At 39.2% G+C, this 72,089-nt stretch overlaps 3 protein-coding genes across 4 annotated transcripts; 2 read left to right on the top strand and 1 right to left on the bottom strand.

Annotated features, from left to right (window-relative positions):
* The first annotated feature begins 15,928 nt into the window (after nucleotides 1–15,928).
* LOC141956881 (transthyretin-like) lies at nucleotides 15,929–25,212 on the top strand. The gene is given in 6 exon segments (XM_074897739.1): nucleotides 15,929–15,967; nucleotides 15,970–16,018; nucleotides 17,414–17,448; nucleotides 18,246–18,385; nucleotides 22,927–23,062; nucleotides 24,940–25,212. Coding segments are annotated over 6 exon segments (507 nt in total). The 3' UTR covers nucleotides 25,048–25,212.
* Nucleotides 25,213–27,247: 2,035 nt separating this feature from the next.
* LOC141956880 (transthyretin-like) lies at nucleotides 27,248–33,626 on the top strand. Of its 2 annotated transcripts, XM_074897738.1 has the most exons (5): nucleotides 27,248–27,322; nucleotides 28,796–28,798; nucleotides 29,046–29,176; nucleotides 31,773–31,908; nucleotides 33,353–33,626. In XM_074897738.1, exons 1-5 carry the CDS (start codon nucleotides 27,248–27,250, stop codon nucleotides 33,458–33,460), a joined length of 453 nt encoding a protein of 150 aa, XP_074753839.1. In that variant the 3' UTR covers nucleotides 33,461–33,626. The 2 variants fall into 2 exon arrangements, with proteins under 2 accessions (XP_074753839.1, XP_074753838.1); XM_074897737.1 differs by lacking the exon at nucleotides 28,796–28,798 and having other exon boundaries at nucleotides 27,248–27,316.
* A 1,046-nt stretch (nucleotides 33,627–34,672) lies between these two features.
* On the bottom strand, nucleotides 34,673–67,997 carry B4GALT6 (beta-1,4-galactosyltransferase 6). Its single transcript, XM_074899030.1, has 9 exons — nucleotides 67,268–67,997; nucleotides 51,631–51,747; nucleotides 51,186–51,299; nucleotides 44,915–45,039; nucleotides 44,280–44,396; nucleotides 42,515–42,702; nucleotides 40,102–40,224; nucleotides 39,177–39,278; nucleotides 34,673–38,289 (listed from the first exon to the last, which is right to left on the bottom strand). Exons 1-9 carry the CDS (start codon nucleotides 67,380–67,382, stop codon nucleotides 38,142–38,144), a joined length of 1,149 nt encoding a protein of 382 aa, XP_074755131.1. The 5' UTR covers nucleotides 67,383–67,997; the 3' UTR covers nucleotides 34,673–38,141.
* Nucleotides 67,998–72,089: the final 4,092 nt, after the last annotated feature.

Genomic DNA, 72,089 nt, shown 5'->3' with positions numbered 1-72,089 from the left:
GTCAGGATACTAAATCCACAGTACAAAATCTAAACGGAAGGGCAGAACATGGTGCTGTCCCAGAGTGTCTTTACTTATTTTTCAGATGTCCTATTCAGGTTTTTCACTGAGAAGGGGAATTTTGCCCTATGACAAAACAAAAAGAAGAATACTTTTGAAGCACCTGAATGGAATAGAAACATTCCGGATGCAATCTGGTGTGAGGAACAAGAAAATAATTTGAGGTAGAAAGCTCCAGAGCAGCAAGGTTCTGCTGTAAACACAGTTTTAGGCTCCTGAAAGCTGATTTACTGCATCAGCTGGAGTTTGGGATTAGCAGAAAAGGACAATGTGACACAATATGTGATGGTGTGGAAGAGAAGCTGTTCTTTTTAAAATTGTTCTGGAAGAGAATGTGCTGAATGCACTGCTCAGTCTGAGCTTACAAAATTATCTGCTGTGTATTAAGGAGAAATAATCTGCGAGGAATGTTTGCTGCATGGGAAAGAATTTGCACCACAAAGAAATTAGCAGTTAGTACCACCAGGGTTTATTTCAGAGCGCCTCCTTTGAAAAGCCCTGCCCCTCAGATAAGCCCTCTTTGTTTCTCTCCCACACCTACCTTTTCCTGCTGTGCTCTATAGCCAGATTGAGGGATCAACAGGAATAGGAATACTCCACTGTGCCGCCTACTCATCCAGCAGATGCTCTTTTGTTTAGAAGAGTTGAAGTTTGACAATATCTCACCTGAGTGCATTAAGTTTATTTGCAGAGTGTCAGGAAAGAAATCCAGGTTTTCAAAGGGAAGGGAAATTTGCCTTCAGCATTTTCTGTTTTCTTTATTTACCTTGGTGACTGAGTGATTTTTAGTTTTTATGGCTGGCTCTGTCTGCCACAATAGATAAGCTTTCAAATCACAGTGACAGAGGAATGGCAGGCATTTCCCCCACTGTCGTTGAAAAGAGAATTGGTTTATTACCTTTATTACCAACAGCTGACCAGCTACTTCCCTCAAGGCACCAAGGGTGTAACGCATTTCTTGAAGAAGAACCATTAAATCTTTCCTTCTGCATAGGAAAGCACGACTCGTGCTTTCCTCCCTGCCTCCTGCCTGCAGTGGGCCCTGCCGACGAGGTGACCCCTGCACCCCCGCCTTGGAATAAAGGGTGTTTTTTTGGAATTGGTGAAAAGAAGAAGAAAAGAAATTAAAAAAGAAGGGAAGGGAAGGGAAGGGAAGGGAAGGGAAGGGAAGGGAAGGGAAGGGAAGGGAAGGGAAGGGAAGGGAAGGGAAGGGAAGGGAAGGGAAGGGAAGGGAAGGGAAGGGAAGGGAAAGAAGAGAAGGGAAAGAAGAGAAGGGAAAGAAGAGAAGGGAAAGAAGAGAAGGGAAAGAAGAGAAGGGAAAGAAGAGAAGGGAAAGAAGAGAAGGGAAAGAGAAGGGAAAGAGAAGGGAAAGAGAAGGGAAAGAGAAACACCACGGGGGGGGGGGGGAGGCGGAGGTCGGCGGGTGCCTGAGGCCACGAGGTGGCAGCCTGCGACCGCGCATCCGCGGCCTCCCGGCGCACCAAAATGCCCGGGGTGACGTCAGGGATGCTGAGAGAGGCTCCGCCAAGGCGGGTCATTCGCGGTACCCGAAAACGGGGTGATCCCGCCGCCTCTGGAGGGCACGGGCAGCACAGCGGCTGGCAGAAACAGCCCGCGGCAGCCGGCCAGGGTTTTCCAGCGGCGTCACAGCTGGAAGGATTTTGGGGTTGGTTAGAAAGACAGACGTCTTATCTGGCAATAAAATGTAACCAGCTGTGCTCAATAAAGCCCATGGCAACAAAGAACAAGGTCCTGGACTGCACTACAGCCTTTCTTTTCTAGTGCTTCCTTTCATGTAGGTAACAAATCCCTTCCAAAGAATAACGATTTTTCCATCTTTGTCAGATCTCAAATAAGATGTTCTCTGGCAACATTCCAACACTTTCAGGTTCTCAACGGATGAATCCCTTAGGAAGCACTTACGGTATTTTTCTTTCAGAAGTTTTGACACATTTTGTATTGAAAAGATAAACAATACTCAACCTGATTAAAAGAACTGCAGCTAACAAAAGGTGCCCTGGGGGAGCAGTAAGTTTCCTTACTGGTCTTATCATCGAGTAGCACTGGAGTAAAGCCTGTAGCAGCACCTTTCCATCTCCCTTTCCTTCACTCTTCTTGCTCTTAACTTTGCATGGTTTCAACCCGAGGCAGCGCTACCAGTGTGCTGGGCTTACACAGGTGATGAGTCAAGCTATGGTGGGGTGGTGGGGAAAGACATCTCAGCATCCCAGTTCACTGTGTGAAGGTTTCTGTACGACTATCACCCTAAGTCAAAAGTAACAACTGATCAGTGACACCTTTAGAAAAGAGACCTATTATGGATTTTTTTTTTTTTTTTTTTTTTTTTTTTTTAACAGCAAAAGTTAAGATGGGATTGAGGAAAAAAGTTACACAAAACATCACAGGATGTCCCCTCCCTCAGAAAGCTAACAGTCTTGTTATGTGCTGTGCAACACAGTACATTTTTTCACCCCTTTTCTCTCTCCTTGGTTCATAGGTTTTCCACAGAAAACTGTTTTTCTTCTATTAGTGCTTCTTTCTTTCATGGTTCATCCTTTCCATCCCACTATGCTGGAAGATTCATAAGAGAAGACTAGACTTAACCTAGGGTCAAGACTAGACGTATTTCCCACAAAGACACTATTATGACTATCCCAGTCATTGGGGTTCACTTGGTAGTTTCCCCAGCATATAGGCAAGGGCATCATGAGAGGTTCCAGCAATTCCTTTCCTTCTGAGCAGAGCTCAGGCTGGAATGAGAGGCAAGTGTAATTCTGATGGAGCTGCTATGTCGATCACAGCAGTCATATAGGGAAAATTATGTAATCACAAGGTCAGGGATAAATTAGTCATAAACCCTGTCATAACTGGATATTCTGACAGATAGCAAGGCTGCCATAGTCCTAGTAATTTAGTTTTCATGGGTGCAAGGAATTTAGCTTTTGGTAACTCTGGTCAAAGATGGAGTATAGATTGCAGATGACTAATCACAAAAACAGTAGGATGTTGGTAGGAGTGAAAAGAGAATGCTCTCTATTATTGAAGGGTATTTTTCTTCCAGAATGACTTCAGATGAAGGGCCCTACCTGATCTTAGGCAAAACCTTTTTTTCCCCAAAAGCAGACTGCTCATGTGGGGCAGCAATCAAAAGCAGAGGTTGTGTGTATCACTGCTCAGAAGTACATGCTGATCCCTCTGCCTGCTCACTTCTCTGCTTTCCACCATCTCCACATGGCAAGCTCTCACAGGCCCTTACCTCTGGAGTGGTCCCTGGGCACTGCTGTGATGAAGTCAATGCTGCTCATTCAGAGTGAAATCCCCAAAAATCTATGTCTCAGAGCTAAAGATCCAAATGGACTCAGATGGGAAGGAAAGACAGGAAGTGACATGACCTCCTGTCTTCCTCCAGGGTGCTGTGCCAAAACAAAACAGCCGCAAGGGCAGTAAATACCTTCTGCAGCTTGCTGCTAAAGGTGGAGACAAATCAAAACTTCATTCTCATCTTCAAGTCTGAAAGAGACCCACAACATACATGGGAAAAATCTGTGCTGAGGTAGGAACTGCAAAGTGAATGTTTGCCTTGTGTTTGATCAGCTGAATTAGCAAACACCAGCAAGAGGAGTTCCATTTTTCACCCACTACTCTAGTCACTAGTTACCCTGGTGTGGCTGCTGAGCTGAAAGCGATCTCAGTAAACACAGTGTCCTGTTTCAAAATAGGTTACCTCCGAAGAGAAATTACATGCAAAGCTAAGGCAGAGTGGGGTGAGAGGAGAATTACACAAACTCTTCAAAAAAAAGAACAGTGCATGTTCCTTCCTTCTAAAATTTGAAACCAAAAAAAGCCCCAATGTCTCCTTTGTAAGAGGCTCTGTAAAGCAGGATGTCCATCAAACACAAGGCCTTGAGTAGGCACATGGGCAGCACATGTAATGTCAGCTACAGTTTAAAACACAGAGACTGCCCCAGAAAATATTATTTCAGCCTTGTTATTTTTTGAGTTACTATGTCCCTGGGATACTGAAGCATAAAAGACATTGAAAATACCAATCTCCTGGACAGCAAGTATATTGAACTGCTACAGAATTGCTTTTCTGTACATTGCTACTTTCTGTTTCTGCATTTTATTTTCATGACAGTCTGTGTCCATCACCTCCTGAAAGTGTATCCTTTTGTTTACCTCCCTCCCTCCACACACCCTTCCCTTCTGTTGGTTTTGTAGCTCTTGTTTCTCACCATCTCTCCATGCCAATCCTACCTTTTACTTCCATTTTAGTTAAGCAGTTCTCTGCCTCTCCTTCCCTGCTCTTCTTAAATGTTCATCTCATGTTTCTTCCTCCCCCTCAGTCCCAGGAATAGGTTCCTGTGCAACTCTGCCCTCCTTTCTGTCTCCTCTTCCTCACATGGTTCTCCCTGGTGCAGCTTTTCTACTCTACACCATTTTTTTTTACTTCTTTCCCACAGGAAGACACCTTTGCTCTTCATGTTTCTGTGAATGCATGTGCTGTGCACGACCATTTTCCCCTACCATCTGACAAATTACATCTCCTTCCCAGACTCCCTTTCTGCCTGCATCCCCAAGACTGGCCAGCTCTGCTGTTTCCTGATTTTTCTGTACCCTTTTCACTGGTTCCCTCTCAAACCCCACTCTAAGAAATTTCTGCCAAAGAGTTGCCTTTAACATTTCATAATTACCTTGGCCACTCCACTTTCTGAAGCTGCTTGACCACTTTTACTTGAGGGAGCGCAACAATGTTGGCTGGGAAAAGAGAAAAAGAAATGGAGATTTTCTCAATGAAGGAAGCAAATGGGCAACCTCTGAAAGATCTGAAATCTCTAAACTGTTTTATACACTTTTTCCTGCGTTCTCCCAAAATAAAACATTCAGAAGGACTAGGTTAGGACTTTAGTTTCTGAGACTCTCCCTGGGACCAGAGGCCCTCCAGGTATCCTTGTAGGCAGAGCCTGTGGTGCAGAGACTGAGTGTGGAAAGGAAGAGCCGGTTCAGGATCCTGACCAGCCCCTGAGGACAACAGATCTATGGAGGGGTAAGGGTGGGATAGGAGCACAGCAGCTAAAAATCAGAACTCAAATAAGTAACTGAAATGTATAATTACACAAGAGCACTGAATAGAGTTTTCAGTTAATCTGTGATCCAATAATCTTCTTTTGTTGCCACTTAGCAACAGAATTACAAACTGAGGATGGAAGGCCAGAGTGACTTAAAATTCCTCTCTTTGCTGAGCAGAGAGGAGAAAAAGTCCCTCTCTGGTTAGATGCAACAGGTTTTTCAGGTACTGGATCTATTGTGTCTTTCAGCACTATTGTGTAGACACCTGCATTTCAAGTTGCCCAAAGTCCAGCTCAGTTGGGCAAATAAAATTGTTTATAAGAATTAGCAAACTTTACTCACAGAAACAGGATTAATCCAAACAAATGCATCCATGGAATGAAGAATGAATTAAGGTCATATGTTGTAAGCAGGAGAAATGTGGAAGAAGGGACTGGTGGGCCAGAACTGCTGCACTAGAAATTACCCTTAACTGTCAGACAAAAACAACAGCCATCAAAGCTTTTGGGGGATCCACAATGTCACAGAGATGCTCAGAGAATGGTGCAGGAAGGCATTGTCTTACTGCAATGATCCCTAACCAGAGTCACTGGCCTTCATCACTCTACACATGTAGAGACACTCTACACCCAGCAGAGTGCCAGCCTACCTCAGCCCTCTCCTAGGATCAGCTATTTTCATGAACATCACAGAAAGTGTTAGGTTTAGGTAACTACCACCAAGCTCTTTACATCTCATCCTCTTTTTTCTGTCTCCTTCTTACCTTTTTCTCTTTCTTCTTCTTACCTTTTTTTTCTTCTCCTGTGCTTTTTAACTAAAGAGTCTGGAGCAGCCAGACAAGCCATCATCTTTTGCAATGTTGCTATGATTCTGGGGGCAGAAAGGCAATTCAAAGACATGCTATAAGCTGCTTGACAGCCAGGCTTAGTTGCATCTCAGAGCAGCTGGTGGGACTGCACGCCCTGCTTGTCATTCAAACCATCAGCAGATTCTCCCCCATAGTCCAGCTTGGATGCCTTTTTCTTTGCATGTGCCATGATTCTCAGAGACAAGTCTCCAGCGATGACAGCTTTCTCCCACCTTGAGCAATTTGTTCCCCATACTGCAGAAGGGATGGGCTCCCATCCCAGTGGTGCTGCCCAGCAGCAGATGAGAGAGGGGAGGTATTCTACCCAAAGGGCAACAGACCCAAGGGTGCTGTTAAAATGAAAGTTTAAATTAATATTTACATTTTAAAAGGATTAACTTTGCTTTGCTGGGTTTGTTTATCTTCAGCCAAGGACATGGCTTGCTTTTGATTTTTACAGTGAAATTTTGCTCTGAAATTGAGCAGCCAAGACCTGCCTATGTCAGACCCGTGAACCCTGTTTAACAGAGCCACTTTGTACCACAACATGACTCTGCTCCAGGTTGCTGGAGGCATTATCACAGAATCATTCAGGTTGGAAAAGACCCTTGGGATCATTGAGTCCAACCATCAACCCTACTCTACAAAGTTCTCCTCTCACCATATCCCCCATCATCTCATCTAAACAACCCTTAAACACATCTAGTGTCTTTGACTGTAGTGTCAATGCATGCAAGCCACTCAAGGAAGTAACTGCAACTGGACTGCCAACCCACGCAAGCAATGCAAGGAGGCAACTCTCATTACAGACAACACATACAAGCCATGGGTAACAGCAACTGGGACGGCACCACCTGTCACGGTCCACAGACTCGTGATGGTTCGTTTGCTACGATCTTGAAAGTGCAAAATTAAGGTGACCAACACCAAAGGGGATAGCAGTAATAAAACAGTGAAACTTTATTGTGTTGCCCGTGAAGTGGCATGTGATAGAGACAGGTGAAAGAAAGGAGAAAAGTAAAGTAAAGTTTTAGAGAGAGGAGAGAGAGAGGTTATAGCTACCACCGCTGATCTCACAACGTCCTAACGGTCCCGGGTCCAGCTGATGCTGCGTCGTCGATCTTCGTGGTCCTTGGTGGGGAAGCTTCCAATTTTCGTTGTCCAGAAGTCATCCTTTTATGCTCAGTAACACACCTTGCTCCACTTCCGCCTTGGGGGTCTCCGCCCTTCTTGAGTGAGGCCATCGCACAGGCGCAGGGAGGAGCATCCGAGGCATGGTCAGTCTTGGAGGTGGGTAGCCTTCCACCAGGGAGGTGTGTTTTGGTATTATAATGAATCAAAGTTTGTCTAAGGTTCATGATTTCTTCATCAATGTTATGACAACAGTTGCGATTCATCTTTTTTGACAGTGGCTATGTGATTATCTCTAACAGCTCTGGCTAGGCCCAGGTACCAAACAATAGCCCAGCACTCTTTGTACTGCACGGCTCAGGCACTGCAGAACAGCCCGGCACTGCCTGCACCACACGGCTCAGTGCTCAGGAGAACAGCACAGCACTCGCTGTGCCACACAGTTCTGCACTCAGGAGCCTTGGCACCACATTCCACTCCAGGGATCGGCAAGGCCAAGCAGGCCGTTGTCAGGTATCTCGGTGTCCGTGTCCCTGATGACAATGTTGAGACAATGCTGATCTTCTGACTGACTCTTATATCACCAAAACACAAAAGCAGTGCAAGAAGGCAAGTCTGATTACAGTGCCTCATACATACAAGCTATAGGATATGGTCATCGCAAATGCACTATCAAGGCACACAAGCAGTGCATGGCTGTAATCAGGACAGCCCTGCCAACACAAGTATGCAATACAAGGAGATGACTGCAATTCTAGTGTCAGCCCACACAAGGAGGTGACTGCAACTGCACAGCCAACGCTTGCAATGCATGCAAGCCATGCAAGGTGGCAACTGATGACAGAGACAAATGCATACAAGCCATGGGTAAAAGCAACTGGGACAATAGTGTCAACACCCACAAGCAGTGCAAGGAGGTGACTAGGCCGGTGCTACCGCCACATGCCAGCAACAAAAACAAGCACGGTGACCCACACCAAACACGCACAGGGGAACGATGCAGTATGGAGGGAGCCTGTCAGCCGTGGGAGAAAGCGAGGGGGCTGGCGCTGCCCACACACACACAGAGGCAACACAAGAAGGGGCCAGCACGAAGGAGAAGGACTGAGGGGATGCTGGAGGCAGCAGCAGGGGAGCGAGGTAGGGGCCAAATCAACTGTGGTGGCATGGGTCTGGCCAAGGGGGCTGCAGAGCTCCATGGCCGCTGTGTGCCCTGTCATGGGCCATGGGGCAGGGTCCCCTTGGGAGGAAGCTGACAGGTAACAGGAAGGGCAGAACAAGGAACTCTGCTACCTCTCCTCTACATTTTTGGGTGGTTGGGCGAAAGGAAGAGCCAGAGTTGTTCTGGCTTTCAAAAGAGCCCAGGGGGTAGTTTCTCAAAGCCATTACACCTGTGTTGGTAGATGTTACTGCAGTACTTACGGACCTCTGCAGGAAATAACCCCACCATCCACAAGCCAGTTGTCTGTATGCAGCATGCAGTTGTGCTGCCACTTCAGGCAGAGTCAGGGAAAAAGTCTCATAAGCCATGTATAGCTCAGTGCTTTCATGCACTGAGATTTTCCCAACTTCTACATGCCAACCCTGGGTTTAAAAGAGAAAAAAAAAAAAAAAAAAAAAGACAAATTGCTCAACAGAAAGGAATGTGACCAGCAGTTACACACTTTTCCTGCTGTTTACAGCCTTCCTCACATAATGGTACAAAGAAGGAACAAAATTAGTATGAGTTCTTCTTTTTATGTGACTTTCTGTACTTTGCAGAGGAACTTTAATAGACTTATCAAGCTGATACTAATAAAAGATCTACACTTCTGTCTATAGTTAAATATTCCCCAGATAATAGTTGTGGGCTGGAGTTACTTGCTGGTTTTGCACATCTCAAGTTATTCTTCTTTCATAATTTTTCAAAGAATAAAGACCCTACTTGCCGAGTACCAGCTTTAAAGAAAAAGCTAAAATTTACTTTTTCCTGGAGTTCAATAGCTAACAATGTCAAGCACATGGGAAATCATCAGTACAAAGTAGTAGCCAATAGCGTAGAGAAATCTAACACTGAGGACAGAGGAAATCTTTTAAACTGCATGAAGAAAAGCAGAATGAAGAAAATTATCCAGAGTGCATGAGTCTTTTGTCCTCTGCTGGGGGAAAATGCTAATTAGTAAGGGTGGATAAGGATTTCAGTCTGATATTTCAAAGCATTTTGAGGGATCCAGGTGATCCTAAGGACTTGTCTATTTGGCCACACTTGAGAGTTAGTTAAGATATTATGTGACCATAGAGCATGGTAACCATTCTGCTAGGTGTGGACAAGCTGCTAGCCTCGGTGCCTTCTCTGGCCTACATGAAAAGGGATTAAAATTCTTTTGAAACACGCTTAGAGGGGAAAATCACAGAGATGAAGGGGATTAAACGAGTTTAGTTTACCAGTACATATTTCCCTAAGCTGGTTATCAGTAGCTCCAAAATTATGGGATGTGATGCAGTTTCAGGAAGACATGGGATGCTGTGCACTGCATCTTGTAGTAAGGAAGGGCCCATAGTGCTGCCCTAAAAACAGAGGGGGCACTACCTGCCAGATGCCTTTGGGCAAGGGGCCTCGTGCAGCTCCCAGATCAGCTCTGCACAAATGCTGGGGTGATGAGAAGCAGAAGTGGTCCCTGAGCTCTGGTCTGTTAGAAAGGCCTCATACTATAAGTACTCCAGATTTTTTTGGATTGCTTTAGTCAAGCAACACTAAATTCTTCAGAAATTTGAAAAACTCAGACTCAACCTCTGGAGAAAAAATGTCCCAAAAGGTAAAATACAACATAGGCATGTTTTACTTGTACATTCTACAGCATAATCTACATTATAGAATTTGTAGATTTTAGAGCCAAGAAAGGTGAAAGTTTAGACTAATTACCTGAATATGAAAGACCTGTGGGCTTATCTTGAAGTTAAGTCATTGGTATACACCATTCAGTGGACAAGCATCCAGCATCAAGTGATCCTTTGGACAACTCTGCTACTAGTTTGAATTGCTGCGTGAACCGTCATAGAAAGTTGCTTGAGACCTTCACATCCCAAGGCAGTGAGCAGTGGGAATAATTCCCCAATAGCTCCATGCTCATCCAGCACTGTGGATCACTCCACTTGCATGGTGTTTTTTCACACAATATTTAAAATCACTATGTGGACTCCACGTTTGTAAAATAAGCTGTCGGAGTCAGGAACTCAATCTTCCTACCTCTCTTAACTTGAGTAGAGGTATACATCTTTTTGTCCTAACTACAGTAGAAATCTCACTGGCTGCTGTAACCAGCTACTGTTTCATCCCCCAGACACTACACACTACATAACACATAGAGGCTCTTCTGGATAAGGTGATTGCTGTTCTGCTCGAGTTTGTCCTAAACACACAAGAGGCCTCTGCTTCATTAATGTTATTGATAAAGCATCCCTGGGTGCTGAACAAGTCTAATGACTGAGCAGTTTCTCAGCAATGGTATGTGGTGGTCCATGTGCTATGCAGACCAAGAAAGAAGTTATATGCTCCCCAGGAAGAACATATATAAACATGAGACAGGGATGAAATACATACCCAGCTGCAAAACGTTTTTTATAATTTTGTGATTATAGATCTAGAACAGTGGCACAACAGCCATACATACAGCAAAGTTGTAGCCTAAGCTGCTAGATATTTTATTTCTGTGCGACGAGGTATTCTGAATTTCGTTCAGAGGTGGTGATCAAAGACACTGATATTTTTATCCTCTGCAAGTGTTGCACTGAACTATTAGCCAGCTTGCACCCTACAAACCTAAGCATGTACCTGTTATGCGATTAGAATTCAGTTTCCCAACGTGCCTGGCAGTAGGTAAAGGGTGTTACAGCCACAGAGGCTTAAACAGGAAAAAGGTACCCTCTGTTAGTTTAAAGCAACGATCTGTGTTTGTAGTTATGTAAAGCAGACGGCACTTCATACAGAATGCATATGGGAGAGTTTGTGTATTTACATATACAAAAACATACAGAAATTAGATTGTCCCTTAAAATATACCAAGTCATGGCTGCCTGTTAATCTCCTGTTGACTCATGTAGCCCACAGTATTTCATAGTGTACAAATTATTTTTGTCCCATACAGTACAAATCGATTTAGTGGCAATGTGGTGAGAAGCACTAGGAATCTCAGAGCTACTCATATTGGGTTTTATATAGGTTTTTATTTTTTTTTACTGTATGCCTTCACCACGCATTTCCTACCTTGCTGACAGAGTTAGCTTTCCCTTCTACTACAGGTATAACCAGCAACAGCTCAGGTAAGCCAGTCTAGTCTAAGAGCAGTGGCTGGTCTACAGTAGCTATTAACTCTTTTCTGCTTATGTATCTCACTGTTTGCTGGTTCTGCAGCATAGAAGTGTCTGCTCTTCTTCAGCTGTTTTTCTCCTTGAAATGTTGTAGTATACTTTACTTTTGTTCTTAAAAGATGAGGAAGAGCAAGAAGACAAAAAAAGGAAATCCAGATGGTATTACCATACTGTACATAAGGGTCATAATCTGCCCTGTTCCTGACCGTTTGAAATACCTTTTTATTTCTATCCCCCAAAATGTACAAGGTTGTTTTCTCTCAGATTCATTTTCATGCAGTACACGTTTGTTTTTGCCAGATCGGTGACACTGCTGCTAAATGTACTTGGAAGCTGATGCAAAAGTTCAGTGAAGCCTGTGGTAGATACATGAACACTGTTTATGAGATAAAATGATTAGTACAGCATTTCCTCAGAGCTTTTGGCAGGAAGCAGGCACCGGTTCAACTAATAAAAAGAAAGGCAGAGATGTGTGACTGTCACTGTAACTTGGTAGCTTTCTGCTCAACAGCATGCCCAGTGGATTTTATTCCAGGCAGATGGGGGTCTTATTCCAAGGTGGGGCAGCTCAGCAGGAGGGATATAGGGGCTGGGCAGCCCAGGACACAACAGAGTGTTAAGGCACTCGTGGGCACTCCAGTAACAGTTCATATGCAAGCTGCATCCAGATGAGTCCCTGTGGTGATCTGTGTATATTGACCCCCACTAAAGAAAGAATTGAGTAATTTAAATGACATTATAGGATGATTATCCATTAACCAATGGCTAATTTGGCCCTGTGCAAATTTGAAGAAGCTTTTGCAGAAACTACCTAGCTGGCTCTGCATGCTGGAAAAACAGGCATTTCCACACACCTATTTGTATTCTGGTACCAGAATGAAGTGCCTTAGACTCAGCATTTTACAATCTTGAACAGCAAGATGCTGAACAAAGTACATAGCTGCAATAACTTTAGCAAATATATATAAAACCAAAAAAAAGATTATAATTTAACTCTACAGAATCTTTTTAACAGTTATTATAGCTAGGGGAAGATTTTTGTTGTCATGTCTGATCTAATTATTTATTTGACATCTGGAGTCCACTGAGAATAAATTGAGAATTTATGGAGATTCCCTTGAAAAATATAATACAATCCTAAAAGATCCTCACCCAGACCCTATGAAAATAGTGGCCTTTGTTAATGTTTTTTGCTATCAGAAATATTTGCATCATGTTGTAGAGTTACTGTGTACCTCTTACCATAAGAAGGGGACAAAAATATATTTATAGTCTAAATGATATAGTCAGATATAGTCATCTTGCTAACAAATAAATTGACCTTTAAAAACATGGATCTCATGGCAAGTTCCAAGCATCTTTCAATGATAGGAAAGGTTAAGGCATCAGGGCTGGCACAAGGGTTATTGTTAGCTTTCTGTATAAATTGATTTGGTGTTTTTTTTGCAATCACTTGTCTACACTGATGGATTAGTATGTAGACATGAATACTTATGAGGGATCACAGGGACTATAGAGGTAGCTAATGAAGTAGTACCTCGTAGTGATCAGTGCCCAATGACTTTGGAGTTTAAATATTTCAGAGCAAAAGCCTGCTGAGATGAGCAGGTGCCAGGTGAATTCATATATTACAAATGCCCCAAAGAAACAATCACCTATTTAGAAGACTCTTTTCTTTGGACTTTGGGCTATGTCCCAAGATGCTCCTTGCACATAACCTTGAAATGATTAAAACCCGTGATTTTATACCTGTAGCCCAACCTAATCCGTCTGTCTCCTAAATTATTAACAGTTTACACTCTTATTTTCAAATTAACTGGATTTGATATAGCATACAAGATAAGGATGGTTTTCTTATTTTATTGAGATCAGTAACGTTTCCTTACTTCCCATGCAAACAGCTAGTGTTAGTCCTATGAACAAAGTCTGAGAATGGTCATTAAAACTAAATGCAAACATACTCCTCATAGAAAATCAAAATGGGCAGCAGGCTGACAAACATGCCCACACCACACACACCTGAAATGCCACTATTTTTTAATTCAATTCTTTACAAATTGAAACTCAAGCTCAAACATGAACCTCCCTGAGAACATTTTTTAATTACAAAAGCATTATCCCTGACTTTTCAGAGGGGGGAAATGTTACATAATTAGCAAATAGTGAAATCAACAGGAAATCTCTCACTGGCTTCAGCAGTTATAGCATTGAGCACTCACTGACAAGTCAGAGCTCTGCCACAGCAACTCAGTGGTAGACACCTGAAGTAAAACTCAAAAGAGTTCTTGACTCTAGTTCAGAAAATTCAGGCAAACTTCTCCAAGAGGTAAATCTCAGGTCTTTTCCTGTAAGTGCCTATGGAATGTTACTCCAGAAAAGTGAAAGAAGGTGTCACATTCAGGTATCTATATTATAGAAAGGATTTTTTTCAGAGCTCAGGAATTTGTTAATTCTTTGGAATGTGCTAGAGAAATCTATCCAGATTACTGACTGGCTTACCATCTATCAGCCCCTTTCACTCCAGTGTCACAGGAGAAGCTTAAAGGTTTTTATGGTCAAAGTCAGATATTCCAGCCTGTCTGAGCATTTTGTCGTATAGAAGCAGTTGGCTAAATAAAATCAAATAGAAGGGAATGGAGCAGACAATAAAGAGCTTATCTAAGTAAAACAATCATGAGTGTGTGAGACTATATGGAAGAGAGAGAAAAATACTGTAGCACAGTTGGAAAAATCCTTGACATAAACAAGAGTATTAGCGGGACATGTTTGTTCTTGACCTGAATGTTGTAATGCTTCCAAGCAGGGAATATGCTTTCATTAAAAACAGGCATTAATTCTAATTCTTCAGAGATGAACTTCAACTGATTTGGAATTCAGATAAGCCTTAAAGCATTTACATATTTGAGGATTATCTACATTTTTCCATAACTGGGGGTCTCATACTTCTTGGCTTCCATAACACTGAGGTTACCGTGCACACCAGGCACTCTTTGCCATTCTCTTCTCTGGCTCCCTAGTCACCCTGTATGCTGGGTGATCACCCCTTCTTCTGGGTTTTATGTGTCTCCTAGTCCCCAAATAGCCTTACGCCACCTCTGTATTAACTATGTAACCCTACTGTTTCTTCCGCACCAGGATTCCTAAATATTTCTTTCTGAGGTGCTTTCAGTGGCTCTATTTACTCTTTTCTTACAGTAGACCTTCTATGCTATTGCTCTGTGCTAAGGCTCTGTGTTGCACCACTTTCCTTGGGGCACATATGCTGCCAGCAGTCTCTGGGAGCTGCTGTTTCCTGATCTCTATGGCAGCTTCCCTACACCTTCAGAAGGCCTAGAGTTTCCCAGTCCCACTTACTCCTCAATGCTCAGGCCCTTGTCGATTTTTAATCTGGGATAAGTTATTAATTTTATAAGTTTCAGACTCTCATTGCATAGAAAATGTTTAACAACTATAGACAGACAACAGTCAATCAGCACCTGATGGATGCTCAGCAGTTACCCAGTCCCTTTCTTCTTTTCCCTTCCATAATCATGTTTTGATTCTCTACCAATGGAGAGTCATTCTTCTCAGCCAGCTACTCCAAATTCCTGAGCCCTCCCAGCCATTTTACAGAAAGCGTTAGCATCTTGTGTTAATAGGTTGAGGCTGACAATGAAAGGAGGAAGATGTACCTAGCATTGATTTTGCTAGGCTATAGTAATTTTAAATCAGGTTCACATGGGATTTTAATAAAATTCTGTAAATTCTAGGTGCTCCACAGCCTTCCACATCAGAGAAATAATAAAGACTTCCTTTTTTACATTCTCAGCAAGTCCACTGCTATCTGAGAATTTACAGAAATAATCTAGTTATCTGCAAAATGTGTGAATGGTGATTCACAAACATGCAATTGCCCTTCAGAATTGTGCCCCCTCCTAATAGTCAAAGGATCCCTATCTAGGTTATGTATAGGATGGCAAGAGTTGAAAAAAGTAGCAAATGAAGGACAAGAAAAAAAAAAATCATGCTTGGGGATAGAATTTTCCATGCTCCTTATTCACTTTAAAAAACAGCTGCCAGAAGGTCAGTGTTATAAAATAAGACAGCAAAATAGATAATATGGACATCTGAATTGTACTGTCCCTGTAGACCTGATTTTTCAGAAGCTGCCACCTTGCATGAAAACCTAGGAAGAATAATTATTTTTTAAGTCATTCTCCCATAGCAGAGCAATTTCACATGCAGGCAGGTGCCAATACCATTAGCTCCTTGGCATTAATTCCTTGCAGAACATCTGATAGCTAATGACAGAACAGCCTACTTGCATGAGAATACAGATAATTTCTCTTCCTGACATACAAAGCTTTACTGCTTCAGAGAAATATTTACAAACAATGAGAGTAAAATAATGAAGTAAAGTGACAATGCACATATTTAAGACCATTATTCACCTTTCCAAGATCTGAATGTTACCGACAAGCACTAGATTGTAGCATGACTTGTTACTGCTGGGCACCTTGCATCGACTTTTACGTGCACACAAAGCGAGCGTAGAATGCTACCTACGTATCAGCCTGCTTTGCTGTAAGTACAAAGGGCTCTTTGATCCCAGTTCAGGAGATTACTGTAATATAGATTTTTTCAAAAACCAACTTTGCCTAAAAAGAACAACTGCATAAAGCAGCCTGAAGGCATGAAAGCCTCTGAGAATGGAGAATACCATCCATGACTTCTCTCTAAGACCTTCATCATAATCCTATTCAAGTTAAGAGGCAAAATTGCTTTTTGTTAGAATACTGTGAAATCAGTAAAAACTAAGTATGCCAGCTCCTGAAAGCAGAATTGTAGACTCAAGGTTGTTTAGGACATGGGGAGAAAGAAATGCCAAACAGGGCTGTTTATTTGTCCCTCAACTAGCACAGGCTACATTATGGACAATTTTTATGTGATGCAGCCAGAGAAACACAGCTACACCATGCCTACTCCCCCAGTTGACATCTTCTCCCAATTTATCTTGGGGTTGAGTTCACCCCTGAAAAACCTCTTACTTAAATGATGCATTTCAGAGCATAACACCACCATTTCCAGCATAATAAGGGTTTGGCAACTAGAATGTTAGCTGGGTGTTAACATAGTCTACCAGTCTGTGATACTTTCCTTGGCTCCTACTGGGGTACATGGAGCAGGAGAGGACTCATTTCACTTTTCTGAGACCTTTATCTCTCCAGGGGACAGATCTCAACAGATGACTTCCCAGTGACCAAGAGGAAACCTCAATATCTACCTGAAGATTAGGCAAGATAAATCATTAGAAACTTCTGGTGAGAGACAAGTGTTGTCAGATCCTATCTAAATAAGGTTTCAAAAAGAAACATTGCTCCTTTTCAACAAGCAGGGAAAGTTCTTGGGAATCTCTCCCAGCATGGACCATCAGCACTGCTTGAGCCAGACAATGAACAAACTCCATCACCCATATACTGAGTCTGCATCTAAGAGGGAACTGGTCTTCAGAAAGCACTGAATATATTGAGAAGAATCATGGAGTCGGCACAGAGAAAGCATTGGAGCATTCTTGTGTACAACCTGAGGGCAAGGTAAAGATCTCCTAGAACTGGTTGGATTTCTGGGCTAACAAAGGTCATTTGCATTATTTTGTGAAGGGTTTTCTACGAGTCTAATCTCCCCAGGCAAGGGTCATGTTTGTGCCCGTTACTTATTCTCTTTGCTCTAGTGATCCTGTAGTCCTTCCATTGACTGCAATGGCAGTGCTATTCATGGACTGACTCTAGGATTGGACTGTTTACTAAGCAAATAATCAGAATCAGCAGATTTGGAGTCATATGGGCACCCAATAAGCAGTGTGTTTTGTTGTAGGATTGGCTATAAAATCCCAAATCCCCTCAGCTCCTAGCTGCTGGCACCAAGGCTCACTAACAGCAAACAGAATGGCCTTTCACTCTGTGCTCTTCGTTTTCTTAGCTGGACTGGTATTTTTCTCTGAAGCTGCACCACTGGTGAGTCTCTTTTTATTCCAACTCAATCATTACAAGAATGATAATCTAGATTTTCTAGATGACTAGCATCTTCTCCCTTCATGAAATTCTGTTACCATTTGGCTTTGGTAGAGTGTTATTTTACTACCATTTCTAAAGTAGCTTCTTCAGAATTCTTAAAACTTTTTTTTTTTTTTTTTTTTCCATTTACCCAGCTATTTTAGTACATCATGAAAGGGTCAGGATCTAGAAGATACGACCTTTTATTTCTATTTGCGATTGTCAGTTCATGACTCACATCCTGTATCTTCAATATAAAGGTAGCTTTACCTTCTTCACCAAACAAGTGCTTCACTAAAGCACTAAAAAAGTATTTCTGAATTATGACTAAGGATTCCTTATAGTATAATGAAGCTTAAGAAAAAAATATTCATTCCACCCTAGGGATGTCATAGGTACTTCTTTGTTGGTTTCCTAGACTAACATGCTCTGCCTGCACTTATAATTTACTATTTTCTTATTTGTGACCTCATTAAAAATATATACTTTAAAATATTTTCCCAGGGCCACATGCAACTCTAAATATTTATCAAGCAACCTGTTTGTGTGTGTGTGTCTAATAAAGTTATCAGTATAAAGCTCTAAGATACTCTGCTTTAAGAAATATATGCTTGAAAACTAGCTTTGAATACCATTTGTCAAAAGAACTTGCTTTTAAGTCAGTGTTAATTCTGCGATAAGAACCTATCTTTTCTCTGAAAGAAGGTTTTGCAGGGCTGGTGAACAGCTCCTATACAACCTCTCCTGCTTTCCCCAAGGTCTCCCATGGCTCTGTTGATTCCAAATGCCCCCTCATGGTGAAAGTGCTGGATGCAGTCAGAGGAAGTCCTGCAGCTAACGTAGCTGTGAAAGTCTTTAAAAAGGCTGCAGATGGAAGCTGGCAGGACTTTGCTGCTGGGTAAGTTATGTGGTCTTAAGGAACCATTTTTCAAGGTGCCTCGGGCAAGCAATTGAGAAATAAAGGGAACGGAAAAAAGAGCAATGTTCTCTAGAATGTGTCACACTATCACTGTTAACAGCATGTGAATTCTGGTCTGAAATCCATCAGATTCAAGTGGAAGTTATCCATGACTGAAATATGTGCTAATTGCAAAAACATGTCACGATGGTCATCTTATTTTTGTAAGGGAATAGATTTAATAATTAATTTTCTCCTTAGCTTCAGTACTATCTTTCCTTTCCAGAAAAATAAAAAAATAAAAAGCTTATTTAGCAGAATTTTGTAGGCAATCCAGACCAACCTACTATCTTCATGTGCAATGGATATAGAGCTTTATTTGCAGCAGTGACATACAAAATCATCTCTGTAAACTTTGCCTGTACATGGGCAAATTATAAGCACATTAGTTGTCTTCTCCTGTGTAACAAATATGCTAGCTGGAAGAAATTCTTTGACCAGAAAGTTTTAAAGACTCCTACTGTAACAAGAAGCACAATCTCAGCATTTGTTTGTGGTCATTTCTATAGATCTGCATGCCTTTTGCTAGAAAGACAGCTTTAATACTTACAAAGCATCCTCAGAACATCAATGAGAGGCAGGGAATAATATTATTATCTTCAGTCTGCAGGAAAAGTATGGGTAAGAGAGGAATACAGTTTACTAAAATTCAAATAGGTGATGTATTCAGGCATTTAAGTTTCATTGAAATAACTCACTGAAACAAATTTTTAAATAAGACAAGAGAAATCTCCAGTAACAGCAGGATATTCAAGCACAGAATGACAAGCACAAGCATGGACAGGAGGCATGATTTGCATAAAAGCTGCAGAAAAAAACCAGAGGAGACGACCACAAGGAAAGAGATACCTTTCTCTACATCTAAAAGGTGGTTTTTTTAATAAAATTCAAAACAAAAATACTTCTCCCACTGAAAAGGAACAAGAAAGGTTATGAGATTGAAGCAGAAACAAACCCCTCCACTTCTAAATGCTGTGTTAATCTCGGAACAAATGACTCTCAGAATAGATTTATATACTTCAAAGAACAGAGAAACCCCATGGGAAAAAAAAATATATGTTTTTTTCAAGGAAAGCAGAGGAAAGGATAATGTCTTGTCCTTAGTATTTCTGCCATTATTAGGAAACCGATATTATTTCAACTGTTTTATCAGGTGCTGTTGAACATGTAATACAAAACACATTCTACAGCAGAATAAGATAAATGCAACATCAGTGTTAAATGCCCTCACTTTTTGGGCATGACAACAGTTTTCTTGTTCAGTTTGCAATGTTGCTCTCAACAAACCCAAGGAGACAAATCCCACAGCTGTTCTTAGCCAACCTCTGTTGACCCTTTAGATCAGTACACTCCTGAGAAAATCAAATCACTTCTTCTTAAATAGAAATTTAGAAGATTAACCCCAGGCAAGTGAGAAGCATTTTGCTGGGGGAAGGCAGTGGAGGAACATGAAACCACAATTTTTATTGCAGGTACAGATTTTGGCTTTTCCCTTGACTTGCATCTGAACCAAGGCTGCTCTCAGCAATACCACTGACTTTAGCTAATGGCACTTGTTTGAACTGGGTTTTCACACAATTGCAATTTTTTTCTTTTGGGAAAACCAGACTTTCTGTGTGTTAAACCAGATGAAAATCTGAATGCAATCTGTAAGTAATCCTGTCAGGTTAACAATATTTTAAGTTACAGTACCTAGCAGATGCATATGGAAAATTTACATTTTGTACAAATGTCTGTAAAAGTTATTTTTTTACCTTTTTGCTAACACATTTTAGGGAATTAAGCAAATGCACCTAGCAACTGGTGAATTTGGAGTAATAGTATTTAAAAGACAGGGAAGAAGTTAGCATAGCAACAGCTTACTTTATTAAGAGGCTTATTTCAAAATTAGTCTAGCCAAAAATAAGCAAGAAGAGATAACTCGAGCCAAGACAGACTCTGAGGAAGACGTTAGGGCACAGAGACCTGGGAAGCATGTGATTTGATTTCTATATGAACTCCTCCCATGACTAGCTTTGACCTTCTCATGCTTCACATGATTTTGGAAGTTTAGGTCTTCTCATGTAACTTAAGAGTTGCATTCACCAATCATAGTACTCATGTGACCTAGGATGCAAATCATAAAACAAACAAACAACCCAAAACTGCAGCATATCTGAAGTGGTTCCCCCCCACTTTCCTTTTTTTTTTTTTTTTAAACTCCAAATTGATAATTCATATTCCTGAAATATTTCCTCTGCATCTGAGAGCAGAGTTTATCTCAGTGCAGTATGTATCCCAAGAGTTCATAAATGTCATTGCACAGACATGGTTGATTTAATCTGGTCACAATACACAACTAAGGTCCAGACAGTGTAAAAGAGGATCAGGATTGCAGTCTAGGCTGGAGCCATAGTAACTTAACTTGGTTTGCAAATTTTTTGCTGGAAAAGCACAGCTTTTTTAACTTAACTGTCCATCTTACAGCAGATGCTGGCAGTCCACATCCCATGAAGAATAAGCAACCATACTAGATTTATTCCCCCACTCAGCCAGAAATCGAAGTGCTGTTCAGGAGGAAGCCCTTATAGCATTTCACTACCAGGGCTGAATGCAAGGCATCCTCTGCCTTGTCCTAATCCCATCCAGGCTCTGAATCACACACTGTCCTCTTGGCTGTCAATGCCACAGTAAAGCTGAAGGGTTTACTTGTGAGACCACTTGGCTACCACTTAATAACTAAAATTAAGAAAGTGCCATTAACTCCTGGTAGTGGGAAAGAGTCTTCAAGTGAACTCTTGTTTCCAGTTTCCCAAGCGTTCTTGATGGTTAACATCTGCAACTCTGGGTCAGCACCCATTAGGGAAAGCACTATTCAAGCTGTATCCACACTTTTTCAAACTAAAACTTATTTGTTTACCTGAACAAAGATTTTGAGGCAGACACGATTTTTCCTTGTAATTGATTTATGTCTAGACAGTCCAACTTACAAGCAGATGTATGTGAATTGCTAACTTGCACTCTGAACACTCCTGCAGGATCTCAGCAATTCTGTCTCACAGTTTCAAGGACACTTGTCAATTCATTCTTCATCCATTTACCTATTGCCTTTTACTAAGGCAATATAGTTTATGCCAGGAAGTACTAATTAAACCAAAATAAAACAGATGTGTACACAAATTGCCCATGAACCATGTTTCAAATAGGACTTGGATTCTCTGCAGGTTTGGTCTACCAAATACTGGATACAGTTCATTTCACTTATATTGGAGCATTGAGATGTTTGTCAGTCTTCAAAGTGCTAAACTTGAAATATAAAAAAACCTGAAAATTGACATGGGATTTTCAATCCTGTTACTTCTTAATTTAAGCAAAAGCTGTGTCATACAGACTTCTTTCATTCACCACCATTAACCAGAGATGACAAATAAAATGGAGGAAGCAGTGGCTGGGAAAGAAAAGTTGCAATAGCACAGATTATTCTGTTTCTGAAAAGTAGCATGTCACTGCTTTCTCCCCTCCCTCTCTTCCTCCTCAAGCCTTTCTGTTTTCTGACTGGATAGCCACTCTTTGCCATAAGACGGGAAAGTTCTACTAGTTCTTCAAGTCAAGGCTTTCTTCATTTTTCCTTCAACTACATCATGTGGTTATGAAGAGCTATAAATATCAAATAAATATTTTCAGCAGAAAAAAAAATGGAAGAAAAAATTAGAAACAAAAGGAGGGAAAAGAGATAAATGCGGTTTAGGAGCTAAGTATGTAAATATTTAAACAGTGTCATACAAAGCTTGTACTTTTCAAACAAATAGGGTGTAATGCCAGCTATATTTCCTTCTTTCTTCTGGACTTCATTCACCCACAATTTTTTGTAACAAGCTGAGTACATAATCTCTCTGAACGGAATTTCTATTGCTCATTTATACGGCACCCAGTGGAAGAGGACCCTCCTCTTTGACTAAGGCATTGTAATTCAAATTAGTAAAATCTTGTGATGCTAAATTGCTTTTCCAAGACACTACCACCCAGGGTCACATAAAACTGCATCAGTGTATAGGGGTAAAACCTATAGACAGTGTTAATAAATAGAGAATAATTTTCCAATAAAATCTCTCTAATTATAAATTGAGATTTGCATCTTGCTTTTCATCATGACAATTTCTTTCCTAAGCCACTAATATTTGGTTCCAGAGGGCACTCAGTAAAAGTTAAACATGATATTAAAAGAAGGGCTTTTAACTATAATCCCTGCCATAGCAACAGAAATGACCAAAACCAGCCAGCCAGCTTTGATTTGTGATGTATATGTATGAGTTGGTAGCAAGGACAGGCTCTGCAATTTGGAAACATACACTATATAGGAGGGGGGAATTATTTCAGATGATTAGAAACAATTCAACATAGAATTTGGCTGTGCAGCACTTATGTTATTTAATATTCCACATTGACTGTTTAGCATCTAAACGACAGTAGAAAATATTTATGTAGATATTTTACCATTACAGGAAAACCACAGAGTATGGGGAGATCCATGAACTCACAACGGAAGAACAGTTTGTAGAAGGAATATACAGGGTTGAGTTTGACACCAGTTCTTACTGGAAGGGACTTGGCCTTTCTCCATTTCATGAATACGCTGATGTAAGTACTTGCAGATATAACTGATAACCTATATACTGTGTAGTGGCATCGGCTGGAAAAAATAAATAGTCTTTAATAATGAAGGAGCAGCATCATTCAGTGAAATGGTTCGCTGCCACATAACACTGGGCAAATAAAGGCAGTATATAGCCAGGTAAGCCAAAGGAAGCAACCAACTTCCCTGCAAATACTGACACAGCTCTTCCACAGTAGAGCTGTGCCCATTCATCCAGTCAGACTGGTAGGGAGCTTCGTTCAAAAAAGAGCTACATTACTCAAAAGTACAGTGTTTATAAAACAATAAAATAAAATAAAAGACTGCTTTTATTGTTGCTGAAGGAATATAGGGATTTGGAAATCCTAATTTTATAGGAAATAAACTATTCTTTAATCAGAGGTATTTCCCCTGTATCAGTCACCTGAAAATGTATGAATTCTAGTATGACCTGTAATTACAGAAAACATTAATTCTTTCTGTTTTACCTTTTTTTAAAGAACTATGATCAGTACTGAAATATGCAATAGAAAAAAAGGCATAAAAATATAAAGAAAAAACCATAGTGGGAACGGAAAAGTCAGCTGTTTCACTGATACTCAAATTTCATAATCAGACCAGGAATACAATCATGTCTTATGCCTCTCTTTGCTTTCAGCCCTACACTGATTTATTATATGCTCTATTACATCTACTTAGCACTCAAAAAAAAAATTTGTTTAAATTCTTCAGACTTAATCCGCCATTAAATTTAAGTTTCCCTAAATTAAGTAGTCTGGAATGGCTACAGATTGTGTTGAGAACATTTTAAACCACAAGTTTATGAAACTTTGTGGAAGACTAAAACAAATTACTAAGGCCCAGATCCTTAGTCTGAGGTGCAGTTTGGGTCATTTAGGTCAAATAAACAATCCTCATAAATACTCCCTAACCATTTGGATGTCTGAAAGTTCCTGGGCCTATGGAAGGGCTTCACTTCAAAAGGTGTTTAAAAGTGCCTGGTTGATACTGTTCCAGCTAGGCTGTTGAAGAAAATTTTCTTTGACGTAATAGGCTACAGGTCAACAAATTAGCCTTGGAAGTGGGCTGAGTTCAATGCTTGTCTGTGTACAAGGTAACTGAAGCCTAGTCCTCACGCCCCAGCAGCTTAGACTCTGGCAGGACCAGGATGCAGGAGAGAACTCTCTAGTCCTCTTGTAGAAAGTACATCATGGTTCAGAAGATGGTTTGGCTAAAGAGAGCCAAAAGAAAGTGGGAGCTTAACCCAGGTGACACTTTCCTGGGAACTGAGTGTCCCAAGTTCCAGGGACTGATTTGGAGAGCAGCAAATTTGAATTATCTTAGGACAAGGGGGTCTCCTTGTTCTGGCAAGTCTAGCCACCCTGTTCTTAATGCAAGAACTGACCCATCAACAGCTGTGTTAAAAACAGAAGTGAGGCACTGAAGTACAGAAAGCAGCTTTGGGCTCCAACTGCCTACCATGCTTGGACACCTCACACAGAGGTTGTATTTAAGTTCACTAGATGTGATTTCACCTGCTGTCTGTCTTACTGGTTGTTTGAGATACCTCCCCATCAACTTCCCATTCCACATCACAAACTAGTTTGCCTGACTCAGGCGTAGGAATCTCCATCTAGCTTCACCACAGCCAAGGCTTTTTGTGGACCTTGGTCCAAATCTCACAAATTTCTCAGTCTCCACTGAACATCACAAAGTAACTGGGAGCATTACCCTTCAGAAGGGTAAAATCATTGACTGGACAGAACTAGCAAAGTATTCTGCAGAGGAAATGGATGAATTGGTAGCATTGGTAGCAGTTGGTATTCTTTATAAGGTAGTTTTGAATGTATGTTGTTGATCATCAAAGTTTTCTCTTTTCCAGGTGGTGTTCACTGCTAATGATTCCGGTCACCGCCACTATACCATTGCCGCTCTCCTCAGTCCTTTCTCTTATTCAACCACTGCTGTTGTCAGTGATCCCCAGGAATAAACATGTACTGTCGTTACACAAACACCCTCCTCCACTAGAACTATTGTAGGCTTTTGGGAGGAAGGTTTTTCCTATTGCTAATGCAAAACTTTTTGCTACATTAGGGGTTTTTTTCCATTTTGTAACCTGGCAAACTTCAGACAAGTCAATAAAATGTTACTTCTTTAAAACAATTTTCATTCTATTGGTGAAGTTTTATTGTGTTCTAAGGTGTCATGATTTGCATTCAAGTGCAAAGGACATCTGGAAAACATGCACTGCATGGCACTTGATTTGGTTCCCTTATCTTCCTCTGCTATCTTAAAAAATCTCACCAAATGCATTGGCTCAAAATGAGAAAGTTATAGAGTTGTGCTACCTTAAAAACTTTGACCAAACACGTATACTCAAAATAAGAAAGTCATCCATGCTACTCATAGTTCATACACAGAAGAGATGGTCCCATTATCAACAAGGTCACAGGGTAAATAGGAGAAATTTTGAATACCTAGCAACAGAAGAAACAATGCAGAAAAACTGTTGAAATATATATATCCATAGAGCTGTAAGAGTTAAAATCTGTGTACTTTTACTTAAAACTTCAGGTAAACCTCAACACTTTGTCATTTCAAGAGGAAAGCTTGCTGCTCAATCAATCTAGGAAGTTCTGAAGCAATGTGAATAGCACTTTGATCTTTAACCCAGCTGACTACTGTATTCAGGTGCATGCCAATTAAATCTCTAATAAGTCAAATCGCTAACCATAATTCTTTTAAAAGTCCTAAAATAGAAACAGCATCTTAATATTCTCTTCATGTTTTTAGAAAAAGGAAAAGGTAAGTTGTAGAGTGACTGATTCATATAACATTGTTGATAAACTGATCAAAGACTTTGAGGGATTCAGCAGTGATTTCTGTAGACTGATGGTTTATTGTATTTAAAATATCCTGAAGCAGAGGAATTGTTTTTTAACAGGATTACAAAAACTACAGAGATAGTTACTCAAATCATGCCATTCAGAAACCATCAGCATTCATCTGCCACTGACCTTGGAGTTTATCTCTACACCCAGAGACTGCTGGGATGACTGCGTACAAAGCGAATTCACAAGTTACAAAAGCTTGTCTTTAACGTTTCACTATTTGATTACTTTTTTTCCTGGTTTCTGGATACTACCATAATTACACAACTCTTGTAACCAGTGCAAATAGTTTCGAAGTGGCACTCATCTTAAAGCATACAGATTTCATGGGATCCTTCTATTCCTGAAGCTTGAAAACCAGTAAGTTTGACTTGCAGTGGGCTATGGCCAACCCTCAAAATAGGACATAAATATGTTTATACAGGTGTAGTCATTAAAAACAAACAAACAAACAAACAAACACCTACTTTGCACATAGACTTCCATATGATGACAGGATAAACATAGTAAAAGCGTGTACATACATGTGTCTAACCAAAGAACAGAAAGTTTAATTTCAAGAAATAATATTTCCCTAAAATGAAGCAGATGCTTCTGGTGGAAGCTGACTTGCAGTTGTACATGGAAAGCCCTGAACTTGTACTGAATCTAAGGGACAAGTAAGGTGATAGGACTTAAAGCATTGTTTAAGTGTGCTTCAGAAATGGGTATCTAGGCATCTGGTTATCATGCTGGAAACCAACAGTAACATATTTTTCCTCCAGGGGGATGTGTAAGATAACTAGATAGCCCACACATTATCCACTTAGCTTTTATCAGAGGTGAGGAGATGGGCACCACAGAAATAAATCACTTAATGGATAAATATGGGTAAGTCAACTAAGCCAAGACGTAACCACAGACAAATTATCATTGAAACTGAAATTGCGGAGCTGACAAGAAATTTGTATTTCTTTCAACCATACGAGATCTATACATCACTATTCCTCAACAAAAAAAGAGAAAAATAAAGCCGAAGAGACATTGTTTCTAAGAAAATACATCACTGCAGTTGAGCTAGGCAATATTCACAACATTTCCACAGGTAGTGACAGAAGAGACTTATTCTTGCAGACAAGGTTCATATTTGTATGGGTTACTTATTTTCTCGTTGTTTACTAAGTAAATAGTATGAATCGGTATGTTGAAAGTCAAATGGGTTTTCTGATAAGGAGCTTCTGTTTAGAGGCCTTGATATAAAAATCACAGATCCCACCAGTTTCTACTTGCTGACACTGAGACTTCCTGGTGGTAGGCAAAATGGCTTTTCAGTCTGTATTTCTTATTTTCTTAGCGGGCCTGGCATTTTTCTCTGAAGCTGCACCACTGGTAAGTGTCTCAGGATTCAGGTCCTTCATACTAATGTAGTCCCAGCTTTTCTTGTTTATTTTTTTAAAAAAATACTTGAATTAGTGTAAGTAAAAAAATAAGAGTATTCCATTTTATTGTAATTATTTGATTTTATGGTATGTATTGACTGGATTTATCTTCTACTGCTCTTTTTCTGGTTCTTCTTTCTTGTTCTCTAGTGATTAGTGAGAGGGCATTATGGTTAGAGAAGCAGCACTTGTCATTAGACTCAGCAACTACATGAAAAACAATTTAAAACAAGAAAGGAAAAAAAAATCATATTCACTCCACAGAAGCCTTGGGCCTACTGAAAAGTAATTATTAGCCTTTATAACACAATGAACAAGCTCCTGTCATGAGGGCTTTCACTTCCTGTTGTGAAATCCATGCTGGAGAAATTCCTTCTCTAGTTCTCTCCCTTACTTGTCTACCCAATACAGCTCTATCCCATGCAAGCAAGAAGGGATCTCAATGCTCATTGATGCAAGCAAAGAAACAAGCCAAAGCCAGGATCCCACTTCCAAAGCAAGCTAGAGATACAGATGCTTCAGTCTGAAATTCTCCTAGAACAGACTTTTCCCTCTCTTTCTACCTCCCCATCCCCCCCCTCCTTCCTCTCGAGTTCTGATCTGTGGGAAAATGAATACCTGACCAACCTTTGTGAGCTCCCAGGGCATAAAAGCCAGAAAAACAGGTGGTGGCACTAGAGCCCTCGTTGCCAGTGCCTCAAAAGAAAGAGTAGCAAGGAGCCTCTGTCTTCCAGAAAGGGAAGCCTCAGGAGTCAGGGCATACAGGCAGCACAGATACCTGCTGATGCATTGCTCTGATATAGGGCAGTGTATATTCATTACATCACAGATTGTAAGAGGGATGTAAGAGAGGGCTCTTAGTTTTTAATATCTACATCATGATTCATTTTGCAATGATTAAATGGAGATCAATGATTGCTATTTTGAGATCACCCCCGATTAGCACCTTTCACAAAGCTCTATTTTCTCACTTTTCATATACAGAGATAGGCAATGGAAGGTGAAAGTCCTGATTCAACTCTACCTTTGAACAGGTACAACATCAGGGCATAACCCCTGCCTGTGATGAACGTGTTGGGAGTAAAACCACAGCCACCCCATCTTTGAAAGAAGGTTTTCCTCTCCTATCCTGGCATAGCTGCCAGAGGCTGACAAATCTGATCCAACGTGGCATTAGGAGAGAGTCTGTATGTGGTGCCTATCAAGATTACAGCAGATTTAAGATAACTCCATGGCAACCAGACATCAGAGGCTCTCAAATCCAGAAAGTTGTGCTCAAATTGCTGCTCCAAAATACAGAGGAAGAGTTGCCAGATTTTAAAACATACCTACTACCTTTGATGAATATTTCCTGTTGAGATCACAATTTAGTTACATCTTCATGCTGGAGATGATGTGTAGCTAAGCTGTGCCAAAGAGAAAACAGAAGCATGTCCTTGCACACAGCCACAGTGTCTCCCCAGTACACATGGCTACACTCCTCCCAACACCTTCCCCGGTTCTGCCATATCCAGCCCCCAGAAAGATTCAGGCTACATTTCTGCAGTACACAGTGATCATGTTGACGAAAATATAGTAGATTCTGTAGAGCTGAAGAATAATATTCCTTAGCCTTTATTATACACCATCGCTTATCTTTCTTAAAATATTACATAAAAATTCTCTCTTCCTATCTGAAGGACTCTGCTGACTCCAAGCATCCTCTTTTTATAAAAATTCTGGATTCAGTCCGAGGAAGTCCAGCTCCAAATGTTCCAGCTAAATTATATAAAGAAGCTGCAGATGGAACTTGGGAACTGTTAAATTTAAAGTAAGTCATACCAAAATAATGAGTGAAGAAGGGAAAGGCAATGGGAAGAAGCCAAATAGTTTAAAAGTCCATTTCGTATTCTCTTAATGTATCTTTTTTACTCAGAGGAAAAATAACATATTACTGAATGAATTTGCTGCAGATTATCTTTTAACTGTACTACAGTTTCAGCTACCAAAATGGTTTTATAATGCTTTATAATTACTCTGAGCACAAAAAAGTATTTTAAACTACCCTTTAATTCAATCATCACTTCTCCTCAATTTCATTAGAAAGGATTATATTGCTTTTTAGTACCCAGCAATGAACTGCTGCATTGTTACCAGAAGAAACAGGCAGACTCTTTTAGTTTGTTTGAAACTAAGGCTCTGGTTGAGAATCCTACCTTTATTGGATATTTTCCTTCTTTCTAAATGGATTTTCCTTTCATACAGTATCACAGCTTTAAAGAAAAACCACAGAACTGTTTTGAACATGTACCACATTATAGTTGATAACCTTCTTTGGTTCAAGATAAAGGAATCAGCCAGAGAAAATTTGTGGATAAAACTTTCTCACCTCCTCCCCCACAGAGAAGCAATTGCACCTGAAATAAGAAAAAGAATCTCCCAGATATTTAAACATTGCCATGTCTATCAAAGAAATATAGTTGTAGAATTTCAAATGTAGATTGCTTTTTTTGAAATTGCCCTCAATTTTCATATATATTAACACTTTAAAAACTCATAAGCAATTTTTACTTAAAGTGTAACCTGAAATTGAAAAAAATTCTTAGGGTGTACACAGAATGCACATTATTTACTCCACAAGCAACATCCCACTTCTACACTTACATCCTTAAGATAGTTGCAAGGTCTCACCTGAGACCTTTCCAGGTCTGTTAACAGTCTAATCTATGTAAAAAGGTGTGATAGAGTTCATAAGGTCTAAAGGTGACATAGTGCAGGAATGCCAATAGTGGGATCCCAGACTCATACGCTTTTCTAGAAAGTCCATGAGAATCTATGTAAATGGCTCTCTGGTGTCAGAACAGTGGGCTGGCACAAGGAACAGCACTCTCATTTGTGTCCTTGAGAAATAATAGCTATAGTGAAGGCCACACATGCTTGTACAAGGTGGGGAAGAACAATCTATCACGTTGTCCTACTTAAATTGTCTCCTGACCCTCAAGTGAGAAGATAGCTTCACACATACTCTGTCACTGGAAATGCATGAGATTTTCCATTAAGGGGATGTTCAGTTTACTTATCTTCAAATCTGAGGTTAGAGGCTTTATATAGTCTGCTGAACAGCTGGATGTTGAATGAAGCCTTGAAAACATAACATTTGAAACAAAGAACAAAGTAACCTTAAGATGAGGAGATGAAGTCGTGATAATACTAAATCAACCTCTCCAGCCTTGTAAATTTGTAAATAATTGGATGTTTCCAAGAGATACTGAAATAACCATTCTCAGTTAAAGATATGTTTGGATTTAGCTGACAAAGCTTATTAGAGAAATGAGCTGTTATCTAACCGTGATCAATCTACAACAAAGAAAAAAGAGACACATTTGAACGGATTTTTAAAAATCTGGAAATTGGCTACAGAGCATCTTGTAAGACACAAATGGCGTTCTACAGCTTCATAGTTACATTAAAGCACAAATCTTAAGTAATGCACAGGACAATGACATAAAAATAATCCAATTCTTTATTTTTCTCTGCATGTAATTTGAATAAAATATGTTCAGAAAATGTTTTGTCAGCTAGAACACAAAACAGTGGTTTGCGACTACTAAAATCAGGCACTAGCAGAACTGCTATCGGCGGATAAACTACGCAGTCAATGACCTAGTATTATATAACTTCACAGAAATAAGTTTCAACCAAGAGACATGTTTGAGAGACAGCATTCAATACTGGTTCTCAAGCCCTAAATTGGTTGGTGTTCAAAGGTGTATAGTTTCAAGCCAGTACTATGGCCTTGGATAGCACTGATAGCATCTTCAAATCAAACAAAACCATCTGTTTGTTGAGGATGAAAAACCAACTGATCAATACAGACAACAGGGAATTCCACAAGGCTACACCGTTGGCTGACCTACAGTAATTTCAAATAGCAGATCTCAAATTTCAAATAGTCAACTTCAAAAAATATTCATACTGATAAAACAACTTAATACATTTAAATAAGAAAGAAAACTATGGAAAAAATCGAGAGTTGACCCTACTTACTTGCACAGTAAGTGTATCACAGAGCTTCCACATTGCTTACAGCAGTGGAGGTTTTCCCTCTGAGTGGGTTCATTTAATTAACTCCAAGACTCTGCCAAGAGTCTATGAACAATAATGCCAGCTTTTGGCTCACCCCCAAATCATACAGAGCAGTGACATGGCAAAGTGCCACCTGCTGTGGTGATTGTGGAAGTAGCAAATGCCAAGACAAGCTCTGAAGCATCCATAATACAGATGGACGTAAGCCATTCCAGATCAGTAAAAGTATTCATCATATTACTTAAACTAGATGACTTCACTCAGGTTCAATAGGTAAAGAACTACATTTTTCTGGGGCTTTTAACCAAAACATAAAAGTGTGTTCTTCTGCCATCACACAGACAAACCAATGACAATGGAGAGCTCCATGAGATCACAACTAAAGAACAATTTGCAACAGGGAAATACAAGATTGAGCTTGACACAGCCTCTTACTGGAAGAGACTGGGCTTGAATCCCTTCCACCACCATGCCGATGTGAGTATTCATTTTCTCCTGTACTTCAGTTGCAAAGAATAAAGATATTAATTTACATGTCTAGGCTTCAATTACTAATTGTACATATTGAACTTCCTTTTCACTTTATAATCTTTTTGCATTAACACTTTAAATCCACAGTCTCAAAGCTTTCTAACAACATACTCAGGAGAGAACCTAGTTACTAGTTTCCCTGTAACTCTCAATAAGCTCTCAGATGCGTTTCTTACAAAGCTTTCCATCCTTCTACCTCTACTTAAGCCTCTGATTATCCCTAGACACCTGAAGAACAAGTGGTGTACACTAAACAGGTGTATTCTGGTAAGTCTGCTAGGAAAAGGACTTTTCTACCCTTTGGATCCAGTATTTGTACAGCTGCAAAGATAGTAATTTATATTTTTAAATATAATGGAAGTATGAACTGTGTTCTAGATGCTTGGATCCTCAATTTACAACAGAAAAAAATGTAATAGTCCTTTTTAGTTTGCGTGGGATAAACTCGTTAGGTGAAGGTGGTCCAAATCAGGTACAAAGTGATGCCAGCTGCAGGGTTTGGGATTCCTTAAGGCTTGTCCCCTTCCCCTCCACAGCATCAGACCTTCCGTATGACCTTCCAGTAGCAGCAGCAGTCCTGTATTAGTTGTTTCCTGGACTGCGACAGATCAGTGAGCACCACCAGCTGCATAGTTTGCAACTGCTGCTCAAAACAGCCATTCGTCATCTCCTTGGAGAAAAGGTGGCAGACACCTAGGTTATATTTTGTTTCTGCCTCTCAGAAATGGATGAGAGATTACATCCTTATTCTAGACAATAAGGAAGGTTAATGCTGGATAGTTTTGAATTCTGTGATAACGGAAATAAAAGACGCAAGATGAGATTTACAGCATGCAAGTAAATTGATCATACATCAAAACACTGTTTAAATCTGGATTCCAGACTAGAAATGAATTTAATCCAGAGTGCAGGAGCCTCCTTTCTTAAAAATAAGCCTCAGCAGGGATCATGTTTTGCTTGGTTCACCGGTTGTTTCATATGTATCTTTTTTATTAATGTTGAAAGGAGCACAAGCTATGCACATCATATTATTAAACTCTGTCTTTTTAAAAAAGTGGACACCCATCATCCCACAACACAAAATAACCTACTATGTAGAGGGAGAAATCAAAGGACAGCACATGAGCTGATGGGGAAGATGTATAAAGGGCTGTTGTAAATGATTCATAGATAAGGTCATTACCACACTGTAGCCAAAGAACCAAAGCAGCCCTTCTCTATTAAGTAGGATTAAAGAAATTTACTGCTTCATATTTTGGCATGATGATAGTTTCTGTAGTACTAGGTTTAATTCTGTTAAACAGGTTAGGTAAAATGATCACAATGGATCGATCTAGGCTTTTATCTAGAGATCACTTATTTATCTTGTATTTGGTTTTTCTTTTTCCAGGTGGTGTTCACAGCTAATGATGCTGGTTATCGACACTACTCCATTGCTGTTTTCCTCAGTCCCTTTTCTTACTCAACTACAGCAGTAGTTAGTGAGCCAGTGGAATAGAAGCTGACATTAACCATGAAATTTAGATGTGTAAATTAAAATTTCCAGAAATGATAAGCACTTAGTTTCTGCCTGTATCAACAGCTTTAGATTTCATAGTAAATCACTAACAGTAAGGTTGTTCATTCACTTTGTTAACTTTAAGAATGTGTATTGACTTTGTTTTCAAATACTCTTCTGAATAAAAGTATTCTGTATTTCTGTATTCTGTAAATATTGCTCTTCTGAATAAAAGTTTAGGGTTTGAAAAAACACATTAAGCTTAGGAAAAAAATGCGTTGAAATGCCATTACTGGAATTCTGAGAATAAACCAAATTTGTCCAAGAAGTTAAACTACATTCTGTCTTGCAAAGGAAGAAAATGACACACATCTGAAAGGTGTCTCATGAAGAGTAAGCACACGGGAAAGGCAATCCACCACCTACCATCATCTGTACTTTATTACTGAACCCCACAATATATGAAGTCACACAGGACTACTACCCAAGGGCCCACATAATCATCAGATAAACTTACCTCCCAATTCTGATTTTTAAGATATAGAAGCAAAAGCAGCTTGAAAGTGACAGCAAGGTAGAATAGCAGTTAAGGATGCTACACATACTTAAAATTCCTGCTTTCCAATATATTACAACTGGTGACACTTTCAAGGAGAGTCCATATCAAGTGTTGCAGAAAAGTATATTCATCAAAATATACTTAAAGAAGTTTATTCATGTGTTTTCGTGAAATTCTGCAAAAACCTTTGTACCCAGTTAAAGTACTCCCAAAAACTACTTCTATACCTCTAACCATCAGAGACTTTTATACCTGTAAGATACAAAGAAAAATAAGAAGGATAACTGATGACTGATTTCTGAGAAAAAATAGCTCCCTATTTAATGCCTGGAGAAATATGGATGAATCCTTCTATCTCCTGGTCTTGTAATCCCTATATAAGGAAGATTAGTCCTAAAAAGAAATAAGTATAGAGCCATTAGGAGATTTAACAGAATAGAAACCCTATCTTGGAAAAGTATGTAAAAATGTTGAGTCATTTAGACTACTAAAAACAGAAGGTAAACCGATTTGTTAGCCCAAGGGTTGATTGCATCACAGCCTAATCTGAAGTATTTGCTGGCCAGGTGTCCTTTCCTTTAGCTGTTACTTCAAGGAACTGAGCACTAGCAAAATAAGCATTTTGTCTACAAACAAAACACAAAGAAGATACATACTCCACAGAACCTCAGAATAAACAAACCAACACAATCTTTAGAACATTGTATTTCATAAAAGACAATGATAAAAAAGTACAAACATTTTCATGAACAACAGAAACCATTTGCTATGATAGTACACAGGAAATTCCCAGCATTTGTTTCAGTGCATTTTTCATTAAGCCTATCTTACATACCTCTACAAATAAAATAATTTTAAGTACACTTCCTCTTGCTGATACGCAATGGATCCTTTTAATATTTTTAAATAACTGGCTCATTAGTAATCCACTACAACATAGTCATTAATAAACATAATGATAAAAAAATAGACTGGCAAGATCCAAGGGAAAAGGACATTTTGCACTTGCTTTTCAATATATACTATGGAAAATGGATTTTATACTTTATATTCTCCTACTTAAATCTGAAATACAGCAAATGGGCTTAAGAGTATCTTAGCATATCAACCAGACTCTACTGTAGTGTTTTTACTTGTTAATTTGCAAGATCTTCAGAATCTTGTAAAATACTCCCTCTTTCTTCTCCGTCCATGTTCACTCCTTGAAGAGACGACATCCCTAAGTTGTCTGCTCAGCAATGCAAAAGCCAATGTGAGTGGCTTCTTTCTACATTTTACAAGAATTAGGAAAATATCAAAAGGAATGTGCACAACTCTTATTTCTGCATCACATTTATTTTGTTTGAAGGCACTGTCTATGTTAAAATTCACTACAGAATAGTACTGAGTTCAAGCAGGTAGTATACAAACACTGTTTTGATGTAATTTAATATGGCAACTTGTAAAACTTACCAACAAAGTGATAAAAGGTATTTAGAGTGTTGGTTAATAATTCAAAATTTAACAACCATATCTTCGGGGCACCAAAATGTAAACTTTTTAAGAACTCAGCTGTATGTCATAATCCATTCACATACTGGTTTAAATCACATTTTTCTAAGAGCGTACATGATTAATCAACTTAGAGCTGTAAAGTTATATTAGTTCAGCCACAGCATATATGTAATATAGTATGTATATATGTATATATATACACAAGTTAGAATTTTTTTTAATTGCACATTAGTTTTACAGAATGCCTGAGCATAAAAGCATGCTTCAGAAAACAGTACAGACCTACAGTACCAAAGGTTGTTTCATAATCATAGGTATTAAATTGTAGGTGAACTTGCACTGAAAACCAGAAATCACTTAAAAATTCTATCAGGGATTTAAAAATTTATTCAACAGTTCTTAAAGAATTGTATTAGCCTGTTATGAAATAAGACTAATTTTATTTTGAAGATATAATTGCTCATACAATGTATTAATTATCTCCCCTTTATCCATATGCTTCAGAATATTCTATACACTTAGTTATAGAAAAATATATTAGGAGGTGATCAAACCACTTAAGCATGCTTTTGAAGGATGTTTGGTTCACTTTATGCTCACTTTTTGTTATTTTCATTGCATTACATCATTCCTAAAGCATATTAGATTAACTGGTAGATTTTAAGGTAATTCCAAAATGGTTCAAAATATGCCTTACAATTGTTCTGAACTACTTAAATGAAATCATTGTATTTCTACTAAATATTTGGGATGCCTACAACTAAACTCATAACTTCACTGAAGAACAGCTAAGGGCAAAATTTGCTGCTGGGATGTCAAAGAAATAAAGGTGTTTATGGCAAACAAACTCAAATATACAAAGCACCACACCATCTGTGGCAGCAATTCAGGAAACCAACACACAGTAATGAGTTAAAGTTAGTATTCTTTGTCAACACTCTTACAGAACACTCTATGGATAAACAATCCTCATTATATACTGCTTTCCATTCTTCATGGGAGCAGACGTCAGTCTTTGGTTCCTAAAGAGTTGAGTAACTGTGACAAACAAAACAGTTTAGTAGATCTTGGTCAATAACTTTGCATTAACATAGAAAATAAATGATTCAGTCCTTTTCCTTATTATTAACAAGGGATGTAAAAAAATATTAGGAAAAGATAATAATGCTTAGCAGTGGGATACTTTTAGGTAGCATAACAAGCAAACAGAAAATAAGAACATATGTTTTTCATTGTAAGCCAAGGAAAGTGGCTAGTTACTCATACATATAACACCACAAAAATAGAGAAACAGACAGGACCAATCCTTAGTGGGACCACACAACCTCAATCTCATTGAAAGTCATCGACTTGAGGATACTTAATGCATCATAGAAGCACTCAGCACTCTACCAGAATAGGCCCTTAAATTACTATATTGATTAATATATTATGTGTGGAATTTTAAAAAGCACTTGGGATTGGCCTGCTTTCAGATCCACTTATGCCATCAGCAGTAGCAGCAGCAGAATAGTTTGACCAACACCGTGGTTCTGAAAATCCCACGCTGCAAGCATTAGAACTATTAGAACTAAGTTTTATTATTTTCTTAAAAATCTAACTTTAATATTCTTCCAATGAAGACACATTTTTGGCTCTTCTGATTTTGGAGGAATAAAAGTGCTGTTTACTAAGATTTTTTTTAAAAAAGAACAATACCAAAATACTGTATGCACCCAGACACATTGTTTTAGGCATTAAAATCCCTGACATTGACACTAGTGGCACACGTGGAAATAGTTAAGAGTTCCTGTAGAATATAATACGCAACAACTGCAAGATTCTCTGTAATACACATGCAATATGCATATAAATAGGATTTAGATGGCAGGCAGGGTATCATACAATTTTGTTGGCAATAAATAAAGTTAAAAGCTTTCTTCCTAGCAAGTTCATATATGAAACCGATTTTTCTATATAGATATGCAGGAGGCCTAGAGCTCAAAACTAGTATAACAGTTTACAGTCATAGCTGGCCAACAATTAATGTTTCCTTCATTTCACATAAGGTATAACCTTTTTTTAAGCATACTTACATTTTACACTTGTTCTTTCATGCTAATAAAAACATTCCTATAGAATTCAAACAAGAACACACTCAAATACACACTGAAGCATAAAATATTGAGCCATTTAAAAGCAATGTACACACATTAATTTACATCACATATTTACAAAACACATTTTAAAAAGAAACAAAACCATTCATTTAAATACGAGGGGAGGAGGTGGTTTAGTATAAAAAATTCCTGGAAGAAGAGGCCTCTGTCCCTACTTCCAGAGAAGCTACAAGTCTGTTTTCTGCAGTTTAATTAGTTGAGTGATTAAGATAGTGAATATGAATAATGAAGGATTGAACAGTAGTCTCATGCTGTAAACATCTGAGTGGTAGCTGCTGGCTTTTCTTCCAGAACGAAATGCATGGTACAGACAATCATGTTACTTCTCATCCCAAATACGCATCATCAAATGGTCAAAAATCTCTAATTCTAAGCTGCTGTTGGTTTGGTTTTGTTTTGTTTTACAGTGTCTATTAGTATCTTCCAGTGTTAGTTTATTCTGGTAGGGTAGCTTGTCATTCCACTTCCATCAATAGTCTTTAACAGGAGCAAGTTCTGGTATGAGATTAACAGTTATATTTTTATACAATCTACTGACAAGTATTTTAGGAGTATATACTAAATTGTTCAACCCATCAATATACTGACGTTCTCTGGAATACCTCAGAAGTTTATATCTGCAGGAGGAGTTGGAAGAAGAAAACGTGAAAAAGATTTGCAAGAAACAATTCAATTGATGTTAGACATGATACTGTAACAGTCATTTCATTTTGAAATATACTCTAAATTCTGAAACTACCTCTCAGCCCTTTGAAATTACCAAATTACCTACCTAAGCTTTAAAAGCAAGACACTTTATGCTTTTTAATACATTAAAATTTTATGTTCACATAAAGATGTTCCCAGAAAGAGACACATTGGTAACAGAATTGACTGATATTTCTAATTATCTGAACGTACATGAGATAAAACCCTTTATGTTGCATTTCACATTCCAGTATTTAGGTGTAGCTCATCTGCTGCATTCTGGTTGCTATTCCTATCTAGGACAGCCAAAACCTACTGATCAGTTAGTGTTTTGCAACCTTGTAGCAAAAGAAACAAACCTCGAAAGGTTCCTATCAATGTAAGAAGGAAATGAGAAGACCTGTATCTCAGAAAAGAATTAAATATGATGGAAGAAACTACTTGAGGAGTTTTAAAGTCTATTTTCATGCAGGAGTCATTTCTGCTAGTTATACTGCTTCCTTTTGCAGAATATCCAAATTAATCAACTAGTGGAGCCCTGCCAGCACTAATGCCCAAACTATTAGGGAACAATAATGTTCTGCAACAAAGATTATGATGATAATATCTTCTGACACACAAAGGCAGTCTCTCTCATGGTTAAATAAGAAATATGTGAACACCAAACACAATGTGTTCAGGAAAATACAAAGTCTAGCACAAAAGAGGGAATAACACTGATAAGCACTGACTGATAATTTGTATGTGTGGAAGATGTGTAAGAAAAAAATTTTATATCTTTAGCTCTAGTATTTGAACAGTTCTCTGTTATTCTTACCGTCCTAAAAACTGGACTTCGCCTCTGTGATGATGAGGAATGGATTTGTACTTCCCTAGATCTCCCTCTGGTCTTGTTACATTGTATCCAGCATAGTGAACCCTGCAGTATAATGTGTACAGATTTGTACCAAGAGTATTAAAAAAGATGTTTTTACAAGTTATAGCAAAAATGAAAAATACACATCAAATCTTTTAAAGCTAGTCTTTGTGTTCACTGTTATTCTCTCCCTAAAAAACCCAAAACACTCCTAACCCAACAACTAAAAATATCTGGCAAAACCAAGAAATAGTAATTTCATACTTTCCTGTTTTGTTCTTAAAGCAAAGCAGCATAAAATATGAAAATAGTAAGGAAAAATAATAAAAACATACAAACACTTCCTTTAAAATATATCTCTCTATAAACTCATGCAGACACACTTGTTTACTATGAGCAGTTAGTAATACAGTAAGCATTGTTTTCCGTTGTCCAATTTCTATCAATATAGTCACAAATTTACCCCTCTCTCAAACACTGCTCCTAAGATATGAAAGATAATTAAATTCATGCTTACTCTACACGTCTGTGGGAACATATTCCATAATGCTAGCAGCAAGAAAGATGTAAAGTAAAATCAAAAAGCAACACACAGAAGCTAGAAATAATGAGACCAAATCTGCTGTTATATCAGTTATTTGTTACAAGACCTACCTCTTAAAAGCCTGTCAACTGTCCCCAGGCCAAGAAAAAGGAACATCATACTTATTGCTTCAAATGGTATGTTCTAATATTTCTAAAGTGAACTCATTATAAATGTTAGAATTTGCTCATTTAAAACAAATTAAAACATGTAAATGTTACAACTGACAGAAAAAGCACCTAACTGCTCTCAACGTGGGGATACCACGTAACAATGAGAAAGATATAAGCAGTGAACACTCACCTGTTCCAAAGATCATCATCTTCTCCACCCCATCCCCAAAAGGCATTTGGAAACCCATTGATCTTCTTGAATTGTTCCACTGTCAGGCCACTTACACCACCAAAGAACTCATTGTATGGAAGTCTGAAAACAAAAGACAAGTTCTGTATCATTAGCTGAACTTAGAGAGGTAGCCCTCTCTTTCAACAATACCTTTCAAAAAAATAAGAACCCCAAACTAAGGACATGAACAGATACTGAATGTATTCACTAAGGAAACTGGTTCACAGATCACTGGCATTAAGTAACATTCGATTGAACAAAGTGTTTGCAGGAGAGTCTGGTTTGCATAAAAGGTACTCTTAAACTGTACCTCAAATTAGTATCACCACGTAAACAAAACTCTATCATGTATTTCAGATGGCTGATTTAGACCCATAGCTAAAGTGTTAAGTGAAGCCCCCAAAGTACTGTATTTAGACACTATTCAACTGAAAAAAACCCTCTCTTTAATCAACTGAAAAAATTACAAATCAGTAATGCATCAATTCCATAATTTTAATTCATAACCATATTCTACAGAACGACTAAAACTTGAGAGGAACAGTTTAACAGTACATATTCAACTACAGTGGAATACATACTTATTTAAAAACATTTTTCCAGTTCTTAGAAGCTAAACTTTTGAATCAAAAGAATCTATATGCTTTTTTTTCAGTAAGCATACAGTGATTACTAGCACAGATTAAGTAATAAGCAGTTGGCCAACACAAACAGCCATTATAGCTGTATAACATAACATACTAAGGCCCAGGCAATGTGATTTCCAGCTCTCAAAATAGTTTGGCAATCTGAAAAAAAAAAAAAAAAGGTATCTATATTTACTTCCACCAATATTGACTTGCATCCTTAACGCAGAAGCTGCTACAGTAAAGTGTGCTCCTCTTTCAGAAACAGCATACAATTTCATCAAATCAAAGTAATCGAACATATCTCTCAGAAGAGACTTCCAAACCTGGAACCTTCAAGGAGTGAGAACTATCTACAAAAAGATTTACCATTGCTTAGGACACAATTGCCACACTGAAGGACAAATAACTCCAGAATGCAAGGGGAAAGAAAAATAAATACAGTCATGTAATTTCTGATCTCTGTGGAAACACAGGATTCAACCAAATCTTCACAGCCTTTGGGGAAGGCTGTTAATACAGATCCCTTTCAACATTTAACTGAAATAACAGGTGTTGGTTGCAAAAGTGAAAAAAACCCCAAACCCTGAAAAAACAAACACCTGCCCCATCCCCCAACCAACCAAAACCCACCACCAACCAAAAAATAACAATGGGGGTATGACAGTTAATGGAATTGTTTCAGGTTTTTATTCATATGTATGTATGTGTGTGGTGCACATACACTTTTTATGTCCATATACATAGAGATACATGTGTATACATAAATATATATTCATAACGTATAAAAATAAATATATTTTCATGAACATATTTTGTAAATATCTGTATTTAGACATTTTATAAATTTTATAAACATGCAAACACGCAAAGTATTTTATAAATACATACAAATATAGATGAAATCTCTTCTATATTTATGTATTTATTTGTATTTATTTAAATACATATAAAATCTTTAAAGGTTTGACTGCTAATTGGCTGACAACCTTAAGTCCAAACACAGAGTCATGTTTTCAACGCATTTCTTTTATCTGTCAGGTTGACAAGGTTGCCAAGATGATTGACTTCACAAATAAAATTTCAGAATGGCAAATATATAAACGCAACAAGCAGTAAGTTGCTACTTTATGCGAAGTGGCTGGAAGAGTGTCATGAGATAGCAGAGTGTTAAAAAGGAAGTAAAACATCATTAATGTAAAATGGCAGAAGGAAAGGAGGTAATGAAACTGCAGGACCCACTGCATCCATCAAATGTCACTAGGCACTGAATACAAGGTATGAAATGGTCTAGCAGTAAGAAAACAGTCTGTTTAAAAAAGTAGGACAAAGCAGAAATAAACTGTACATTTATGAGTAAAGACAGATTTTTTCCTGTTGTATTTTGTTGCACATTATCTGCTTATCTGTGTTAACAGTAACTGCAAAGGCTTATGTAGCTAGAAAAGATTTCTAATAAGTTTTTCCTCCTTGACACACATAGCTTTTTTTTTTTTTTGAAGATCAGCCTCACTGAACAACTTCAATGCTGAAAATTATAAACCAATCTTCACATTAGCAACACATCAAATGCAGACACTAAACTTAAATCTTCCTTTTAATAACTAGATGTTAATTTATGTAAATAGCAAGGTAGGAGGCTGTTTTAACAGTTTGACTTACTGTATATACTGTCACAAAATTCATACACACTTTAAGAATGTTTCTGGGTCTTTAAAACAACATGAATAAAGCTAATTACTTACATGTACATGTATTTGTCCAGCTTTGCTGCAAAATGGCGTGGCATTTCTCCACATCCATAATAATTTCGGTCATTTTCAGGTAAGTGATCCACATCATGAAATATTATGCAGTCCCAGACAGCATCCTTCATAGCCTCTTTAAAGCCAACATTAAAGAGCATTGCACGATTAAAAGGTTGTGTACCTGTCTTCAAACAGAAAGAAAATGAGACACTGTAAGAATCAAGAAAGAGTCAAGATTTCAACACTATGAGAAATACATCGTCTACCACACAAAAAAGCCACAAAGATGCCTGTTATACCTCTAGCTAAGCAAAGGAATGTCTCTGGTTTGCATCAACCACATCAACTGTATTTTGTGATATAAAAAGTCTCGACATTCTCCCCTCTTACACAAAACTTAACAGCACTAGCAACTTATCATACTAGTAACTGTGAAGTATCAAAATATGGGTGGTTTGGATTAATACAGCATGATATCACTAGTTAAAGAAACACTGATACAAACTAAGAGAAAAACATTACCTTTTGTTTCTTGTTAAAACAGTCAAATAGAATAGATTTGGACTATTTCAGTAGGAAGGGGCCTATGACGATCATCTTGTCCAACTGCCTCACCAATTCAGGGATCATCAAAAGTTAAAACATGTTATTAAGGGCATTGTCCAAATGCCTCTTAAACACTGAGAGGCTTGGGGCATCAACCACCTCTCTAGAATGCCTGTTCCAGTGTTTGACCACCCTCTTGGTAAAGAAATGCTTCCTGACATCCAGTCTAAACCTCCCCTGATGTAGCTTTGAACCATTCCCACACATCCTATCACTGGATACCAGGGAGAAGTGATCAGCACCTCCCTCTCCACTTCCCCTCCTCAGGAAGCTGTAGAGAGCAATGAGGTCACCCCTCAGCCTCCTTCACTCCAAACTAGACAAGCCCAAAGTCCTTCACTGCTCCTCACAGGACATGCCTTCCAGCACTTTTACCAGCTTTGTTGCCCTCCTCCAGATGCATTCAAAGACCGTCACATCCTTCTTGAATTGTGGGGCCCAGAACTGCACACAGTACTCAAGGTGAGGCTGCACCAATGCTGAATACAGCGGGATAATCACCTCTCCTGACAGCTATTTATGCTGTGTTTGACGCACCCCAGGCTGCAGTTTGCCCTCTTGGCAGCCTTGTATTGAGCCTGCTGCCGACCAGCACCCTCACATCCCTTTCTGCAGGGCTGCTATCCGGCCACTCCTCTCCCAGTTTATACTTTTACCTTTTACTCTGTCCTAGGCACAGAATCTGGCATTTCAACTTGTTAAATTTCATCCCATTAATCATAACCCAGTGCTCCAATCCGTCTAGATCCCTCTGCAAGGCATCTTATTCCTCAAGAGAGTCAACAGCACCTCTCAGTTTGGTATCATAAGCAAATTTATTAATGGTGCATCCAAGATCACTGACAAATATATCGAACAGAACTGGCCCTAAAATTGAGCCCTGAGGAACACTGCTGGTGATCAGCTGCCAGCTAGATTTTGTCCTTGAAAACTCAGAATGACAGTGGATTCAAAGAGGCCGTGTTATCACCTATAAAGTATTGATCCATATTTGAAGAAAAGCAACATGTACCTGGCCACTGCTTAAACTGGGGTATGGAATTGAACGTTTTCATTCAAAGGATTAGAACAGCAGAGTAACAATTTTTACATCCAAATCTTGAGAAGAATAGCAAATTCTCTTTAGTAAGGGATCTTTTTAAGTAAATACTATTACCTGTTCAACAACATAGAAGGCAAATTCCAGCCGCTGCTTCTGCAACATAGGTATCAGATGACGGAAAAAAATTGGAAGATGCTCATGGCGATTTCGAAAAGGAATAAGGATCGCCACCTTCAAAATATTATATATATATATTAATCTGTTATAGTAGCATTTTTAAATTGTAATGTTTCAATATAGATTTACTTTCCTATGGCTTACAGAGACTTTTCAACTTTTGCATTTAAATTGGCTCAGTGTTTTGCACTTTTGTTCCCTCTAGGAAAGCGTGTTGGAATTTTGCTCAAACGATGAAAGAAATTCTGAGTAAAATATAAATAAGATTTTGCTTTTATGTTCACTTGCTTCTAATTGTACTTTAAGCAACACACACATAGTTTGTATCCATATGATAAAGTATTTATTAACCACAATTAATGAACCTTTAGAATTTCTGGTCAATCCATTTCAAGTTTTTCTTCAAGCTTCAGTCTCTTCTTGAGCACAAATAGCACACATAATACATATACTATAACATACTACATATTATATAAAATATGTAACAGTAAAAGACTAAGTGCTTGCAATAATAAGTTATTCTTATACACCAATGTGAAAAAAAAAAAAACAAGAGGAAAGCAGCATCTCACCTTCCATCGTGGCTTACAGTCTTTTGGTTTCCAGTGTCCTCCCGGTTTAATGTCTAAATCTTTTGAAAACAGTTGCTGAATTTCATCAAAACTAATTTCACTCATATTGACATCGATAAGGCCTCCTAAATAGAGGAAAAAAAATGTATTTATTTATTTCAGTTAAGATAACAACTCTAACACTACAAGGTGTATCACAGACAAATAGCATCAGAAATTTGTACTTACACTACCTACAGATAAAAAAGAAACAAGTTATTCTATCATCTTAATATTGTTTTTACAGAATGAATTTCAGTATTTCCCCATATAAATGTTCCTTCAATAAATCTTAGAAGTAAAATACTCATTTCAGAGGACACAGACAAGCAAATTTGAATTCTATCTATTCCAGAAAATTAAGAGTCACCTTCCAAGTATCATTGTTAGCAATTACACATCATCTGCACTATTGAACTGATATTCAAATTCTGGGTGTCTTCCTACCTGCACTTCCACAAAATAACTCAAACTTCCTCAACTATCATTCTATATAATTATGAACATTTCACGTACAGCCTTCATCCACTAATTCACCACTGTCTGCATCAAACCAATATACAGCAAGCAGCTGGATTTGAGAATTCCACTGATAGAACTATTTAGCCAAATGGGAAAGCATTCGCAAATGGCTGTTGATAAGTGTGGAATTCAGTAAGACAGTGAATAAAGACCACAATACGGTAGCAAAAAAAATTAGGTTAGTACTTATTATGAGAAAGTATTTAGATTTAGCCAATAACTAAAAGGTTTCGGTCGTTAGCTTATACATGTGTACAAGTTTCTAAACTGTTGATAACAATTCAAAGTAAATAACCTTATCAAAAGCAGAAGTAGAAGGAATCAAGAAAAACTAGGGAGAAGAATACTGTAACACTCATTAACCAGAAGCTCAAACTGTTTTTCAGCAACTGCTATGCTAGATCAAACAAAAATCTTGCAACAACTGTCTGACAAACACCATAAAATATTCTGCTTATTTTTGTTTAAAAACTTAGGTCTTTTGGTGAGGGTTTGAATTTTAAGTCAATGAAAGAAAGCATTCCTATTTTCTCCCCTGTGCCCATACCCAAAAGATCTATTTGTGTTCAGAGTTGACTAGCTATCTAAATCTTCTGGAAAGACTGAAATTTTTGGAGCATAGGAATAACCATTGCTTTCAGAAGAAGGCAGAATATATTGCAAGAGCTATTTTAGTTTTGGATATGATTAAATGTAGAACTATTTGTAAATGTAGAAGGTAACTTTAAAAAATGTGACAGGAAAAAAAGAATCAGGAACACTACAATAACAGGAAGATCTTTTAAGAGCAGATTTAAACAAATCCACGTTCATTTATTTCTTTTAGAAGAAAAAGGAAAATTGATGAAAAAATACTGCATAAATATAAACCAGAACAGGCTAATCCTACAGAGCTTTAAAAAAAAAAACCAACCTGAAAAAAGCTTAGATCATTATTATGGTTGTATCTGAAACTCTTCAATAACCCAAAAAAGAAATCTTACAAAAAGTAGAAATGAGAGCAATCAACAAACTACCAGTATATACAGTATAAACATGTACAGATTAAATTTTAAAAATTAAATGCATCACTAAATCAATTTCAACTACCAAGAGACAGAGCAACAATAACCTTTTAGTTTATTTATAGAACCTAATAGGAAAACAAAGATAAATAAAGGTCAATTACTACACCAAAAAAAGAAGCAAACAATACATGATGTAAAGGACCCAGGTGCCTTAGACTCATGAAAAAAGTTTAGATGTGATCAGATGCTTACAGAGTTTAAATTAAAAAAAAAAAAAAAAAGAGGAATGGTAAAACACTTTTTATAAGGCAGGTGCTTCTAATTTGAAAGGGACATGATGAAATGCCCTCCAGACTGATTAAAAAAGTAGCTATAGTAAACTCTGAAATATTTGTACTGTCAAAAGTACACAGGAGATGGGCAAACAGAAATCAGCAGTATTTCCCTGTCATTAGTGGGAGGCAGGAAAGGCATCCCAGTAAATATCTGGGCTTAGCATTCACTACTTCCATTACTGTCTAGCATGCTGCAGTAAAACATATTTGCCTACCTGCAAAAAAAAAGAAAGCCAAGGAAGCAGAAAGCATTCTGAAGAACAGAATCAGCAAACAAAATAATTTCAACAAATCAGATACATTCTGCAATCAATAGAGTGAAATTTAAAAATAACGTATGATTGTTACTGAAGGAGAAATGAAGCATACACACACAAAACAGGAAATACCTGGTTATGCTGCAGTGTGCAGAAAGATATTTTGATGGTTTTTAATGGATTGCCTATTAATGAGACAATAAACTGTAACGCAATTGCACAAAAATTGCAAATCTCCTTCTGGAATACATTAACCACTGTTATATGAAAGACAGAGAAGGTAATTACTAGTTTGGTTTGTAACCAGGACTTGAGCCAGTTATGATGCTTCAAAAGGAAATCAAATTAGAGAACGTCTACGGTACAAAAATCAAGAATTACAAGAACTTTAGAAAATATGCAGTCTAGAAAGGCTGAGAGTACTGGTTTATCTACAAGGGAAAAGATTGACAAAACCAAGTCTTTTTCAAGACAGAATAATTTGGTAGATAGATGGTAATCAACTTCTTTCCAAGCATCAAGGAGGGCAAGAAGAAATCGGACTAACTTGCAGGATGGAGGGGAAAAAAAAAAAAAAAAGTAAATTCAAGTTAAGTATTAAGAAAAGCTTAACTATTCAGTTGATGGAATACTAGAATATACTACTTCTGGAGACAGTAGAACTTCCTCCACTGATTTTTTTTTTTTTTTAAATAGGAAATAGATTTTTCTAATATCTATTTAAAATGGTTTAGGAATATTCAAAGCCAGTGTACTGAGGTTATGAAATTATATCTGGATATTTCTTACAGCTCAGTAAGAGCCAGTTCTTAGACAAACCATGAAGTGACTTGGGCAGACTGCTTAGAAATTCTTAACATGAGGGTTTTATTTCATGTAACTGAAAAAACGGATCTGCTTTCCATTTACCTCTCAGGTTGGTATTAAAATTATGCTGATTAAGAACTGTTTTGTACTGCTTCTATCTTGAAGTAGAGGTGCCTTGCTTCGCACAGCAGCACTCAACTAGTGGCTTATAACCCAAGAGACTGAGTCACACACATAAAGAACTAGATGGTCCTATTTTAAGGGCATACGTACTTGGGAAATAACATGATTTTTACCATACTCCTTTCATGATATGAATTTGGCAAGTCAAAGAAGAGTAGTTGACTCCTATAATAACCTTAGACTATTAAGAAGGTCAAAATATATGTGATTCAAGAAGCTTTCTTCCCTCGAACCTGAAGCTTTCTTCCTCAGGACCACCTGTAACATTTCATTGCATTAAATAATCTTCAGAGAAGTTTTATTTAGTTTAGAATATACAGATGGTGATTAGAAAAGTACACCTGAAAAACAAAGGGTGAGACATACAACTCTTTGCTGAACAGTAACTTATCCTGTGAGTTATTTTCTATTAAGATTATGGTTTCTCTATTAAATTAAGCAGGACAGAATAAGTGCAAAGAGATTACCAACAATGGAAAAGAGAGCAGCAATAAGGAGACCTATGGACAAATTCTGGTAGAATTACATATAGGCAATGAGGCTGATAATAAGGATGGTAGAGTAGAATGCATCCCTACTCTGGCAATTTTAAATACAAATCTGCAAATAAATCTGGATCAATTATTTAAGGTAACATGCTAGAAGTAGGCTGACCTACTAATGTACCTTAGTACCTTCTAACTTGCCTCATCCCTCCATTCCTGGACAGCAGACTAATATACAAGTAGAACAGGTCAGAGAAGCCAATACAGTTTTGAACTAACATGGCAGAATTCAACTGCCTGATTTCATGAAAGTCTCATTGAAAAATGCATCTAAATTAGTATTTTTAATCAGCATAACCATCATTCTTGTTTTTCTGGTTATCCAGAGTTGACATTTTTTCAAACTTTTTGTTTCCCAAAGTAGCTAAAACATTTACTATTGGAATAAATTTAGTTTTATTTGTTTACACGTGCAATGTTATAGAAAAGAACATCCACATGATTTTGACAGTCAAACCCTATTTCCGGGAGAAAAGAGATTGAAATAAGGATATAATCACATGGTGGCTATTTGTTACTTGGTTTAATATAGTTTTCTACATGATTTAAATTCATAAGCAACAGCAACTAGTTTACAATTTTGGCTCCATGTCTGTATATTTACAATGTAAGAGACAAAGTTTATAATTTGGAGGCATTGAAAAGAAACACAGATAGCAAGCACTGTTACTGTACTCTTCACTGGATAAACTTCTCTATTGAGATTTTTAAAAAGTTATAATGGAATCTAGATTAGCCTAACAAAATTCACTATTTTACTTTGAAGAAAAAATGATCAGCAATTCAGTTTGGCTGTCAGCAACACTGTTTAGGATCATATGGATCTGAACTGCTACATTAAATACTTAATTACTTGCTCACACTGAATGACTGCCCAGTTTAAGTCAGCTGTTAGCCTAAAAGACAAAAGGTTAGAATTCTGGATGGTATCACAAATATCTTCAGAAACTATTTCAAATTTTCTCTCTCACAAATCAGTAGTTTATTTGTTTGATTTTAAATACAGCAAGTAAAATAAATGTTAGCATAATAGATACTGCCCGATACTCCTGAGTAGTCACTTCTAGTAACATTTATTTACAAAGAGTTGCTTACAAAGAGTCTTCTTCTCTAGTTGGTACATTCTGACACCAAACGAAACTTTTCAATTTAACTAATTAGCTATACTAATGCTACTATTAGTTCTTCACTCAAAAATATTGTCTGTCTACAAAACATTTACTAGAACTGAAGTAATTCCATGGATTACTGACTCAAGTCATGATTTCTTCCAAATGCAGAGCATAAAAAAGCATTTATACTTAATCATCCCTTGCTTCCTACAGCAACTCTGATAATGTAACAATTCCTAATACAGAGAAAAAAGCTGAAAACTCAGTAACAGTCTCTAAGATGGAACTCTATTTTAGCCAAAGCACTGCAGTTTTATAAAGGTTAAATATAAGAACTGTCTCTAACAGCAAACAATCAGTGGTGAAGGTCACGGTAAAGCAGTCACCACCAGGAGCAATTTCTCTCTTTCTTTTCAATGTTCAGAACTGGTCTCCTACCTAACTCTTGGTCTTTAAGGATTGCTTTCTCTACAAGCCAGAAGAAAGTAAACAATGCCCAGAACTTTCTCTGAATCTGAACAATGGCAAGTTTGAAGGAAAGGGAAATTCACATGAAAATTTACAGTTCTTAACAAGAATTTTTAAGAATATCCCCAAACAAAGCCATACTTTGTCTACCGTGAGAAGACCAAAAAAGTCATGCCAACTGTCTTTCAGCCACATTATTAAATCAAGTTAAGGATACTTCAAGGAACTCTTCCAATCTCAGTTTGTGTAACTGCTTTAATTACCTGCTATATTTTTTTTATATTTTTTGCTACAGTTGTGAAAGACTCTACATACACTGGAATATGAGGGCCTAGGACAGCTGTGGTATTACAGGTTTTCTAAAAACCCAGAAAACCAAAACAGCAATAGTGTCAGAGTACTCAACTCAGTTTCTTATTTCTGAATGACACTCTCTGCAACTAAACACTTTCAAATAAAAACAGCAGCTTAGATTCTAGCCTTCAAGATGAATAGTTAGGATTACCTAATCAAATTCCATTTAAGAGCTTGGGATCTTAAACATCTGGGTTTGAAAGTTAAATTTTAAAATTTCCTGTGGATCACAATTTTTTACTAGTTTTTCACTCATGAATCTCTGTATTAGGAATATCATTTCCAAGAAGAAAATTTTTAACTATTCCTCCAAATATTCAATTCTGGGTACTTTTTATAAAGTTAGAGTATTCCTACATATAAATAAAACCACTTAGTATTTAATTTATAGAAAGTAAATTTATTTGTAAACAACATTTAAAATACATTAGGCGATTAGCAAAGAGGCCAAAAGCTTTAGTAACAATAGTTACAGGCAAAATTTTGCTAAGCAATATTGTCCACTGTCAGATGTATTTTATTCATTATTTTCTGCTATATATCTGGACTCCTTACAATTATATTTTATATTAAAATAACTGTATTCTTTTTTAAGTACAATACAATTTACTAGATAAACATTAAGGTCAGTTTAAAACTTACTCATGTAAGGCAGCTTCTCTGGACAAGCCTGGTAAGGAGAATAAGTGAAGTTTTCTGGAAGATACATTGTTGTTTGAGCAACACAGTCACTAGAATTGTTTCCTTCAGGATAATCTTAAAAAGAGGAATGGATTTTTGTAAAAACATGTACTGGATTTGTAACATACCATCACACACGTGAGAGCACTAACTTCATAAGTAACAAATTCCTAGCGGCATGATTAAAAAAACATTTTACTGCACTAAAGGAACAATAATCAAATTAAGATATCTTTGTTACAGCTCTATTTCCTACTAAAGTGAACTGATGGCTTTCATTCCAGTTACAGAGAAGTAGGACTTGGGTCTAGGTTTTCATAATAAAGTTACGTCATTAAGGTTTGGATATTCCCCCCCCCCCAATAAAGTTCTTTTAAAAATAAAATTAAATAAGAAATATTCTTACCTGTGCCATTCAGTGTAGTATTTTTGTTAGTGTACAATCTGATCATGTGTCCTATTGTTTTTACATTTTCTCTCAACATTATACCCCGGGCTTGCACCATAAAAAGATAGGTGTTTGCTGATAAAACAAAAAACAATTTTGAATTTGAATTAAAATAAGATATTGCCAAATTATTCTAACATCCATTTATAACATGTTACTATATCTGAATCCATAGCTAGTGAACATTAATCTTTCAAAATGAAGATCCACAAAGAGTGAAACCTAACAGCAAAAATATGAAATGGATTCATGACAGATCTTTGTAAAACCCCCAAATTATAAAATGTCAATACACACTTTATACGACACTTTCATTTCTCTTTAACTTACAAAAAACAACTGGCAGTGCCAAGAAATAACTGAATTTATCAATAAAAAGGTTTTCATATGTAGATACATTCCTCATATATGCATCTATATATACATCACAGCAATATAGGACAAAAAATGTCTAGAAAATCTTTTAGTCCCAGAGAGTAGTTCCCCTTTTTACTCATTAGTTAACACAACTTGCAGTGAAAATGTACTGCTATTCATTCACTCCCAACAGCTGTTTCACTATTTAACTGCTACAAATTACTGACAATCTCAAAGTATTAATGTTTGATAATTATATGTGAAATATTTATTATAGGCAGCAAGGGTGAGTAAATCAACATTCTGGGTAATTAAGCAACTGTAACAACAGCATGAAATATTCCTCTGTTTCAGCCTTGCACTCAAAGCCCCAAATCTAAACTTAAAACAATTTTTTGTCCTAAACAGAAGAGAGTAAGTAATTTGAAAAAGAAGCTGCATTTATGACTAAATAAACAAATGCCTATCCAGGACTCACAGAGCCCAAAAAATAATATAAAGGGAAAGACAAATTCCCTTTGTAGAACACTTTTTACTCTGGATAGCAGAGAAGATGAACAGGATCATCTGTCACTGCACTTGTGTTAGCAACCATCTGACTGGCAGATATTTGGCTTGCTGTAACTAGTAACCACTCTACCCCAAAAATTCTCTGAGACTTTGGAGGAAAGAACTAAATATACTAGAACAACAACAGATTAAGAATAATATGGCCTAAAGATATTGAAGAAAATTTGAAAATTATCTCAGGAACTCCACTTCATCAGATGACCCAGCACCAGTGGCATGACACAAATAACTCCAGATCAGTTATTATCTTCTTACAGCCCAACACAAAGAGACTAGAGCTACAGAGAACCATTTATAAAGGACTGGGGCATTTCCAGAGGAAAATACAGTGACTAGTTCCACCACATTAGCAAACAATACTACTGACACCCACAGAGATACAAATACCAACATAATCTTTTAAAGAATATTATTTACAAACTCTGTAGCAATGGTTTTGTTTCTAAAAGAATGAATGGAGAGACTCTCCTAGCTTTCAAAGAACTCTGTATTAAAACAAAGAATACTATCACTTACAAGACGGGCTCTGAACATGTCAGGTGCTATGCATGGCGTGCAATTCTCAAGTTCTTGGCCAGCATGACTAGCTGTTTTAGTTAACAAGAGTTTACATGTGTGAAAAAGTTACTCAGCTGCTAGGATCCTGAAGTTGTCTCATGACCCCCCAGCCACTAAAACAGAAACAAAACAAAAACTGACAACCTTGGCCTGATGCCAGAGGTAGAAAATCCAACAAGAATGATTCTTACTGGGATCCAAGACAACAGATATGCAGCTATTCTGACAGAAAACTTGCACAAAAACTTATCAAAATTTTAACCCAATTCACTTTAAAGTAGCACTCTGGGGTTCCAATTTCTGACATTCATAATTTTCCATTCAAATTCTGGCTTTTTAGGGTGTCTGTTTTAAACATTTCAGGCAGTTGGTACAATTCTTGAGTTCATATATGAAGATACCTACTTAAGAAATCTTCTCCTTTAGGAATTGCATAAAATCAATTTGATCTATTCCTCCAAGAACAATTATTTACCTTCAAACAATTTTAAAAATCAGGGCTTCCCAGAAAGTAAAATAAAGTGGATTTTTGCCTTTCAAATAGGACAAAATTTTCCTAATTAACAAAAAATTACTTTCTTCAAACTTTAACATCTATCAAATTGGTATCCTTCCTTCTCTTTCCCCACATATTACTATATGGATCTTCTCTTCAATATCTTCCTATTCCAACACTAAAAGTTCTTTCTTAATACAAATCAGGTAGTAAATACAGATTTCAGAGATAACCTCTAGAAGATTGTGTGCTACATCGTCCTTTCTAAGATGGTACCAAAAGCCAAAACCACTTGAGTTTTTAACACCACAGAACAGCAGGTTTATAGAAACATAATCTTAATTCACATATATTAGGTGTGGTAGGTTGACCTGGATGCAGGTAAGCCCCCATCCAGTTGCTTGCTCACTCCCCTTCAGTGGGATGGGGGAAAGAATCAGAAGGGCAAAAAACAAGAACAAAACCAAACCAACGCAGCCAAACTCACCACTAGGAGACAGATGCCCTGCAGCCCCTAAGCAACAGCTACTTTGGGGGGAAACAAAAAAGACACCAGTTTTATTGCTGAGCTTGACATTACTTGGTATAGAATTATCTCTTTGGTCACTATGGTCAGCCGAGCCAGCTGCATTCCCTCCCAACCTCTTGCCCACCCCCAGCCTACATGCTGCGTGGGACAGAGTGGGAAACAAAATCCTTGACACTGTGCAAACACTGTGTAGCAATAGCTAAACCACTGTATTTGTCAACACTGTTTTGGTCACAAATCCCTCAAGTGACTGTATGCTAGTGCACACCGTATGGTGTTACGACTCGGAGCCCAGAGAGTCATAAAGGTTCTGTGATCCTCTTGGGTTAAATTAAGGTGAAACGACACCAGATGACCACTTAAGATGTTTTCCTTGCGGTAGAAACAGCTTAAACTTATAAGAGACCACATTGCTTACTATCCTTTTACAAATCTTTAAGAAAGGAAGGAAACAAAAGAAAAAGAGAGAAAGAGTCCAGATCACCACTCCAGGTTCCAGCGTTGTCTCAAGTCCAGTAATCTTGGGTGGTGGGTGCACACACAGCGAAGTTTTCTGTCATCTCTTAAGTTCATCTTATCAGTTGATTAGCATATTAGACCAAGAGACGCATGTATTCCACAAACTCATTTGCATGACAAACGAGGAAAAGGTGAAGCATGGGTTCTGCACATGCACTGAAGGGGAATGGGATGCACCAACTCCCTCATCCAATTCAGTCAGCGGTCATGCTCTGGGAGGAAGGGTGAGAAGCCAACAGGGAACTTATGGGTTAGGATTCTGATTAAGACAGTATAGGAAGTGTCTGCTATTGTCCCCCTACAGTCCACCAACAACATGCCCTCTACAGACAGACAGGAAAACAGCTTCACATTCACAGGCCCTGGTCCTCATTGGGGACTTCAACCATGCCAATATCTGCCAGAGGGACAACACAGAAAGATATAAGCAAACCAGGAGGTTCCTGGAGTGCATTAATGGTAACTTCTAACACAAGTGATATAGGATCCAACAGGGGGAGGTGCTATGCTGGACCTCATACTAACCAAGAAGGAAGGGCTCATTGCAAGCATGAAGATCAAAGGCAGCCCTGGCTGCAGTGACCATGAAGTGGTGGAGCTGAGGATCCTGGGGATAGGAAGTAGAAGGAAAAGCAAGCTCACAGCCCTGGACTTCAAGAGAGCAGACTGGCCTCTTCAAAGATCTGCTCCGAAGAGTCCCATGGGATAAGGCTCCTGAAGGAAGAGGCAGGTAGGAAAGCTGGATAGTACTCAAGGATCACCACCTTCAAGCTCAAGAGACTCCATGCCAATAAATATGAACCAGGCAAAAATCCCACAAGGCCTACACAGATGAACGAGGAGCTCCCAGCCAAACTCAAACACAAAAATGAAGCATTCAGAAGGTGGAAGCAAAGGGAGGTAGCCTAGGAGGAATACAGAAACAATGTCCAAGCATCCAGGGATGCAGTTAGAAAAGCTAGAGCACAAATGGAATTGCATCTAGCCATAGATGTCAAAGACAAGACGAGTTTCTATTAAGTACATAGGTAACAGACTAATAGGGAAAATGTGGACTCATTGCTCAGTACTGCAGGCCTTCAGGAATCCCTAGTCTCAGAGAACAGGGAGAAAGGCTGGAGTAAGGAAGATGATCAGGTCAGAGAATATTTAAGCAAACCAGACATATGTAAGTCTGTGGGCCCTGATGGGATATACCCACGAGTACTGAGGGAGCTGGCAGATGTCATTGTGAGGCCACTCCTGACAGTCTTTGATCAATCATGGCAACTGGGAGAAGTGCCCGAGGACTGAAGGAAATAAAATATCACTCCTATCTTCAAGAAGGACAAGAAAGAAGACCCAGGGAACTACAGGCCTCTCACCCTCATCTCAACCCCTGGGAAGGTGATGGAGCAGCTAATCCTGGAAACCATTTTTCAGATACATGAACAATAAGAAAATCATCAGGAGTAGTCAACACAGCTTCACCAAGGTAAAGTTATGCTTGACCAACTTCAGGAACTTCTGTAACAAACAACTGGCCTGGTAGATAAGGAGAGAGTAGTGGACATTGTCTATCAGGACTTCAGTAAGGACTTTCACACTGTATCCCCTAAGATCCTTATAGGCAAGCTGTTCATGTACAGGCTGGATGAGCAAAAAAGTGAGGTGGATCAAAAACTGATGGACTGGGCCCAAAGGTCAAGGATAAGTGACATGATGTCTAGTTGGAGGCCAGTGACTAAAGGTGTACTACCCCAGGGGTCAATTTTGGGTCCAGGCCTGTTTAACATCTTCATTAGTGATATGGATGATGGGGTAGAGTGTACCCTCAGAAAGTTTGTTTATGATACAAAACCAGGATAAGTTATGCCAGAGGGCTGTGCTGCCATCCAGAAAGACCTCAACAGGCTAGAGAAATGGGCTGACAGGAACCTCATGAATTTCAACAAAGAGGAGTGCAAAGTTCTGCACCTGGGGCAGAACAACCCAAGGCACCAATATATGCTGGGGGCAGCCCAGCTGGAAAGCAGCTTGGCAGAGAGAGAAGGCCCTCAGGGTCCTGGTGGACATAAGTTGAGTATAAACCAGCAATGTGCCACTGCTGCAAAGGCGGCCAATGGCATCCTGGGCTGCATTAGGACAAATGTTGCCAGCAGGTCGACATGATCCTTCCCAGCCCTCACTCAGCACTGGTGAAATCACACCTGGAGGACTGTGTCCAGTTCTGGGCTCCACCGTAGAACAGAGATGTGGACATATTTGAAAGACTCCAACAAAGGGCCATGAACATGATGAAGGGTCTGGAACATCTTTCCTATGAGGAAAGGGTGAGAGAGCTAGGACTGCTCAGCCTGGAGAAGATGAAGGGGGTCTTATTAATCTATGTAAAGGGTAGGTGTATATCTATAAAATGCATATGAAGGAAGTGTGCAAAGACGACAGAGCCAGGCTCTTTTCAGTGGTGCCCAGTGACAGGTCCAGAGGCAATGGGCACAACTTGAAACACAGGAGGTCCCACGTGGGACCAGGAAACACTACAGTGAGGGTGACCCAGTGCTGGCACCGGTTGCCCATGGAGGTTGTGGAGTCTCTACCCTCAGAGATACTCTAAAGCCATCTGAACACAGTCCTGGGCAATGGGCTCCAGGTGACCCTGCCTAAGCAGGGGGGTTAAACAGATGACCTTTATAGGTCCCATCCAATCTCATCTATTCTGTGATTTCCTTCCACTATTGTCTTTCTGTGTTTGTACCAACCACCTCTTTTGTCACAGTGCAAGGCAATGCACAAACCAGGAAGGCAAAATTTCACATTTAACCAAAAAAAAACAACTAACAATGTAATCACCTAGAAGTAGTTTTATTCATATTCTCCTTATACATGGTCCCTAGTAAATAAGAAAGAAACAGCACTTCTGGTTCAAGAAACATATAATCCAGACTGTCACATCATTTATGAAATAAGCAAATAGGAAGTACGGTGTCGGATATAAAACAACACACCCATACAGGACACTTTGGAATAAATACCATACTCAGTGTTCCACCTAAAACAACTTCGGTGTGAGCATTAGCTCATACTTAATTCAGATTAAATTTTCACCAGTAACTGATCCAGATCTGTATCAGCAATCATGGACACACAGCCACACGTCAGTCATCAAAAGTCCTGGTTTCAGGGCATTATTTAAAACTCATTCTGATAAAGCACATTAGGGCATTAAAGGGATCATCCTGTATTTCAGAGATGTTAAAAATATCAGATGGATCAGTTTTTATAGCTCACTAGTTATTAATAGTTTTATGTGTTAGACTGAGAACAAGAGCATTTTGAGGGGGAATGCATTAATTCTTAAAATATAAAAACATCTGTTAAAATGGCTCAATGTTTTACATCAGCTAGCTTCCTGTTATTTAAATATTCAACTGAGGACTATCTACACCTTTTTTTAAAGAAAAAGACATTCATAGATCACTCTCCATTAGGGAGTCAAGCTCCTTCCAAGCACTACACCAAAAATTAAAGCACTCCTCACAATATTGCATTAGTTTATCATCCCTTAGCTTCACAGAAATAGCACAAATCACAGTTTTGTATAGAAACTTAGTATTTTATCATGCTGTACACATACACCAAAGGAAAGCCAAAACAATGTGCCATGCACTTAGAAGCAATTAACATAGTAGAGTATACAACAGAACAACTGAAGTTAAACTGGATCAATGACTAACATTCTAGAGAACAGTAGGAAGTAAGAACTGCGATTATTTTAATGAGATAGTCAGAAAAGCATTAATTAGATTACGAACTATGATTTCTTAAATATCAAAGAAACAATGAACAGACTTGGAGACCACAAATTTCATTTAGAAATGAAGCTTTTTATCATACAAAAAACCCTTAAAACACAAGAACACTTAAGAAAAAGCCTTATCTCAAGAACGCTTTCAAAGCAATTAGCAAAAAAAGTAAACATCCTCCATACTTAAAAAGTGAGAAGATGATCATCAGAGCAGCTGTAGCAACATTATACACTGATCTTCTGGGGGAGGGGGGGGAGTACTGAAAAGCTCAGATAAGAGAGACACTTTCTAGAGAATCCAGGGATGTTGCAAAATTCAAATGCAATAAACACAGCTTTACAGAAAATAGGTCTCCTCAAATGACCACTGCCCTTAAAGTTACTCATTTGCTAGCCAACACCTGGTTTCACTGGGCTTCTGAAAATTGCATTCAACACATCGCATAAAAACTGACAGGGATTTGAATGGGTTAACAGAAAGTTCTCCACTAGTAATTGTAAATGGGGAATTACCTCAGGGGGACATTTCTAGAACAAGTCCCACATGGATCTCATCTCAAGGTTATATGGTATTATTCTCAGCAATACTAGAGTTATAAATACACTACTGGCAGAATTCATGCATGGAAAATTAACACAGAAGTGTTCAAGATTAAATTCTACAAACTAATCTAAATATACAGTAAGTAGAGCTCAGCTGAAGACTGTTTCTAAAACATCACAGTCACAATTCTAGGAGCTAGGAATACTTTCCACAACTACAGGACAGGCACCTTAGTCTTAAAACAGATTCAGTAAACAATTATTCAGTGAAGGATGATACCCAAAGTAACATAAGACTGCTGTACACGGTCCTATTCACAAATTGAAATTTACAGTAAACAGATAAATCCTATAGTAAGTCTTCAACTTCCACAGGATTTTATTTTTACACGTTTGTTGTTACTCAGAAGTTGTTTTTAAAACATATGCAACAACCAGAGAAAAGCTGAAAACTGTATGCCTTGAAACATTTTTTACTTGATTTGTTGTTGAATATCTAATACCAATTTTGCACTATTTGTAATTTAACAATAAATCCAAACTTATTTCATAGGGATGGTGAGACTGCATTTGAGTCTGCATATGTATACCTCCTTGTAAGAAAAATATATTAGAAAGATACAGATCAACTCAATCTACTGAAAACACCAAAAACTACCCATGTTTCTGGAGGCTAACAGTAATCATTCATATGATGCAGATGGACAAATCTGTATCAGCTACAACAGAAAGGCTTCAAAATTGCTTTTAGTGGTGGTGTTTTTTCAACACTCCAGAATCTCTGTATACTCACTGCTACAGAGGACATGCTGAATGGATGAGTCCTCTGACTGCAAGCCTGAGGAATTGAATAAATGTCATTTCACTGTTTATTGAAGCCAGTAAAAGAGGAAATCTCACTGATCAAGTCTCCATTTATGGGTGAAAAAACAACATTTAAATAAAAATTTATTTCTCTAGCAATATTTTTAAGCATGATAAATGATAAAACATTCAGTACAATTTCTAACACATTTGATATTAGTCTATCCTCCAATCTCAGGCTATGGAGTTGATCATATAGCAAGTCAGAAATAATTCAATAGCTAATTTTGAAACAGTATCCTACAGAAATTTACAAAACAGTATTGTTGTAACCAGCAACAATACAACTCCCATCAAGGCAGATTCAATCAGGAAAGTAAATATTTTTCCTTGAATTTCTACTATTTTAGCAAAATTCAACTCCAACTTTAAAACTCATAATTAAATTTCATTAAGACATTTGTTCAGTGAAGACTGTTATAGGCAGGCTGACTTTGGACATCAACAACCAAATGGTTTTATAGTGATATTTTAAGCCTAAACCTTGCCAACTCTTCAAGAATTTTGTTTTAATGAGTTCAGTTACTGAGAAAAATAGAAAACTGTAGTATCTGTAAATCAAATATTCCAAGTATCATTAAATAAAAAGGAATACATGCACAATAAAGCAATGGTAAAAGACAACTGCAGATTTAAGAAAGTGAACTGACCATTGGGGTTACCCTGCAAAAAAGTATAGTTTATATCTGAAAGTCCTGAAACCAATCTCTGCGCTGTATTCACAAGAATCTAGCACTGGATCCCACACAATGCACAATCATCGCATGCTACTCCCCATAATACCATTGCATAATATGAATACAAAGGATTACCCAAAACAGACCAAGAGCTGTAGAAAAGCAAGCAGAGCTAGTCACTTGTAGAAACAGTGTTATTAATGGAATGCCAGCAGATAAGCTATCTTTCACCACAGACAGATGTGGAAATGGTTAGAGCTTTGGCCATGTCAGTAAAGCACCAAAGTTCAAATAAATGTTTCCAGGGCATACAGTTTCTCCTCCTCAATGGATGAGAACACCACATTCAAATTCCTGGCTGGCTTAAGTGAAAATTCATTTCACGTGAGGTCTCATAACTACTTTGTCCTTGTGAAGTTAGCTGCACACCATAAGCGCTTGTATTTTTCCCCTTTTCCAACTAAGAGCAACACCACAAAATGAATACTCCATGAAATCTTACAGAGGCAAGTTCACTGACTAATAACTAAGTATACCCAAAGAGCCTTAGGAAAACTATCAGATAAAGATGCAAAACAACTGATTCAGAAAGAAATATGGATGTTTAGTCAAAGCTTATCTGCTGATAAACTTGAAAGACAGTCGCGAATGTCTGAACTGCAATAATTTATTCAGCATCAGGTGCTAGGAACAACTGTGCTGGGCCAACATCATGGAAAAATCTTTGCACCTCCCAGAATAAGGCAGAAGACTTATCCAGGAAACTGTCTGAGTTCATAAGAAGCTCAAGCCATTAGTCAGAATGCCAAGGAACTTCAAATCACTGGATCAATGATTAGGAAGAAGAATGTGTAAGCCTCATACCCCTCTTTGCACAAGAGGGAAGACCCTATTTAGCAGAAAATTTACTAAATATTCTCTGTTAAAGGGTTTGGTTGCAATTCATGGAACTGAAGTGAAAAAGTGCAATGTGCACAAGAAAAAGACCACTGCAGCTAATGAAATTACACTTGCCTCCAAATGAAGCCTTTAGTAATATGTGAACCCTTAATAAAGTAATATAGCTGAAAACTCCCAAACAACCAGGTCTATAGTACAGACATTTCCCTTGCAGAAATTATGAAACAAAGGGATAGACAAGTTTCATTCACTCAAGAAGCTTGTAAGACACCCATGAGATCAGTTCCCTAGGAAAGGAGTAAAAGAAGGCAACAGCAGCAAAAAAACCCATGAACATCGACCACGTCCTGCAGAAACAGTCAGCCTTTTAACACATGGTATTTCCACACAGCATCAAAGGAGGGGAGTAACACAGGTTTTGTTTTAAACAGGCTAGTTGTATTATTTCTATTTCAGTGCAGCCCTTTAGCTGCAATAAACCTACTGCCTTGAAAACATACTCATCGCAAAACCCTCATACAAGGTGTTACCACCCGTCTAACACTGTGGCAAACAACAGTATGCTGGCCTGTATTAGCAACAGCATAACCAGCAGATCAATAGGAGCAAGTATTTGCTATTCAGCAATTTGTGAAACCATATTTGGGGTACTGTGTCCCAAAACGGAGTATATGATGTCAGAATAGAAACTCAAAGAAATGGGTTTGCTCAGTCTTAAGTAGAATGACTAAGGGAAGGATAAATTTTTTTGCTGTCTTCAGCTACGTAATAGAAATGTATAGAGAAGATTAAATTGAACACTTGGAGGTACACAAAGATACAAGGCAATGAACACAGAGTGCAAGATGGGAAATTACAATTTCGTATTACAGTTTTCTCACAGTTGTGAAACACTGGAACGGGTTCGCCAGAGAGACTGCGAAATCTCCATCCCTTGACTACCTCAAAACTCAACTGGACATGGCCCTGGGCAATCCGATCTAGTAGGATCTGCTTTCAGCAGGAGTTTGGATCAGATGACTTCCAGAGGTCCCTGCCAATTTAATTACTCTATGATCAACCAGCAAGTCCTTAGAAAAACCACAACTACTAGACATGCCAGGAACAAAAAAACATTAGCACAAAGGCTGTACCTGTAACTACGGGCTCAGCACCTGGCAACCATTTACCTTGCTGACAGCGTTTTCAGCTCTTTCCTCCATTTCTGCACAAGTTCCAAAAGTGATATCGCCCTTTCCTATTAGGAAAATTATTTCCTAACAGAACAGGAAATAGATTGATATCAAATCGTGATGTTTCAAAGTTCCTCCTAGCCTGCACAGCTGCCCTTTGGTTAGGATTGCTAGAGAAGTAGTAAAGTTTTAATAAGAGAAGCAGAAGACCAGAAGAGAGGAAACAGTAGAGTTTTTTTACCTCCTCAATCTCATTCCACCATTCAGGATTTCTAGTTACTGATATCAGACAGACTGCATCTTCCCTAATCACTGCACTGTCCCATAACCAGTTCTTATGAGAACTACAAAGGTCATCACGTCCAAGCTGGCCAAGTTAGACTGCAACTGACTACAGTATTGAGAGCTCTAAGGTACTCTCCCACCCAATCTGGTACAGGTTCTCTGATGGAGTCAGACAGAAAGGAGTAACCCAGAGATGAATAAGAGGTAATTTTCTGAGACCAGTTATGTTGTCCAATGGGATTACAGTAATGATGCTGATGGAAAAAGGGAAAAGCAAAGAAAAAAATTCTCTGGCAGTACTCAGATTGGCTTGGCAGTGAAATAAGATCAGCAAATGCCCTCTCTTGTTTACCACTGCCTTGCTACTTTGTCTCACTCTCCTCATCTTTGGATCCTTTCCACAACATAAACTTCAACCTAAGTAAACATTCTGAATAGCTGTCAGCACCAGACAGCGACTATCCAAGTCCCTTTTATCAGTGCTGTTATCTACAACACTGAAAAAGAACATATTGGTGCCAAAGATTCCTGCTCTCAGCTAGCTTCTTCAGTCTCTAACTGCAGTATATACAGGGATATTTGTAACTTCCAGTGAAGTTTCAGAATGACAGTCTATCTTCACTGACGAATTCAAAACCAGCAACTTCAGTTTGTACCTTTTAATTTCATGTAACAGAGAAGGAGCACCACATGTAGTACTGTGAGAAAAGTGGTCTTTCTGGAGAAGTAGCACCTGTTAGTCTGCTTCCATCAAATACCTGAGATGTAGAAGTATAATTTGAAAATTTAAAAAGAATTTTTTTTAATTTTAAACATTTAAAATGTTTTCTACCATTTTACCTTGCCATCCTACTGCTCTAGGTTTAGCTTCAAATCATCCACTCAACTAGGGAAAATGAAAACCTGAAAAATAGTTGTCTTCTCTAATCAGCAATTCAAAATCCATCTGATTCTGTGTTTGAGATCCTCTCACTATCACAGGACCCCCAGGTTGCTGAGGCAGGGTTACAGCCATCTCTACCTCATCCCATCTTCTGTTCTTACAGAAGAAGGGAAAGGAGGCACATGAACAACCCCAACATAGTGTACAAATTCTTCTCAACCACATAAAACCTCTGGTTTTATATTATGTGGAAAATTGTATGTCTTAGTCTCAAAACACTGTTCTGTGTCTGAAAACCTGAAATTTAAATGCTTTTCCTCTCCTCATTTTGAAATACATGGGATAACAAAAAATTTCTATTTCCCAAAGAACTAACATTGAGAGGCCTCTACAAAAAAAAAAAAAAAGTGATACACAAGTAATTATTGTGCAAATAAAAACATTTAAATGTTAAACAGGAATAATTAAAGTCTTTAAGTAATTAAGATTTTTCCTCTAAACAAATTGTCAGTATTCCAAATCAACCGGAACTGCATTTGTCACAAAATCTGCAATTTTGCTAAAAAATGCAGTAACTCCATTTTCTAATTAGCGTGAAGGACAAAGAGAATGAGATGACCTCTTTGTGAATTCTCCCAGTGTTAAGGGCTTACTTGTGCAGACATGTCCTCCCTTTGATAAGCCATGAACTGCTTGCTAAGAGGGAATTCCACTCTACCAGCCCTTAAGAATTCAAATTTTCACTCAGCTTTGATATCTCAGGAAGCTCTTCTGCTACATAACCCACTTATTTTTGCCCTCCCACCTTTCAGTACACTGCGGCTGCTCCATAAAACATTTGGCAGTCCAACTTCTCCCTCTCTTTTCAGTTCCTCTGACCATCAGGAAGAACAGGGAGCAGCTCCAGTTCCCTACAACATGGAACTTTTCTCCTCTCTGCCACTGCACCTTGTAGCTTGCTGAGGAAGAAATGTTCTGATGATCCAAAATATCTTCACTAAAATGTAGCTGTACACATAAATTATGACAGATCCCAACCACTTACAACTTAACTGCAGAATATATATAATGAAAAAACTGCTAACAGGTAAGGTGGCTGAACTTCCATAAGCAATCTTAAACCCTCCTCCTCTCCTCACACACAATCAGCTTTGACCCATTTCATCACACTCAGTGGAAAGGAGCAAACACACTGAAATATTCTATTCTTCTATTGCAATATGCAGATGGCTTGAGCACACAGCATAGGATTATCAGATGAATCATCTGCCTATAGTCTTGGGGGATGGGGTGTTACTGTTTTTTTTTTTAAATCTTCCATTCTTAACAATTTACATTTTCGCCATGAATGCTGCCAGGATGTGGGTTGCTTTCAAGATATTTGACCTTCTTTCTCTCCATTCTACACAGTAACATTTCCAGGAGCAAATTCCTGGGAAATCATCATTACATCTGCAAACTGACAGGCCGAGATTACCAGCGTAAAACTTTCCTACTTCCCTTCCCTTTACCATTTTCTGTGTTTCCTCCCCCTGTAAGACCAGCACAGCATGGTAGCATTCCAAACTGGATCCAAGAAGAGGCACATACAAAGAGTAACTCCTGTATTGTAGGGTTTTGATTTGTTTGAACTGGATGAGTTTAGAGCACAACTGCATACAGAGTTAGGGCACCACACCATTGATAAGTAGCTGGAAAGGGCTGTAATTTCACAAACTCATATAACTACTGAAGATTTTTCTATTGTTAAACTACAGCTCAAAAGGTGTAACTGAAGTATGTATGTCCGAGATAGCAAGAAAGAACAGTCTGAGTATGATTTTTTTCCTTAAGGTTGATCACACCTAAATAACCTACACCATGAACACTTTTGGTGCAAAGCATTGATTTCATTTCACTTCTGGTACAAAGGAAACTGAACAGACATGTAAACCCCAATAGCTGAGCAGCAAGATGAAGTCAGGAAAGAAAAGTCTTATCACTAGAGGCTCCAGTTCTGAACAAGGTACTGCATAAACCTTGTTTAGTAAGAAGATGTACTTCTAAGAAGATATCCGTTGAAGAAGAAACATTTAAATAATGAAGTAAAACTCCAGCAGCATATATTATGCAAGATGTTAGCAAAGATGCGGAAACTGCACTTTGCTTTCTAAATCATACACCAACTGCTTGTAATTTAAGTCTACTCTGATATTACGCTAGCATCTCATAGAACTAAGATGTCTAAATGGACAGCATCGTTCTCTCACTTAGAAAACAAAATTACATCCCTTTCAGCAGGGAAACACTGATGGACATAAAACTCAAGAACTCCAACTCATGATATATTCCCCCAATACTTTTTTATATTTACTTGAACTGTAATAGTAACTGAGAGACATGTCAATATTGTGTGAAGTGCTCGAGGTATAGGAGAAGAAACTGCACCCTGAAAGGGTTTACAAACCAAATAAAAAATTGTGAACAAGAGGAAGATGAACAGCATAAATACACAAGTCAACAGGAAACGATTCCTGAAGATTCGGTGGTCGAATCAATGTGGATATTTCGTAGTAATGACAAAGAAGTTTTAAGCACTGAGGACAAAGAATGAGATGGTTTTACAGGTATTTAGGCAGCACCTGATAAGCAAGGAGAAGTGCAGGAAAAATTGGTAATACTCCCTGGAAAAATGGAAAACATTGCCCAGCCAACAGACACCCAACATTGTGAAACATACAGGATACCGCTGGCCTTCGCTCAGGGGTAAGCCCAACCACTTCTGAAAGGCTTATCCAGTGAGAAAAAACATGATGGTCTCACAGAAACGGAAGAGTGAACTAAGGAAAACTGCACATTTTTTTGTCTGACCCCGACTTGCAGAGTTATTTTACGTAGCTTTCCTTAAACTGCCTCCCCTCTTAAGCGATTCTTTCAGAAGTGGAAGTTAACAAGCTGTAAAGCCTGTGAAGAGAGATCTCAGGGACATAAGTAAACACCAAATATTCACATTAGCTCTTAATTTCTGATTGCTCGTGCTTTATTATTAATGCAGTTACTAATGATTTAAAAGATGAATGGAATCAAGCGACTCCAGCACGCATTTTTGCAGTTCTTTGCTGGCTTCTACCGTTAATTTACAACATGATGAAACGGGGAGATGCTTTTTTGCCTCACTTTTCCGGCCTGGGAAGCAAGAACAGCATCTACCTACCTCGCGATGGCAGATGAATCTTCTAGAGCGTTTGAAACCAACAGAACAAAGATGCGAGATTAACACACGTTACCGACGGCCCTCGTCAGTCGCCCTGACCCCCACCCTCGGCAGGGTGTCCCGCGTTTCGACACCCGAGACGCCCCTCACCCGCCGCTGCCCGTACCCTCCCCGCCAGCCCGGGGGAGGCGGGTGAGCCCCACCGAGGGGGCCGCGGCGCCCCCCCCCCCCCCAACCCCCGAGGGGGCGGCTCCCGACTCACCGATCCCGGGGGCCACATAGATGAAGTAGAGGCAGGAGGAGGAGAAGGAGAAAAAGAAGATGAAGGCGAGCATGGAGCGATTGGAGACCCGCAGCACCTTTCGGAGCAGTGGCATCCTCCCTCCGCGCCGGCGGCCGGCCGCTCCGCTCAATCCCGGCGAGCCGCGGCGGCGCTTCCCACAGAGGGGAGGCCCGCTCCTCCCATGGACCGGGCAGCGAGGAGGTGACGAGGGGGCTCCGCTTGCCCTCTCCCTCCGCCCCGCCGCCTCCCCGGGAGCGGACGGGCGGGTGGGGGCCACAGGGACAGCGCCGCGGATCGAGGAGGAGGAGGAGGGCGGGTGGGCGGCGGCGGTCTGTGGCCGGCCCGGCTGCCCCCCTGGCGGGGCCGGCCTTCCTTCGCGCTGCGCCTCCGGGCGGGCTGAGCCCACCGCCGCGGCTCGCAGGTGGCGGCCGGCGCGGGGAGGGGCCCCTAGCGCTGCCGTGGGGCTCGGGGAACGTCCCCGCCGCTGCTCATGCCGCAGGGCGCCGCGGCCGGCCGCTCTCCCCTCACAAGCGGCGGCGGCGGCGGCGGCAGCAGCAGCAGCGGCAACAGCATCCCCGCTGCCGGCGGGCAGTCACCTCGGCGCCCGGCCCCGCCGCTCCCACCTCCTCCCGCAACCGGCGGGGAGCGCGCTGCAGCCGCGCGGCGCGGCCCGGCCCCGCCCCGCCGAGACCCGGCTACTGCGGCGGTTGGAGCGTGCGCGAGCCCCGGCGCGGCGGCGGCGGCGGCGGCAGCGGACTGCAGAGCTGCGGCGGGCGGGCGCGCGCCGCCCCGCGCTCCGGTGGAGAGGGCCGGGGGGCGGCCGGCAGGGCCTCCGCTCCACTGCGGCGGGCGGGCGGGCGCGCCGCCCCGCGCACCGGGCCAATGGGAGGCCGGGGAGAAGCGAGTCCGCTCCCCCGATTGGCTGGCGGGGGGGCGAGCCTCGGTATCGCCGGGGCGGGGGAGGGGAGCGGCGCGGCGCGAGGCGGCCCGGGTCCGTCGGGGAGGAGACGTTGGGTAGGAGTGAGGGGGGCCCGGCGTGCCGCCACCCTCCCAGGCGCGCCGGTTGTGCCCGGCCGTCAGGCGGGGGACACCTTTGTGGAACCCCGCCACCTCGGCCCTTGGCGGGACACGGGGGGGAAGGGCCGTGTCCCGCCGGGGGGGCTGCGCCGCCGGGCCTGCGCCGCCCGTGCTCCCTCTTCAGCGGTGGTGCTGCCCCTCTCCTCCTCTCCGCAGCCGGTACAGCCCTTCTGCCGAGCGCAGCCACGCGCGGATCTCGTCGTACTTGAGCTGCTTTTAGTGCAGAACAGTTGGATATGGGAGTCGGGGCTGGCAGACCCGACAGTTCTCCACGCTGCCCGAAGATCTGGCTACACTTGCGCTTTCAACTTTGCTGCATTCATACGTGATAATTTAGACGCTCCATTAGTAGTTTTCTCTCAAGCCCATTGCACGGAAAAGGTATTTAAAAAGTCGGTAATACAAGCGTCAAGGAGCTGTTCTTTCTTGCTTCAGCAACTAACCTTGGTTATCTCAAGTTGCTCGGTGATAGTTACGGTCAGATCAGTGATGTCTCCATTCCTCTGCAGAATGCTCTCAGCCATGGGAAGATGTGTGCCAGGAGGCTGGCAGCTGGCCAGGACGTGCCTGGGTGCACCTGAGAGGGCAGCGGGATCTGGTTGCGTAAGAATCCCGGGCTCTCTTGCTAACGTGTGTTGAGTTTATCCAGACATACGTAGGGTGAAAAAAATGGAGAGACAGAACTGCTCCCCCCACCCCTTCCCCAAATACAGTTTCGTCTCAGTCACTATACTTGCACCATGGTTTTTACGCAATAGGCTTTATTGATAACTTCATTTTGTTTCAGTAATAACTTTTAGCTAGGTAAAAAACTGAGACAAGTTATTTTGTTCATCCAGCACAGCTCATGGTCAAGTAGAGTTTATCCTTTAGGCTGAGGGGATGGACCTCGTCACTTCCTTCAAAGGCAAACAGCTTCCAAACACTCTGCGGGATTCCGTATCAGTACTCTTGTATCATAAATGTAAAAAGCCTAAGTCAGTTGAGGTGTAAACACCAGAGCTAGAAATAGAAAATTATTGGTTAATCAATGAAGTAGTGATCCAAGTAAGTGATAGTAATAACAAACCCACTGGTTTACTTAAAAGATCTCTTAAACAGAAAGAGCTTACTCTAGCCTCCAGTCTTGCTAGATGTCGAACAGGAACATTTCTATGTACAGTAGATTACGGTACACACAACAACCATCTATAGCCACCATGGAATTTCCTGATTGTCACTTTGATGCAGAGCATAGATGAAAGAATTTCCCAGCAAGTGCTTCCATAGGAGAGAGAGAAATTCTACTCCTTCAGGTCTGAAACAGAGATTTTTCAGTAATATTTTGATGGAAGTTATTGCAATGGGTATCAGATAGATGGATAGACTGAATGATGCATTTTGTCACAAAATTGTTTCTGAATTGCCAGTAGCGGCTATGTAACTTGATGTATGTCATTTATTTTATTGAACAGAGTGTAAAACTAGCTATAAAAATACAGCATTGAACCACTATATACATAGATGGCTTAAATTTGAAGCTTCAGCTGACTGCAATATAGAGGGTCCCTATGGACATGAACTTGGGTTTATGTAGCAAAAATGTACTGTATCTTTATGTCTTGTTACTATCTCACATTAAATTTTATTTTATATGTGGTGTGGTGTTATTACGGCTTTATTTTTAGGTATTAAAACTATTGATTTACTGTATTAACTGTAATAACTGAGTATTAATAGACACATGCTTTTCCGGTATTCCACTTTTATCACAGAATCACAGAATCATCTAGGTTGGAAAAGACCTTGAATATCATCTAGTATTACTGGTTCTGATATTGTTTTAGAAGATTGGTTTCTATTCAGTAGAGAAGTGCATTAGAAGATCAATACAATGGCAGCTTGCTGAACCTTGTCAGAGACAAGAGTGAGATCCATGGTACATGAAGTCTTAAGACTGGCCCTAACTCTTGTGTGGAGGAACATTAAGTGGTGCCATACGCATCGCTGTCTCTGCATATCTAAAAGCAAATGCCATGTCATCAGCTCAACAGTGTTAATTTTAACTGCTTAGACTGTTAGGTGCACTTTTGTAAGACTTTAAATGCTACTGTGATGAGCATGAGAAAACCTGCTTAGCTTAAATATATAGAGACATTTGTGGAAGAATATCAAAATGGAATTTCAGAAGATAAATGTGTCATGTTTGATTGAATCTCCAGCAGCAGGATGCTGCAGGAGTGTCATGACTCACACACAGTTGTAGTAGATGACTAGGCCCAGGTATCTGCTCTGAAAAGAATACTTGAAACATCCTTCATCTTCTGTAAATATTACTTCAGTAAAAAGACTACTGTACAAAAAAGTAGATCACTTCTTTGAATAAGTCACGATATTGTAATTTACTTGTTATTGTAAGAAAAGGAAATTCCCTTGAGCATACATTGCTCTTTGCTGTATTTCATCCTGTAATGCAATTTATGCAGGAAAGTTCCTAAACAATGGTAGCTTACTCTGGAAGAAGATCAGAAAAAATCCCTCTCGTTCCTGGTTTCCATCTAACCATCCAAAGGTGAATTTTCTATGGATCAGCAAACACAAAATCAAACTAGTTCTCATCAGAGCAACAACTGCAAAATCATCAGGGTCTCTAAAGCTACAATAATCAACACATCTCTCAGTCATTCCAAAAGGTCCAACAAATGCTGCCATAGAAAGTACATGTGTGAAACCAAACTAACATGCTTCCCATGTTGCATTGGCATAATTGTGCATGGTGATGTTCTTGTGACAAAATCAGGGCACTTATTTGTTGGGGAAAAGTAACAGCACTTTTTTGGATAGGGAAGGGAGAGTGATGATTTTTCATCTGTGTCATTTCTGGAATCCATTTGAAAGAGTGACACACACCCCAAACCATTACGGCTTTATAATTGTGGACATAGAGTGCTGTGATACAAATGGCAGGGAGGAATGCCAGAAGACCTGGAGGGAAGCAAAAGTATCTTAAACTACTGTAGTCACCGAGTGTAGAACCTGAGCCTGACACAAGCATAGATGAAGCTGTGTCGAGGTTCAACTATCCAAGGAGGTCGAAGGTGATATTCTGCTTAAATCACTTGTTAGAGCTGGGGGTTAAAACAATACATGTATGAATGTGCTGCCCATATGACATCCAGTTTTACAGTGTGCAATACTAATTTATTATATAATACAAAGATCACATTTTGTTCTCCAGGTCATTTACTGCTTCATGTTTATATTATTTCTTATTGCTTATACCCAGTCTTTCAATAAGGTGTGATAAGCTATTATTTAACTAGTTGTTTTTTCTCTTCCATGTAACGATCTGCCTTGAGTCTGATTTTCCTCCAATTAATACACCTGTACACGTTGCCAGGTTTTGCCTGGCTGCTTCCATATTCTGTGTTGTTCAGGCAGAGAGATTGTGTGATCCTGTCACAACTTTTCTTGTCATTTATCTGTTTTAAACACTTTTTATAATACAAAATAAAGTACTGAAGTGCCACACAAATCTTGCAACTTTTGTGTTGTTTTCTTTTTTTCTGCAAATCTATTCATTAACACCAATGTCACTGTGTCTTTCTTACACCCTATTCATTAACACCTTTAAATTTTATCTCTCTGATTGCTGACTGTCACTTTGTCTTCACTTTCAGCTAAGCCAGCCCGGCTGCCTTATTTAGGCTGTAACTAATATCTCAGCAAGCAGAACGATTCAGAC

This window comes from Athene noctua, chromosome 2 (genome assembly GCF_965140245.1).
Source record: "Athene noctua chromosome 2, bAthNoc1.hap1.1, whole genome shotgun sequence".
Taxonomy (NCBI): domain Eukaryota; kingdom Metazoa; phylum Chordata; class Aves; order Strigiformes; family Strigidae; genus Athene; species Athene noctua.
This window is presented reverse-complemented; position numbering and strand designations above follow the sequence as displayed.

Bases quoted from the DNA above. Each gene is read 5' to 3' on its own strand.
- LOC141956880 (XM_074897738.1), top strand. From the start codon at position 27,248: ATGGCTTTTCAGTCTGTATTTCTTATTTTCTTAGCGGGCCTGGCATTT. The intron at 29,177-31,772 runs GTAAGTCATACC...GCCATCACACAG, and splicing joins TGGGAACTGTTAAATTTAAA to ACAAACCAATGACAATGGAG. The intron at 31,909-33,352 runs GTGAGTATTCAT...TTCTTTTTCCAG, and splicing joins CCTTCCACCACCATGCCGAT to GTGGTGTTCACAGCTAATGA.
- B4GALT6 (XM_074899030.1), bottom strand. From the start codon at position 67,382: ATGCCACTGCTCCGAAAGGTGCTGCGGGTCTCCAATCGCTCCATGCTC. The intron at 51,748-67,267 runs GTGAGTCGGGAG...TTGTTTTATCAG, and splicing joins CTATGTGGCCCCCGGGATCG to CAAACACCTATCTTTTTATG. The intron at 39,279-40,101 runs GTGAGTGTTCAC...ATTATACTGCAG, and splicing joins GATGATGATCTTTGGAACAG to GGTTCACTATGCTGGATACA.